The sequence below is a fragment of the Rutidosis leptorrhynchoides genome, chromosome 10, assembly GCF_046630445.1.
Source record: "Rutidosis leptorrhynchoides isolate AG116_Rl617_1_P2 chromosome 10, CSIRO_AGI_Rlap_v1, whole genome shotgun sequence".
Lineage (NCBI taxonomy): Eukaryota > Viridiplantae > Streptophyta > Magnoliopsida > Asterales > Asteraceae > Rutidosis > Rutidosis leptorrhynchoides.
Genome location: NC_092342.1, coordinates 7,521,369 through 7,593,457, shown reverse-complemented (window position 1 = coordinate 7,593,457; position 72,089 = coordinate 7,521,369). Strand labels below are relative to the sequence as shown.

Genomic DNA, 72,089 nt, shown 5'->3' with positions numbered 1-72,089 from the left:
AGTTTACCCCGTGTCAAGTTATCGTTTATACTTGTAGATTGGGGGCTTGCTGGTCATAGCCCAACATATCACAGTTTAATAGTTGATACGTGTAAGTACTGATATTTAGACTAGACTTTCAAGTTAGTTGATACGTGTAAGTACTGATATTTAGACTAGACTTTCAAGTTTACCCCGTAACATGTTATCGTTTATACTTATCGGTTGGGGGCTTGCTGGTCATAGCCCATCATATCACAGTTTAATAGTTAATACGTGTAAAACAGTTATCAAAGTTGTGCATGTATTCTCACCCCAAAAGTTATAAAACAGTTATGAAACAGTAAAAAGTGGGGCTATGAATTCACCTTAGTAAGTAGAGAGAGTTATTCCTCAGAATAGAGAGTTGAACGAGTGAGCAGGAAAGTCAACCTATTGACATTTAAGAGTAGTTAAGTGTTTTGCCCATGTTTAAGTTTAAGTATGTGTTTAAGTATAGTTTGTTTTACTAAGTTTCTATTCCTAGTAAGTTACTATTTTTATAAAGTTTCTATTTTTAGAAAGTTTCTTATTTTACTAAGTTTCTATGACTAGAGAGTTTCTACTTTTATGAGTGTTTCCATTTTAGGATACTTGCCGTATTAGATAAGCTTCCAATCACCCCTTTCCCTTCGAATGGCTAATTTAGATCTAGGGGCTTGAGCCATAGGACCCTTTAAATCGGAAATCCAAACCCTCTGCCTAGAATCTCGTAGAAACCATTCGTCAAGAAAGTTCGAAGATCTATACATCTCTAATACATATCCCAAAATGTTTTTGTGCTACAATATAATTAGTAGGTTATAGGTGCTAGTAATAGTAATAGTGTATACATGTTAAGTACTAGTATAAGTAGTATTAGGGTTTCATTAATTAGGGTTAGTTAATTAAAGTAGTAATTAATAACTAGGGTTTAGTAATTAATGTCCTAGGGTTTCATAAATGTTTGGAGTTTAATTAATTAGGGTTTAAGAATTATAGTTTAGGTGTAATTAGGGTTTAAGGTTTTAATATGTATATGTATATATAATTCGTATATATATGTATATATATATATATATATATAAAAATATTTTTTTTTACATGTATATATGTATATATAAATCTAGGTGTGTTTATGTATATACTTATGAATAACAAGTTTATAATATGAATATGAATTATCAAAGATCAAAGTTTATGTAAATAGTTTAGGGTTTATGTTATACCTTTGAAGATTCAAGATAATTAACAAAGAAAAGATGAACACGATGAAGATGGAAGATCAAAGCCTTGAAAATCTTGAAGAACTCCTTGAAGATTCTTGAAGAACACGAAGAACAAGCTTGAAGATCCGAATACCACAAGAGAGGGAGAGGGAGAGATTGTTTTTGAGAGAGGATTTTGGTGTGATTTGTGAATGAGAAACTAGGTGTTTATATAGTGCAAGTATTAGAGTGTTAGTCAACATAAGGATGTTCTAATTAATGATTTTATTTTGTTTTATAATTTTTAGTCAACAATAGGTGGTACTAGTTTATAATTAGTCAACATAAGGATGTACTAGTTTACACTTTATTTTTAGTCAACATAAGGATGTAAGATTTTTTAGTCTCATTATTATTACTATTATTATTATTATTATTTTTACATTTACTACATGATAAGTATTATTTTCTTTTTACTAATTCATGACTTGTATATATTTAGTTCCCAATTGTTTTATTATTTATATAAATGTCACTTTTTATTTATTACTTATAGGTTATTAGTTATAATATTACATAAATGCATAAATTTTAATTAGCAGTGAGTGTCGACTAACAGTTTATTATTTTCATCTTTTATTAACTTGTCAATTTTTGTACAAAGTTAATTAATATGTTTTCTAACTCTTAACACTTAACAATTGTTGATTAAAGTTTAATCATTAAGTTTTAATTATATTGTTTGGGCTTTTAATATTGGAAAAATATAGAATGGAAAAAAAATGAGGGTCGTTATACCTTTCCATGATTTCCTTATCATGATATTTACGCTTTGTTAATGTGATCATCTCCATCTAGAATTAGGCCAATAAAGTCCACTAACACATTATCAGTCATTCTGTATCACTTGTGTTCACAACTTACATGTCAGTTCAGTGTTGCAATCACTTCCCACAATAAAGAATACGCAACTCATTTTCAGGTTTTTCAATTTTTATGGGTTTTCTATTTTTCAATTTTTATTTAGTTTTCTGGTTTTTCTGATTTTTTTATGTCTTTTTGATTTTCTCTGTACAAAAACATAAAACTATCTAAAAACATAAGCAAACATGCAGAAACATCATCAAAAACTAATCTATCATGCAAATGGAAAGTAAACATGCAGATGATCTACAAACTACCATGCAAAGCTACACATATAATACAGGCAGTTGCAAATCCTTCACAACTCAGTCTCTTGGTTAGATTCCTCTGTATCAAGAACCTCAGTTTCAGGAACCACGTCAGTAAGCAATTTAATACCTATTTCCTTTAACAGAAAATTAAATCGCGTTTATCAAAAGCTTTTGTGAAGAGATCAGCCCTTTGGGCTGTTGTGTCTATCTGCACTACATCTATCAACTTTTTCTCATAGCAATCTCTAATGAAATGGTATTTAATCCCTATGTGTTTCGTTTTAGAATGATTTACGGGATTTTTAGTGACAGCTATGGCAGCAGTATTATCAACATAAATAGGAGTGTTAGAAATTTGCAAACCGTAGTCACGTAGTTGCTGTTGAATCCAGATGACTTGAGATGTACAGCTGGCCGCGGCAATGTATTCTGCTTCACACGTGGACTGAGCCACCGCTGTCTGCTTCTTACACTGCCATGTAACTAGTTTGCTTCCCAAAAACTGACAACCTCCTGATGTTGACTTAAAATCTTTCTTACTTCCTCCATAGTCCGAATCACTATACGCTGTGAGATCAAAACCATCCTCACACGGATACCATAACCCTAAGCTCGGTGTATCTTTCAAATACCTCAGAATCTTCTTAACCACTAACATATGATGAACATTAGGATTTGCCTGATAACGAGCACACAGACAAACTGCAAACATGATATCTGGTTGAGAAGCGGTAAGATACATTAGAGAACCGATGATTGCCCTGTATAACATTTGGTCCACTGAAGCACCCTCACAATCAGGAGATATCCCATGATTGACAGACAACAGAGTCTTAGCGGGTCTTTCTGCTTCCATTTGAAACCTCTTCAGAATATCAGCAACATACTTGGTTTGATGCAAAAAGATACCTTTATCCGTCTGAGCTACTTGTAGACCTAGGAAAAACTTTATCGTTCCCATCGAACTCATCTTGAACTTCTGTTGCATGACTTTCTCAAACTCATCAACCATTCCCTGATCTGTTGACCCGAATATAATATCATCAACATAAACCTGCACTAACATAAGATGTTGTCCCTTCTTTTTGATGAAAAGTGTCTGATCAATAACACCTCTCCTGAAACCGTTTTCAATCATGTAATTGGACAACGTTACATACCATGCTCTAGGAGCTTGGTGAAGACCATAAAGTGACTTTTCCAGTCGATAAACCTTTTCTGGGAAATGCGGGTCTTCGAAACCAGGTGGTTGTTCAACAAACACTCTTTCATTGATCTCGCCGTATAAAAATGCACTTTTAACATCCATCTGAAAAACTCTAAAACCCATGAAGGATGCAAAAGCCAAGAAAATCCTGATTGCTTCCAGTCTTGCAACCGGAGTAAAAACCTCATCATAGTCAATTTCAGGGATCTGTTGATATCCCTTTACCACCAGTCTAGCTTTGTTTCTGATAACAATACCCTGTTCATCTTTCTTATAATTCAAAACCCATCAAAGACTATAGGGTACACAACCATGCGGTGGATTGACCAGCTTCCAAACCTTTAAATGTTTAAATTGTAACAGCTCCTCTTGCATTGCACTAACCCATTCGTCAAACTTCAATGCCTCATAAGCATCTTTAGGTTCAATCTGACACACATAACATGAGTGAGCATGCACAAATATTCTTCCTGTCTTATTCAACGTTGAATAAAAAGTTGTTACCACATTCGCACTCTCTGTCTGAACATCTTCCGCTACTGTTGAACTTACACTAGTCACAGGAACCTCTAATGTAGTTGGAACTTCAGATGTAGAGGCTTCATTAGACTTCCCTAGAGGAATACTAATGTGAGGAATCCCTCTTGAATCCACATAATAATCATCAAGTCGTTTAGGTGGCAGAATCACACGATTGGATCTACGTACACCTCCTGCTTCAGTTGGCGGTTCAGTCACTGTTACAGTTGGTGGTTGATTATATAGAGGATTAAGATGTTCCTCAGTCAGTTGCGTTCGACTAACTTCCTCGTCATCTTCAAGCTCACTATCTTCATCTGTATATACTACCCCGTCCTCATTTGAATCAAAATCACCTCTAACACTCTGCGGACTTGGTTGCAAACTAGAAACCGGATTCTGAACCTGCACTGGAATAGTGATAACATTTTTAGAAGTGTTTTGAGAATCAAGCAATATCTGAGTCAGAACTTCTTCATCTGTAGCATCTGGCGGAAGATTGAAGGAATCAAATAACTTATCATATTCAAACTGCCATGCGAATCCTTTACTGACACGAGGTGGAGCATTGCGTTGAATATCAACCTCATAACGTTCTTCCACACACTTGGACACAGTATTATACACCCATTTGTTCGGATTCCCATATCCCAAGAAGATACCAGAGATCACCTTTGAATTAAATTTTCCTCCAGCTTCTCGTACCAGAATAGTACAAGGTGCACCAAAGGGTTCAAAATGTTTAATGTTTGGCTTTCTCTTGTGTAACAGTTCATAACATATTTTACCATGTCTCTTCACCACTAGAACTCTGTTCATCACGTAGCAAGCAGTACTCACGGCTTCAACCCAGAAAACAATTGGAAGACAAGAATCTGCTAGCATTGTTCTTGCGGTTTCAATTAGAGTCATGTTCTTTCTTTCAGCAACACCGTTTGATTGAGGTGTATAAGCAGGACTGAACTGTTGTTGTATCCCCTTCTCATTACTGAACAGCAGCATCTGATTGTTCTTAAATTCCATACCATTATCAGTACGAATCTTTCTAACCTTCAACTTATACAAATTTTCGAGCTTCAGAATCAAAACTTTAATATGATCGAAAGTATCTGATGAAATGTCCCGTTCTTATTGATTAAAAACGTTCCATATTAATTGATTTCGTTGCGAGGTTTTGACCTCTATATGAGACGTTTTTCAAAGACTGCATTCATTTTAAAACAAACCATAACCTTTATTTCATAAATAAAGGTTTAAAAAGCTTTACGTAGATTATCAAATAATGATAATCTAAAATATCCTGTTTACACACGACCATTACATAATGGTTTACAATACAAATATGTTACATCGAAATCAGTTTCTTGAATGCAGTTTTTACATAATATCATACAAACATGGACTCCAAATCTTGTCCTAATTTTAGTATGCAACAGCGGAAGCTCTTAGTATTCACCTGAGAATAAACATGCTTTAAACGTCAACAAAAATGTTGGTGAGTTATAGGTTTAACCTATATATATCAAATCGTAACAATAGACCACAAGATTTCATATTTCAATACACATCCCATACATAAAGATAAAAATCATTCATATGGTGAACACCTGATAACCGACATTAACAAGATGCATATATAAGAATATCCCCATCATTCCGGGACACCCTTCGGATATGATATAAATTTCGAAGTACTAAAGCATCTGGTACTTTGGATGGGGTTTGTTAGGCCCAATAGATCTATCTTTAGGATTCGCGTCAATTAGGGTGTCTGTTCCCTAATTCTTAGATTACCAGACTTAATAAAAATGGGCATATTTGATTTCGATAATTCAACCATAGAATGTAGTTTCACGTACTTGTGTCTATTTTGTAAATCATTTATAAAACCTGCATGTATTCTCATCCCAAAAATATTAGATTTTAAAAGTGGGACTATAACTCACATTCACAGATTTTTACTTCGTCGGAAAGTAAGACTTGGCCACTGGTTGATTCACGAACCTATAACAATATATACATATATATCAAAGTATGTTCAAAATATATTTACAATACTTTTAATACATTTTGATGTTTTAAGTTTATTAAGTCAGCTGTCCTCGTTAGTAACCTACAACTAGTTGTCCACAGTTAGATGTGTAGTGACCCGAACTTTTCCATGTTTATATATATTAATTGAGATTGATATTTACATGATTAAATGTTTCCAACATGTTAAGCAATCAAACTTGTTAAGACTTGATTAATTGAAATATGTTTCATATAGACAATTGATCACCCAAGTTGACCGGTGATTCACGAACGTTAAAACTTGTAAAAACTATATGATGACATATATATGGTTACATATATAGTTAACATGATACTATGATAAGTAAGTATCTCATTAGGTATTTTAACAATGAACTACATATGTAAAAACAAGACTACTAACTTAATGATTTTTAAACGAGACATATATGTAACGATTATCGTTGTAAAGACATTTAATGTATATATATCATATTAAGAGATATTCATACATGATAATATCATGATAATATAATAATTTAAAATCTCATTTGATATTATAAACATTGGGTTAACAACATTTAACAAGATCGTTAACCTAAAGGTTTCAAAACAACACTTACATGTAACGACTAACGATGACTTAACGACTCAGTTAAAATGTATATACATGTAGTGTTTTAATATGTATTTATACACTTTTGAAAGACTTCAATACACTTATCAAAATACTTTTACTTAACAAAAATGCTTACAATTACATCCTCGTTCAGTTTCATCAACAATTCTACTCGTATGCACCCGTATTCGTACTCGTACAATACACAGCTTTTAGATGTATGTACTATTGGTATATACACTCCAATGATCAGCTCTTAGCAGCCCATGTGAGTCACCTAACACATGTGGGAACCATCATTTGGCAACTAGCATGAAATATCTCATAAAATTACAAAAATATGAGTAATCATTCATGACTTATTTACATGAAAACAAAATTACATATCCTTTATATCTAATCCATACACCAACGACCAAAAACACCTACAAACACTTTTATTCTTCAATTTTCTTCATCTAATTGATCTCTCTCAAGTTCTATCTTCAAGTTCTAAGTGTTCTTCATAAATTCCAAAAGTTCTAGTTTCATAAAATCAAGAATACTTTCAAGTTTGCTAGCTCACTTCCAATCTTGTAAGGTGATCATCCAACCTCAAGAAATCTTTGTTTCTTACAGTAGGTTATCATTCTAATACAAGGTAATAATCATATTCAAACTTTGGTTCAATTTCTATAACTATAACAATCTTATTTCAAGTGATGATCTTACTTGAACTTGTTTTCGTGTCATGATTCTGCTTCAAGAACTTCGAGCCATCCAAGGATCCATTGAAGCTAGATCCATTTTTCTCTTTTCCAGTAGGTTTATCCAAGGAACTTAAGGTAGTAATGATGTTCATAACATCATTCGATTCATACATATAAAGCTATCTTATTCGAAGGTTTAAACTTGTAATCACTAGAACATAGTTTAGTTAATTCTAAACTTGTTCGCAAACAAAAGTTAATCCTTCTAACTTGACTTTTAAAATCAAATAAACACATGTTCTATATCTATATGATATGCTAACTTAATGATTTAAAACCTGGAAACACGAAAAACACCGTAAAACCGGATTTACGCCGTCGTAGTAACACCGCGGGCTGTTTTGGGTTAGTTAATTAAAAACTATGATAAACTTTGATTTAAAAGTTGTTATTCTGAGAAAATGATTTTTATTATGAACATGAAACTATATCCAAAAATTATGGTTAAACTCAAAGTGGAAGTATGTTTTCTAAAATGGTCATCTAGACGTCGTTCTTTCGACTGAAATGACTACCTTTACAAAAACGCCTTGTAACTTATTTTTCCGACTATAAACCTATACTTTTTCTATTTAGATTCATAAAATAGAGTTCAATATGAAACCATAGCAATTTGATTCACTCAAAACGGATTTAAAATGAAGAAGTTATGGGTAAAACAAGATTGGATAATTTTTCTCATTTTAGCTACGTGAAAATTGATAACAAATCTATTTCAACCATAACTTAATCAACTTGTATTGTATATTATGTAATCTTGAGATACCATAGACACGTATACAATGTTTCGACCTATCATGTCGACACATCTATATATATTTCGGAACAACCATAGACACTCTATATGTGAATGTTGGAGTTAGCTATACAGGGTTGAGGTTGATTCCAAAATATATATAGTTTGAGTTGTGATCAATACTGAGATACGTATACACTGGGTCGTGGATTGATTCAAGATAATATTTATCGATTTATTTCTGTACATCTAACTGTGGACAACTAGTTGTAGGTTACTAACGAGGACAGCTGACTTAATAAACTTAAAACATCAAAATATATTAAAAGTGTTGTAAATATATTTTGAACATACTTTGATATATATGTATATATTGTTATAGGTTCGTGAATCAACCAGTGGCCAAGTCTTACTTCCCGACGAAGTAAAAATCTGTGAAAGTGAGTTATAGTCCCACTTTTAAAATATAATATTTTTGGGATGAGAATACATGCAGGTTTTATAAATGATTTACAAAATAGACACAAGTACGTGAAACTACATTCTATGGTTGAATTATCGAAATCGAATATGCCCCTTTTTATTAAGTCTGGTAATCTAAGAATTAGGGAACAGACACCCTAATTGAAGCGAATCCTAAAGATAGATCTATTGGGCCTAACAAACCCCATCCAAAGTACCGGATGCTTTAGTACTTCGAAATTTATATCATATCCGAAGGGTGTCCCGGAATGATGGGGATATTCTTATATATGCATCTTGTTAATGTCGGTTACCAGGTGTTCACCATATGAATGATTTTTATCTCTATGTATGGGATGTGTATTGAAATATGAAATCTTGTGGTCTATTATTATGATTTGATATATATAGGTTAAACCTATAACTCACCAACATTTTTGTTGACGTTTTAAGCATGTTTATTCTCAGGTGATTATTAAGAGCTTCCGCTGTCGCATACTTAAATAAGGACGAGATTTGGAGTCCATGCTTGTATGATATTGTCTAAAAACTGCATTCAAGAAACTTATTTTGTTGTAACATATTTGTATTGTAAACCATTATGTAATGGTCGTGTGTAAACAGGATATTTTAGATTATCATTATTTGATAATCTACGTAAAGCTTTTTAATCCTTTATTGATGAAATAAAGGTTATGGTTTGTTTTAAAATGAATGCAGTCTTTGAAAAACGTCTCATATAGAGGTCAAAACCTCGCAACGAAATCAATTAATATGGAACGTTTTTAATCAATAAGAACGGGACATTTCAAGATGTACAGAAATAAATAGATAAATATTATCTTGAATCAATCCACGACCCAGTGTATATGTATCTCGGTATTGATCACAACTCAAACTATATATATATTTTGGAATCAACCTCAACCCTGTATAGCTAACTCCAACATTCACATATAGAGTGTCTATGGTTGTTCCGCAATATATATATATATATAGATGGGTCGACATGATAGGTCGAAACATTGTATATGTAGCGACCCGGCAAAATCGTCATTGACGGCGCCGTCTACTTAGGTCCCGTTACGTGGTCATAAGTCTTTAAAACAATGTTTGACAAAAAGATATGTCGCATTCATTTCAAATGTAAAGATTGTTCAAAGTTTACGAGAATAGTTCCACCACAAGTTACGTTACAAAGTTATAAGTACAAATGAAACTTATGCGACACAATTTAAAAGTAGCCAAAAGACGCTCCATGTATGCATATATACTCGACATCCAATGCAAGTATCAAAATAATGAGCTGAAGCATGTATCATGTATCGTTCAAGGACCTGAGAAAAACATAGAAATCTATCAACGAAAACGTTGCTGAAATTATAGGTTTAAGTAAGTAAGTACAAGTGAACCACAAGATTTGCAACAATGAGATAATAGTAATACATTCCAAAAGTTTGTTTCACGAGCACCCAATTATCAATGCTTAACATTCCTTCCATAGAACCCCATCACAATAGTGTTAGAACATACACTGTTTCTCGAAAATACATTTCATTCGTAAACGGTAGCGAACCGTTTGAATGAGGGTTTGTCAAACCCATATGGCCATATAACATAAGTTCTCGCTTACACCCGGCAAGTGTAACTAATGATAATCGAATTGAGGATTTTTGTTCAAACACGTATGTAGAATGTTTGTTTTCCTGTACTTGTGTTCACTTAGTTAAAAAGGAACGTTTATGTTTTCTCATCCTAAATATAATTTTCAAAAGAGTAAAAGTGGGACTATGATCTCACCTTGAGTGCACGAGTAGTAAAGTACTTCAACAAGTAAACGTGTGCAAAGAACAATGCTAGTCTTGACCTAAACAAATAGGTTGTATCAATAACGATAGTCACGATTGGTCAAAGATGTTCAATTAGTCCTATGGCTCGTTAAGACTCGATCATAATAGCATGTGAATCAAATTGTCATGTTTCATGCAAGGTACAAGTATAAAAGCATGTTAGAACGATTGCACAAACATTTGGTTAAGTTTGATTAAAAGTCAACTTGGTCGGGTCAAAGTCAACGAAAAAGTCAACACGTTCGGGTCGGGTCCCGAACTATTTTTCTGAGGTTTTTAATCATATATGAGCATGTTAGAACAAGTTACATGTGAATCGGAGGTCCATAGTATAGCAAACATTTTTCGTAAAATGACCAACGAAGACAGAGTCTGTCAGTGTATCTGGACGGCGTCCAGATTGTCTGGACGGCGTCCAGCTTTGAAGGCTGGGACGGCGTCCAAATATCTGGACGGCGTCCAGCTTTGAAATCTGAGATGGCGTCCAAGGGTCTGGACGGCGTCCAGATTGGTATTCCAGTCTGATGCAGTAAGCTTCTAAGTACACGAACCAAAAACCAAATAAACACAATTTATGATCCGCAAACAATCAAGTCAAGTATTTTATACCGTTGGGATGGTAATTTGACGAGGAAGACAACTAAACACATTTCACCAATCAATCTACCTATTATAACAACCAAAACCGCATCTAATGCTCAACATTAATCGCATACAAGTTCATAAATGCAATTCAATGATTCGGGCAACCAATTTACGTGAATGATATGCCGTTTCGAAGGTAATAAAGCATACAATCCAACTAAACACTTACCAACAATAATCCATGGCATTCAATGCATCAAAAGTCCATTTCAAGTTCATCAAACCCTAACCCAAATTCACCAAAATCATAAATCAAGTTCATGAACTTTTCTAAAGCAACCTACACATCAAATTGAAGCTAGTGATACTAGGAACACAATTAGAACATGAACTTTTAACATTTAACAACATATGATCATCCAAAATTCAAGAACAACACACCAAAATTCAAGTTCATGCTAGTTACACTAAAACAACGAGATCGAGCATATAAATCATATAATCATGTTAGACTTGAGCCATAGACACTAATTAACACTTTTATAAGTTAAAAACATAAAGAACACAAAATCTACTGATTTTAGGAAGTTACCCAAATGTAATGAAATCGGTATGGAATCGAAGAGGAAGATGCAAGGATCACGAATTTGTAATTTGTTTTGTTGCTAGCTTCCTAATCCGAATTTAGATGATGAATTCTTGTTGGTGTTCTTGAGAGAAAAAGGGAGTAGAAGAAAGATGGAGATGTTGAAATGAGAGGAGGAGGTTGAAGGTTTGACTAGTTGACCTAGTCAAATCTTTGGCCTCTTGGCAAGTTTAGTCCCTCTAATTTGAATCGGGTGCGTGAATTACCTAAATGAGATAATTTAAAACGCGTATCAACGGGAGATGTTATAAACATATAACGGAGTTTAAATTAGTATAACGGAAAAGTAAATGGAAAAAGGCGGGATGTTACAGTATACGTGTCTATGGTATCTCAAGATTACATAATATACAATATAAATTGATTAGGTTATGGTTGGAATAGATTTATTACTAACTTTCACGTAGGTAAAATGAGTAGTTTTTATCAATCTTGTTTTACTCGCCATTTCTTCGTTTCTAATCCGTTTTGAGTGATTCCAGTGGCCACAGATTGGTATTGAACTTAACTTTATGAATCTAAATAGAAAAAGTATAAGTTTATAGTCGGAAATACAAGTTACAAGTCGTTTTTGAAAGAGGTAGTCATTTCCGTCGAAAGAACGACATCTTGATGACCATTTTGAAAAACATACTTTCACTTTGAGTTTAACCATGATTTTTGGATATAGTTTTATGTTCATAAGAAAAACCATTTTTCCAAAAGTATAGCTTTTAAATCAAAGTTCTTCTTAGCTTTTAATTGTCCCAACCAAAACAGCCACCGGTTTCACTACGACGGCGTATATCCAGTTTTATGGTGTTTATCGTGTTTCCGGGTTTTAAATCATTAAGTTAGTATATCATATAGATATAGAACATGTTTTTAGTTGATTTTAAAAGTCTAGTTAGAAGGATTAACTTTATTTGCGAACAAGTTTAGAATTAACTAAACTATGTTCTAGTGATTACAAGTTTATAACGTTGAATAAGACAGCTTTTTATGTATGAATCGAATGATGTTATGAACATCATTACTATCTCAAGTTCCTTGGATAAACCTACTGGAAATGAGAAAAATGGATCTAGCTTCAAAGGATCCTTGGATGGTTTGAAAGTTCTTGAAGCAGAATCATGACACGAAAACAATTTCAAGTAAGATTTCCACTCGAAATAAGATTGTTATAGTTATAGAAATTGAATTAAAGTTTGAATATGATTATTACCTTGTATTAGAAATATAACCTACTGTAAGTAACAAAGGTTTCTTGATCTTGGATGATTACTTGGAATGGATTTAGAAAACTTGGAAGTAAACTTGCAATCTTGGAAGTATTCTTGATTTTATGAAACTAGAACTTTTGGAATTTATGAAGAACACTTAGAACTTGAAAATAGAACTTGAGAGAGATCTATTAGATGATGAAAATTGAAGAATGAAAGTGTTTGTAGGTGTTTTTGGTCGTTGGTGTATGGATTAGATATAAAGGATATGTAATTTTGTTTTCATGTAAATAAGTCATGAATGATTACTCATATTTTTGTAATTTTATGAGATATTTCATGCTAGTTGCCAAATGATGGTTCCCAAATGTGTTAGGTGACTCACATGGGCTGCTAAGAGCTGATCATTGGAGTGTATATACCAATAGTACATACATCTAAAAGCTGTGTATTGTACGAGTACGAATACGGGTGCATACGAGTAGAATTGTTGATGAAACTGAACGAGGATGTAATTGTAAGCATTTTTGTTAAGTAGAAGTATTTTGATAAGTGTCTTGAAGTCTCTCAAAAGTGTATGAATACATATTAAAACACTACATGTATATACATTTTAACTGAGTCGTTAAGTCATCGTTAGTCGTTACATGTAAGTGTTGTTTTGAAACCTTTAGGTTAACGATCTTGTTAAGTGTTGTTAACCCAATGTTTATAATATCAAATGAGATTTTAAATTATTATATTATCATGATATTATGATGTATAAATATCTCTTAATATGATATATATACATTAAATGTCGTTACAACGATAATCGTTACATATATGTCTTGTTTCAAAATCATTAAGTTAGTAGTCTTGTTTTTACATATGTAGTTCATTGTTGATATACTTAATGATATGTTTACTTATCATAATATCATGTTAACTATATATATCTATATATATATATGTCATCATATAGTTTTTACAAGTTTTAACGTTCGTGAATCACCGGTCAACTTGGGTGGTCAATTGTCTATATGAAACCTATTTCAATTAATCAAGTCTTAACAAGTTTGATTGCTTAACATGTTGGAAACACTTAATCATGTAAATTACAATTTCATTTAATATATATATATATATATATATATATATATATATATATATATATATATATATATATATATATATATATATATATATATATATATAAACATGGAAAAGTTCGGGTCACTACAATACCTACCCGTTAAATAAATTTCGTCCCGAAATTTTAAGCAGTTGGAGGTGTTGACGTATCTTCTGGAAATAAATGCGGGTATTTCTTCTTCATCTAATCTTCTCATTCCCAGGTGAACTCGGGTCCTCTACGAGCATTCCATCGAACCTTAACAATTGGTATCTTGTTTTGCTTAAGTTTTTTAACCTCACAATCCATTATTTCGACGGGTTCTTCGATGAATTGAAGTTTTTCGATGATTTGGATTTCATCTAATGGAATAGTGAGATCTTCTTTAGCAAAACATTTCTTCAAATTCAAGACGTGGAAAGTGTTATGTACAGCCGCGAGTTGTTGAGGTAATTCAAGTCGGTAAGCTACTGGTCCGACACGATCAATAATCTTGAATGGTCCAATATACCTTGGATTTAATCCCTCGTTTACCAAATCGAACAACGCCTTTCCAAGTTGCAACTTTAAGCATGACCATCTCTCTAATTTCAAATTCTATATCTTTTCTTTTAATGTCAGCGTAGCTCTTTTGTCTACTTTGGGCAGTTTTCAACCGTTGTTGAATTTGGATGATCTTCTCGGTAGTTTCTTGTATTATCTCCGGACCCGTAATCTGTCTATCCCCCACTTCACTCCAACAAATCGGAGACCTGCACTTTCTACCATAAAGTGCTTCAAACGGCGCCATCTCAATGCTTGAATGGTAGCTGTTGTTGTAGGAAAATTCTGCTAACGATAGATGTCGATCCCAACTGTTTCCAAAATCAATAACACATGCTTGTAGTATGTCTTCAAGCGTTTGTATCGTCCTTTCACTCTGCCCATCAGTTTGTGGATGATAGGAAGTACTCATGTCTAGACGAGTTCCTAATGCTTGTTGTAATGTCTGCCAGAATCTTGAAATAAATCTGCCATCCCTATCAGAGATAATAGATATTGGTATTCCATGTCTGGAGATGACTTCCTTCAAATACAGTCGTGCTAACTTCTCCATCTTGTCATCTTCTCTTATTGGCAGGAAGTGTGCTGATTTGGTGAGACGATCAACTATTACCCAAATAGTATCAAAACCACTTGCAGTCCTTGGCAATTTAGTGATGAAATCCATGGTAATGTTTTCCCATTTCCATTCCGGGATTTCAGGTTGTTGAAGTAGACCTGATGGTTTCTGATGCTCAGCTTTGACCTTAGAACACGTCAAACATTCTCCTACGTATTTAGCAACATCGGCTTTCATACCCGGCCACCAAAAATGTTTCTTGAGATCCTTTTACATCTTCCCCGTTCCAGGATGTATTGAGTATCTGGCTTTATGAGCTTCTCTAAGTACCATTTCTCTCATATCTCCAAATTTTGGTACCCAAATCCTTTCAGCCCTATACCGGGTTCTGTCTTCTCGAATATTAAGATGCTTCTCCGATCCTTTGGGTATTTCATCCTTTAAATTTCCCTCTTTTAAAACTCCTTGTTGCGCCTCCTTTATTTGAGTAGTAAGGTTATTGTGAATCATTATATTCATAGATTTTACTCGAATGGGTTCTCTGTCCTTCCTACTCAAGGCGTCGGCTACCACATTTGCCTTCCCCGGGTGGTAACGAATCTCAAAGTCGTAATCATTCAACAATTCAATCCACCTACGCTGCCTCATATTCAGTTATTTCTGATTAAATATGTGTTGAAGACTTTTTTGGTCGGTATATATAATACTTTTGACCCCATATAAGTAGTGCCTCCAAGTTTTTAATGCAAAAACAACCGCGCCTAATTCCAAATCATGCGTCGTATAATTTTGTTCGTGAATCTTCAATTGTCTAGAAGCATAAGCAATTACTTTTGTTCGTTGCATTAATACACAACCGAGACCTTGCTTTGAGGCGTCACAATATATCACAAAATCATCATTCCCTTCAGGTAATGACAATATAGGTGCCGTAGTTAACTTTTTCTTCAATAACTGAAACGCTTTCTCTTGTTCATCCTTCCATTCAAATTTCTTCCCTTTATGCGTTAATGCAGTCAAGGGTTTTGCTATTCTGGAAAAGTCTTGGATGAACCTTCTGTAGTAACCAGCTAGTCCTAAAAACTGGCGTATGCGTTTCGGAGTTTTCGGGGTTTCCCACTTTTCAACAGTTTCTATCTTTGCCGGATCCACCTTGATACCTTCTTTGTTCACTATGTGATCGAGGAATTGAACTTCTTCCAACCAAAATGCACACTTTGAAAATTTAGCGTACAATTCTTCCTTCCTCAATACTTCTAACACCTTTCTCAAATGTTCACCGTGTTCTTGGTCATTCTTTGAGTAAATAAATATGTCATCAATGAAAACAATGACAAACTTGTCAAGGTATGGTCCACACACTCGGTTCATAAGGTCCATGAACACAGCTGGTGCATTAGTTAAACCAAACGGCATGACCATAAACTCGTAATGACCGTAACGTGTTCTAAAAGCAGTCTTTGGAATATCATCTTCCTTTACTCGCATTTGATGATATCCAGAACGTAAATCGATCTTCGAATAAACCGTCGAGCCTTGTAATTGATCAAATAAGTCGTCAATTCTTAGCAGTGGATAACGGTTTTTGATGGTAAGTTTGTTCAACTCTCTGTAGTCAATACACAACCTAAATGTACCATCTTTCTTCTTGACAAACAAAACAGGAGCTCCCCATGGTGATGTGCTTGATCGAATGAAACCATGTTCTAATAGTTCTTGCAGTTGGCTTTGCAGTTCTTTCATCTCACTGGGTGCGAGTCTGTAAGGAGCACGAGCTATTGGTGCAGCTCCTGGTACAAGATCTATTTGAAATTCAACAGATCGATGTGGAGGTAGTCCTGGTAATTCTTTCGGAAATACATCGGGAAATTCGTTTGCGACAAAAACATCATTGATGCTCTTTTCTTCAGTTTGTACTTTCTCGACGTGTGCTAGAACAGCATAGCAACCTTTTCTTATTAGTTTTTGTGCCTTCATATTACTAATAAGATGTAGCTTCGTGTTGCCCTTTTCTCCGTACACCATTAAGGGTTTTCCTTTTTCTCGTATAATGCGAATTGCATTTTTGTAACAAACGATCTCTGCTTTCACTTCTTTCAACCAGTCCATACCGATTATCACATCAAAACTCCCTAACTCTACTGGTATCAAGTCAATCTTAAATATTTCGCTACACAGTTTAATTTCTCGATTCCGGCATATATTATCTGCTGAAATTAATTTACCGTTTGCTAATTCGAGTAAAAATTTACTATCCAACGGCGTCAATGGACAACTTATTTTAGCACAAAAATCTCTACTCATATAGCTTCTATCCGCACCCGAATGAAATAAAACGTAAGCAGATTTATTGTCAATAAGAAACGTACCCGTAACAAGCTCCGGGTCTTCCTGTGCCTCTGCCGCATTAATATTGAAAACTCTTTCGCTGCCTTGTCCATTCGTGTTCTCCTGGTTCGGGCAATTTCTAATAATGTGGCCCGATTTTCCACATTTATAACAAACTACATTGGCATAACTTGCTCCGACACTACTTGCTCCGCCATTACTCGTTCCGACACCATTTGTTCCTTTCGTTCTGTTAACCCCTGGTCCGTAGACCTCACACTTCGCCGCGCTATGACCATTTCTTTTACACTTGTTGCAAAATTTGGTGCAGAACCCGGAGTGATACTTTTCACACCTTTGGCATAGCTGCTTCTGATTGTTGTTGTTGTTGCGGTTATTATTGTTGTTAAGATGATTGTTGTAGTTGCTGCTGCTGTTGTTGTTGTTGTTGTTGTTGTTGTTGTTGTTGTTGTTGTTGTTGTTGTTGGGCCGTTTGTTGTAGTTGCGATTGATGTTGCGATTGTTAGGATAGTTGTTGCGATTATTGTTGTAATTGCTGCTGTTGTTGTATTGGTGATTCTTATCACCGTTTTCCTCCCATTTTCTTTTGACTTGCTTCACATTGGCCTCTTTAGCAGTCTGTTCTTTAATTCTTTCTTCAATCTGGTTCACTAGTTTGTGAGCCATTCTACATGCCTGTTGTATGGAGGCGGGCTCGTGTGAACTTATATCTTCTTGGATTCTTTCCGGTAATCCTTTCACAAACGTGTCGATCTTCTCTTCCTCATCTTCGAACGCTCCCGGACACAATAGGCATAATTATGTGAATCGTCTTTCGTACGTGGTAATATCAAATCCTTGTGTTCGTAACCCTCTAAGTTCTGTCTTGAGCTTATTGACCTCGGTTCTGGGACGGTACTTCTCGTTCATCAAGTGCTTGAATGCTGACCACGGTAGTGCGTAAGCATCATCTTGTCCCACTTGCTCTAGATAGGTATTCCACCATGTTAACGCAGAACCTATGAACGTATGCGTAGCGTACTTCACTTTGTCCTCTTCAGTACACTTACTTATGGCAAACACCGATTCGACCTTCTCGGTCCACCGTTTCAATCCGATCGGTCCTTCGGTTCCATCAAATTCCAAAGGTTTGCAGGCAGTGAATTCTTTGTAGGTGCATCCTACACGATTTCCTGTACTGCTAGATCCAAGGTTATTGTTGGTATGTAGCGCAGCATGTACTGCGGCTATGTTTGAAGCTAGAAAAGTACGAAATTCCTCTTCATTCATATTCACGGTGTGTCGAGTAGTCGGTGCCATTTCCTTCAAAATAGTCAAATGGAACAAGTTAATCATACAGAATATTAAGAGTAGTTAATAGTATTTCGTAGCATAATATGAACTCATTTATAAAAGCTTTTTCTTCATATTAGCGTTTTATAAGTTTAAATTCGGGTAGTACCTACCCGTTAAGTTCATACTTAGTAGCTAATATACAATTCAACTACTACAATTCTATATGAAAAACTGATTATAATAATATTTCGCGTTCAAACTTTTATACAATATTTTAAAAACTTACAATACCGCTTATTTTACATAAAGCATGAAATATAGCACACAATAACTTTGATACAAGATAGTTTTGAAGATAATTCTAGCTAGTACACAAGTCGTTCAGTAAAGGCAATAAAGACACGTAATTCATACGTCCAGAAACAAGTCATGCATTCTGGTTTTACTAGGACTACTTCCCATCCTTGGTCTTGTGGAACATAACCGTTATGGCCATTGATAAGACAGCGTGTTGTAACGTCGTCAAAGGGACGAGGGTTACATAATGTCCAACAGTCCCGTAACAATCTAAAAACCTTGTTTCTCACCCCAACTACTGAGTCCTTTACTTGTGGAAATGTTTTGTTTAATAGTTGTAGCCCGATGTTCTTTTTCTCACTTTGGTGAGAAGCGAACATTACTAACCCGTAAGCATAACATGCTTCTTTATGTTGCATGTTAGCCGCTTTTTCTAAATCATGAAGTCCTATATTCGGATACATTGAGTCAAAATAATTTCTTAACCCGTTGCGTAAAATAGCATTTGGGTTCCCCGCAATATATGCGTCAAAGTAAACACATCGTAACTTATGGGTTTCCCAATGTGATATCCCCCATCTTTCAAACGAAATCCTTTTATAAACCAAGGCATTCTTGGAACGTTCTTCGAATGTCTTACAAACTGATTTTGCCATAAATAGTTGTGCCGAGGAATTCTGACCGACTCTAGACAAGATTTCATCAATCATGTCTCCGGGTAAGTCTTCAAAAATATTGGGTTGTCTATCCATTTTGTGTTTTTATACTGTAAAATAGACAAGAGTTAGATTCATAAAAGATACTTATTAATACAAGCAATTTTTACATATATCGTAAAGCATAAGCACACTATATTACATATATTACACCGCACAAATACAACTATCTTATTCCGACTCACTCGTTTCTTCTTTTTCGAACTTGGTTCTTTTTGCTAAGTTTTTAGGGATATATGATGTTTCCCTAATACGAGCTGTCGTTTTCCACATTGGTCTAGAAAAACCTGGTGGTTTAGAGGTTCCCGGGTTATTGTTAAAACTTAAGAAATACGGGTGTTGACGATACATATAAAGTTCATCGGGGTTGGAATCAGATTTCTCTATTTTTATGCCCTTTCCCTTATTATTCTCTTTTCCCTTTTTAAATTCAGTTGGGGTAATTTCTATAACATCATCGGAAACCTCGTCGGGATCAGATTCATCGGAGAATTGGTAATCCTCTCAATATTTTGCTTCCTTGGCGGAAACACCGTTGACCATAATTAACCTTGGTCGGTTGGTTGAGGATTTTCTTTTACTTAACCGTTTTATTATTTCCCCCACCGGTTCTATTTCTTCTTCCGGTTCCTCCTCCTCCGGTTCCGATTCTTCTTCCGGTTCCGATTCTTCTTCCGGTTCCTCTTCGGGAACTTGTGAATCAGTCCACGAATCATTCCAAATTACATTTGACTCTTCATTATTATTAGGTGAGTCAATGGGACTTGTATTAGAGGTAGACATCTATCACATAATATCAAATACGTTAAGAGATTAATATATCACATAATATTTACATGTTAAAAATATATAGTTTCCAACAAAATTTGTTAAGCAATCATTTTTCAAGTAAACACGGTCGAAGTCCAGACTCACTAATGCATCCTAACAAACTCGATAAGACACACTAATGCAAAATTCTGGTTCTCTAAGACCAACGCTCGGATACCAACTGAAATGTCCCGTTCTTATTGATTAAAAACGTTGCATATTAATTGATTTCGTTGCGAGGTTTTGACCTCTATATGAGACGTTTTTCAAAGACTGCATTCATTTTAAAACAAACCATAACCTTTATTTCATAAATAAAGGTTTAAAAAGCTTTACGTAGATTATCAAATAATGATAATCTAAAATATCCTGTTTACACACGACCATTACATAATGGTTTACAATACAAATATGTTACATCGAAATCAGTTTCTTGAATGCAGTTTTTACACAATATCATACAAACATGGACTCCAAATCTTGTCCTTATTTTAGTATGCAACAGCGGAAGCTCTTAGTATTCACCTGAGAATAAACATGCTTTAAACGTCAACAAAAATGTTGGTGAGTTATAGGTTTAACCTATATATATCAAATTGTAACAATAGACCACAAGATTTCATATTTCAATACACATCCCATACATAGAGATAAAAATCATTCATATGGTGAACACCTGGTAACCGACATTAACAAGATGCATATATAAGAATATCCCCATCATTCCGGGACACCCTTCGGATATGATATAAATTTCGAAGTACTAAAGCATCCGGTACTTTGGATGGGGTTTGTTAGGCCCAATAGATCTATCTTTAGGATTCGCGTCAATTAGGGTGTCTGTTCCCTAATTCTTAGATTACCAGACTTAATAAAAAGGGGCATATTTGATTTCGATAATTCAACCATAGAATATAGTGTCACGTACTTGTGTCTATTTTGTAAATCATTTATAAAACCTGCATGTATTCTCATCCCAAAAATATTAGATTTTAAAAGTGGGACTATAACTCACATTCACATATTTTTACTTCGTCGGGAAGTAAGACTTGGCCACTGGTTGATTCATGAACCTATAACAATATATACATATATATCAAAGTATGTTCAAAATATATTTACAATACTTTTAATACATTTTGATGTTTTAAGTTTATTAAGTCAGCTGTCCTCGTTAGTAACCTACAACTAGTTGTCCACAGTTAGATGTACAGAAATAAATCGATAAATATTATCTTGAATCAATCCACGACCCAGTGTATACGTATCTCAGTATTGATCACAACTCAAACTATATATATATTTTGGAATCAACCTCAACCCTGTATAGCTAACTCCAACATTCACATATAGAGTGTCTATGGTTGTTCCGCAATATATATATAGATGGGTCGACATGATAGGTCGAAACATTGTATACGTGTCTATGGTATCTCAAGATTACATAATATACAATATAAGTTGATTAGGTTATGGTTGGAATAGATTTATTACTAACTTTCACGTAGGTAAAATGAGTAGTTTTTATCAATCTTGTTTTACTCGCCATTTCTTCGTTTCTAATCCGTTTTGAGTGATTCCAGTGGCCACAGTTTCCTATTGAACTTAAATTTATGAATATAAATATAAAAAGTATAAGTTTATAGTCGGAAATACAAGTTACAAGTCGTTTTTGAAAGAGGTAGTCATTTCCGTCGAAAGAACGACATCTTGATGACCATTTTGAAAAACATACTTTCACTTTGAGTTTAACCATGATTTTTGGATATAGTTTCATGTTCATAAGAAAAATCATTTTTCCAAAAGTATAGCTTTTAAATCAAAGTTCTTCTTAGCTTTTAATTATCCCAACCAAAACAGCCCCCGGTTTCACTACGACGGCGTATATCCAGTTTTATGGTGTTTATCGTGTTTCCGGATTTTAAATCATTAAGTTAGCATATAATATAGATATAGAACATGTTTTTAGTTGATTTTAAAAGTCTAGTTAGAAGGATTAACTTTATTTGCGAACAAGTTTAGAATTAACTAAACTATGTTCTAGTGATTACAAGTTTATAACGTTGAATAAGACAGCTTTTTATGTATGAATCGAATGATGTTATGAACATCATTTCTATCTCAAGTTCCTTGGATAAACCTACTGGAAATGATAAAAATGGATCTAGCTTCAAAGGATCCTTGGATGGCTTGAAAGTTCTTGAAGCAGAATCATGACACGAAAACAATTTCAAGTAAGATTTCCACTCGAAATAAGATTGTTATAGTTATAGAAATTGAATTAAAGTTTGAATATGATTATTACCTTATATTAGAAAGATAACCTACTGTAAGTAACAAAGGTTTCTTGATCTTGAATGATTACTTGGAATGGATTTAGAAAACTTGGAAGTAAACTTGCAATCTTGGAAGTATTCTTGATTTTATGAAACTAGAACTTTTGAAATTTATGAAGAACACTTAGAACTTGAAGATAGAACTTGAGAGAGATCAATTAAATGAAGAAAATTGAAGAATGAAAGTGTTTGTAGGTGTTTTTGGTCGTTGGTGTATGGATTAGATATAAAGGATATGTAATTTTGTTTTCATGTAAATAAGTCATGAATGATTACTCATATTTTTGTAATTTTATGAGATATTTCATGCTAGTTGCCAAATGATGATTCCCACATGTGTTAGGTGACTCACATGGGCTGCTAAGAGCTGATCATTGGAGTGTATATACCAATAGTACATACATCTAAAAGCTGTGTATTGTACGAGTAAGAATACGGGTGCATACGAGTAGAATTGTTGATGAAACTGAACGAGGATGTAATTGTAAGCATTTTTGTTAAGTAGAAGTTTTTTGATAAGTGTCTTGAAGTCTTTCAAAAGTGTATGAATACATATTAAAACACTACATGTATATACATTTTAACTGAGTCGTTAAGTCATCGTTAGTCGTTACATGTAAGTGTTGTTTTGAAACCTTTAGGTTAACGACCTTGTTAAGTATTGTTAACCCAATGTTTATAATATCAAATGAGATTTTAAATTATTATATTATCATGATATTATGATGTATAAATATCTCTTAATATGATATATATACATTAAATGTCGTTATAACGATATTCGTTACATATATGTCTCGTTTCAAAATCATTAAGTTAGTAGTCTTATTTTTACATATGTAGTTCATTGTTGATATACTTAATGATATGTTTACTTATCATAATATCATGTTAACTATATATATCCATATATATGTTATCATATAGTTTTTATAAGTTTTAACGTTCGTGAATCACCGGTCAACTTGGGTGGTCAATTGTCTATATGAAACCTATTTCAATTAATCAAGTCTTAACAAGTTTGATTGCTTAACATGTTGGAAACACTTAATCATGTAAATAACAATTTCATTTAATATATATATAAACATGGAAAAGTTCAGGTCACTACATCTGACTTGTGTTTCAACATCACAAACCACGAGAAACGGGAATATTCATCTGTAACCACCAAGCAGTAAGACTCTCCGGTGAGAGTTTTACAGTTAACTGGACCAAAGAGGTCCATGTGCAGCAATTCCAAAGGAATATTAACTGAATGATGCTTCTTGGCAGTATGTGACTTCTTAGTCTATTTCCCTTGCTTACACGGAAGACAACCTTCAGGAATATAAAAACTCTTAACATTCACACCTTCAACCAATTCATTATGGACTAGATTATTCATCTTCCTTAGACTCAGGTGACCCATACGCTTATGCCAGATAATCGACTCCTGTTCAGTAGCCTTAGAAACAAATGCCTGATGGCCTGTAGCTGCTTTAACATGAGCCTTACGCATATCAAGGATATAGAGATCCTTGCACCTTGGAGCCGTCATCAGAATCATGTCTTCCGGAATTACAAACTCTTTTCTCAAAATATAACAAAACTTATCATCAAAAGCAATGGAATACTTTTTGTCAGCAACTTGTGAAACTGAAAGCAGATTGTTCGACATCTGCTCTACATAATTAACTTTATCAAAGCTGACGTTCTCATTAGTAATAACACCCTGAGCAGTAATAAATCCTCCTTCACTACCTGCAAAAGAAACTGGTCCTCCATCCACTGTTTTCACATTAGACAGCAAAGACAAGTTCCCTGTCATGTGCCTGGACGCCCCACTATCAACAATCCAAGTACTGCAGCGTGGATTGTAGGCGACCTGCACATTAAAGTAAGAGGATTAGTTAGAAAGGGCCACCCATGCCCTAATGGCAGTGGGTTTCCCATCAACACCAACAACTGGCAACTCCACCCATTATCCTTTAGATCCAGAAGGACCTTCAGGATTTTGAACACTCTTAACTTCTGATTTAGGTTTCCAAACTGTGTTATTCGGTAATGGTTTTCTATAATAATCATTAGTTTGAAAAACCTTTTTATCATTTGTTTGCACAGAAAAAGAATTAAACACTGGTGAAGGTGATCTCCTATTAAAGGAACGATTTGGACTAAGATCAACCTTCCTTCTTGGTGTCTGTCGAATGGGTCTACAATTCATAGCCATGTGTCCCAACCTCCTACAATTGAAGCAATTAACATTATTAAAATCATGAGAATTAAACAATTTGCATCTAATTGGTGAAAACTGTCTCCTAGGTGGTTCAGTATGGTGTCTAGTCGTAGGGGATGACAAGACTTGTTGCTTAACAGTCTGTCGACGACCAGGCGGAACATACTTGGACACACTCCCAGATTTGGAACTTGCACCTGTTGGTGATTGTTCTACCTTAGGACCTGATTCATCTATCCTTCCCTTACTGACAAACTTAGGTGACACTCCCTAGGTGTTCTTCTTCTTATTCTGTTTGGGAGTCACAGTTTTCTTAGACTGAGCCTTTTGACTCTCAGTCATCTTACCAGCAGTAGCAGGATTTTTTAGAATGGTAACAGGTTTAGTGACAAGCTCAAAAGGTTTGCTGTCTTTCTCAGTGTCGATATCAGTATCTGACTCTGTTTCATAGACAACATCTAAAGGCTTCTTCGACTCAACTATCTTAACAGAACTCTCAACAGGTGTTTCTTTAGGCTTACCATATTCCAGTTCTACAACAGGACCCTTACTTTTCTCAACTGGTTTGTTAATATACTCACCTAAAAGTGGCGGGGCAACCTGGTTGTAACCTAAACCCTGCTGTTTAGGAGGATTCAAAGTCTGTTTCACATAAGACATCCTTTGCCAATTGTCGATCCTAGCTTTTTCAGACTCGTATTTCAACTTAAATGAATCCCTTTCTGCCTTAAGAGTCTCTATCTGTCCCAAATACATAGTAATCACTTTTCCATCATCTATAACCATTGATTTTAAGTGACCCACCTGATTTTCTAAAGACTTAATCACATCAACATAGTCTTTCTGTTTATTAAGGTAGAAAAGCGCATCATCATAGTTCTTTTTATTAGTCTGATTCTCCAAACTTAAATTCTTAAGGTCAATTCTAAGCTTAGGACAAGTCTCACATGTAACAGATATCTCATTAAGCTTTGTGATAACACATTCAAGCCTCTCAATTTCCTGTTCATAACCAATGCATTTAGAACAATTAGAAACTAAGTCAATACATACCTTATCATTTCCGGGCGTGTTAGCCATGAATGCATAATCATTTCTTCCAACCTGAGAATCTGCATCTGATTCTGACTCTGACTCTGAGCTCGTACTATCCGAGTAATCAGCCTCATAACCTCCTTTACTCTCACCTTGATCTCCACAAACTGGACTCTGAACAGTAACAATCTTCTCATCATCACTCTTAAGATCACAGTTGAGCAAATGTTCCAACTCCTTTCTGAACCAAGTACCAACATGACAACTCATCCCTTCTTCTTCATCAGACGAGTCAGTAGTAAACTAAAGATCTGATAAGTCCTGAGCTTTGCAAAACTTATCATACAACCTATCCTTAATCCTCTTCCTGAAGCAAAATTTCATCAGCTCTTCTGCTCTCTTCAACCTAGCATCACACTTGCACACATAGCATGTGCAATTTGGATTATCCTTACCCGTACAACCTGCATTTTTCCGAACAATTCTTTTCTCTTCAATTTCTGCTTCGCTTTTACCTACAAACACAACATTAGCCTTTTGCGTATCTATCGAGATGGACCAGTCACATACTTCATTCGCATACGTTGTAGTCAAAGCCTTGGATTGAACAGAACCCGAAGATTCTTTCTTAACAATTACATGTTGTGGTGTAACTGAGATGGTTGTCTGGTGAAAAGGATCATGAAAACCAGGCTTGGGTGGTCTCGTGCAAGTCTTCTTAAAATGACCATATTCATCACAATTGTAGCACCTAACCTTTGACATATCAAAACCAAATTTCGAATCTCGATTCAAACTCAACGATCTTTGTCCTGTTCTCTTCAAGTAATTTCTAGCACGTCTTACAATGCTACCCATACAGTAGAGAATATCCATTCTCTCAAGCTCGTCCTCATCAATCTGATCATAGTCTTCGTTTTCAAGATGACTATTAAGCACTTGTCCGCCAATCATATCGTTGTATGAGTTAACAACAATAGCTGCCAATGCCATATCTTCCTGAATGGATTCGCGAGATCTCTTCTTGATATTCTCAGTTTGAAACACAGGAGTTTGATTTTGAGTTTGAGTCTGAGTATGTTGAATCGGAGAATCCTCAATCATCTTAATAGTAGAATTTTGAGCTTGTAATTTAGCATTAAAGTAGCCCGACTGAGACGATGGTGCAGACATTTGTGAAGCATTCGCTGATATGTATGCTGTCTGTAGTGAAGCATGAGTACCAGAAGATGAAGCTAAAGATGATGCAGCAGTAGCTACAGAACCAAGTCTCTTTCTCTTTGCTTCATCTTGAATGTCCTTCTCCATCAACTTCGACGTAAAAGCTGTTAGTGTCAATGGACGACCTGATGAGCTGTACCTGTTCTGAATCTTTTCAATCTCATGATCCCACTTTTCTGGAAGACCATCTTTCAACACCCTTACTGCATTTTCATCAGGCACCTCAATCCCATAATCTGCCATCTCTGCAACCAATAATCGATATCTTTCCAAAGTCTGTCCTAGAGATTCTGATGGAAGAGCTGCAAACACCCTCCATTCATCCTTCAAAACCTTACCCTTAGTTGCACGATAAGTAACTGTACCCTCTGTTGCTGATTGAAGGGCCAACCAAAGAGTATACGCGGTCTTGTTTCGGTTTTTGAATTGCTGGAAAATGTCCTTTGACAATGCTTGTGTTAGCTGAGCATAACATCTACACTCAAGATTATACTGTTCACGCTCGGTAGGACTGAACTGTTGAGTTTCTTTGGGTTCACCATCACCTCCACAAGGCCAAACAAACGGATTTTCAATACATTCCCATAGTCTAGAATCAACACCATTTAAGTAAATAACAAACCTAACTTTCCAGTCCAAGAAGTCTTTCAGATTGTCAAGTCTGGGTACTTTATTTGTTGATCCAGATTCACTTTCATTAAGTAACAGTTTTTGTAGTCCAGGTGCAATTACTAACGCGCTGTATTCATTTGTCATTTGTTCATTAGTATCAGACATTTTGACTGATTAAGATTTATTAAGATGACTTAAGTGCAATTAAAAGATTTTGTCTCAAAAGAGGATCGGCCGAAGGACAAGACAATCGGTCGGAGGTCGGTGATGATCGGTCGAAGGTCTGTGACGATCGGTCAGAGTTGCTGACGTTGTAACAGAATCTATAAATTTAGTCCTTCGGTCGATGGAAGAGACGATCGGTCGATGGTAGAAGACGATCGGTCGAAGGTCAAGAGACGAACGGCCGATGGTTAAGACAGACGGATCTAAGTTATTAAAGACTGTCCTCCGGTTCACTGCTAGACGATCGATCGATTGTGTATGACTTATGGTCGAGGGTCGGGACGAACGGTCGATGGTCTAAGACAATCGGCCGAGGGTTGTTCTTACGAATTCTGGGCAGAAAAAGCTAGGGTTTTTTGACAAAAACTTCAATTTTGATTGATTTTGACATTCTAGACTTAAACTAAACCGATAGAAACTTCAGAAAAACACCCTTGAACAATAATAGACCCAAAAACACAAGATTTAAACGTAAAAATCTCAACTTTCGATTAAAAACCCGTTTAGACCAAAAACCCTAAAATAAAAACAATGAATTCGATTCAAAAACGTTTGGATCAGCAACGTATAGCTCTGATACCACTTTGTTGGTGCTAATTGGATCTTAGATCAAACGTAGAACCTAGATTAAAGGCAGAAAATAATAACTAGGGTGAATCGAATACGAGTTACACTTTCGGGATCGATCTAACCAACAATATGTTGATACAAACGACGCCTAGATGATTGTATTCGGTTGGTATTTGGTCTGGGACAAGGATCACAGTAATAAATAACGGCTAGAGAGTGTGGGGTGTGTAACCTAATAATGAAACCCAAAACCCGTATTTATATATAATCACAGTGACCATCGGCCGGTGGTCTGGGACCTTCGGCCGATGGTGATAGTCCCTCGACCGATGGTCTCTACCATCGGTCGATGGTCTGAGCAGCCAACCAAACTGCTCGAACCATTTCACGTCATCATATTAAACAATCCAAACACAATGTATTAATGACGTAATCCTTACACGACTGAAATAGAAAATACAAAACGAATAGAACTCATTACAAAATAGAACTTGGGATTATGCACCAACAGTTTGAACTGTTTAAATGCTACATTAACGCTACGTCAGTACTAAAAATTTATGACTAACTCAAAATTAAATGTGGCCTTGTGACACAGACACACGAATACGCAAACATATGCATATACGCAAACATATAATGTTAGAGAAAAATATTTGATACTAATAATAGTGGATTATTCTTGAATTGTGAAACATTTTCTTAATAACAAATATCAACTCTATAATTATTTTGAGTTGAAGAAATCAAGATTAAAAAAAAGGCAATGAATCACAAAATCGAATTCCCGGCTAGGGGAACATGCTAATTGAATATAGGTGAATAGATAAAACTAACCTACCGAGCCTCACATTTGATGTTCGAATCAATTTACCATGGGGATTTGCTCCCGATGAGCAGTAGGACTGTAATACTCGTCTCAGAAATAATCGGATGGGTGAGTTTCGACCTCGTATTTGAACCCCCGTAAATAACTGTTAGTCGTCGTTAAAAAAATTAATGTTATCCCTTTAATTTGCACATTAGGTGCATGCCCTAATGGACAATGAGATAAAAATTAGAACACCTTTTGCTTTATGCTTTTTATGAGTAGGATTCTATTTTGATTAGTTATTCTTATCGAAAGGATTATTATTGTTATTACTTAATTGTATATCTTATCTTATTATCTTATATCTTATACAATCATCTATCTTTATTACTTATAATTTTATTTCTATTATCTTATATCTTATACAATCATCTATCTTTATTTCTATTATTATAATTTTATTATGGCTCTATTAAACGAGTCAATATCAAATATTGATTTATTACGACTTTAATTGTCGCTTAGAGCTTAAATTTTTTACTTCAGACATGTTTAAAACTTATGGAAATTTGATTCTACCATTTTCATAGCATAACATACTTTTTTTTACCTACTTATTAGCCGGTGGTCCATTCGAAAGCAATCTCTCTATCTATAGAACATTTGAGAGGGATGACTTTCTATACTTTTGAGGTGTTTCACTCTTAGTAGAGAAATGACTTTTTTATTCTCGGATAGAGGAATGATTGTCTACATCTTACCTTTCTTATACATCACTTGTGTGAAATTGAGTTTTGTTGTTGTTGTATTATAAATCCATCATATACAACCTTTTAACAACTAATCAACGTTGATACACTAATACTAGTACAAATTTTACTAACGAGAACTAATTAGTGATAGTCCCACCAAAGAGCTATCAGCCTAAAGAATGATGATATATGTCATGTTTTTGATAATTTCACTATAGTATTATTTATTATGTATTTGAACAATACAAATTTTCAATGCATGATGAATGATGTATTTATAAAAAAACATGAGTAGATATCAGTAGCCACGCATAAAGGTATTCTTCTTTTTTTTTTTTTTTTAAAGCACGCATAAAGGTATTCTAAAATATACTCGTAATATAAGTAGTTATTTAGGATTTTTTTTTTTTTTAACGAGACCTTTTAAGATGCATAAACTCAAGTATATGACAATAGTAATTTTTAAATAACAGTTATTGAAGGTTATTGAAGCATACAATGATTTTTTATACGCAGACCAAAATCATCATGCAAATCACATAATTTGCTTTTGTCCTTTCTCCGCATACTCAGGAAGAGTTGCCGGAGCTTCAAAGTTTATACACACCGGCTCGATTGCTAGTATTTCGTTCGATGTTTTTGTAAGATCTTTGATAAGAGCGTACTTATCAACGTAATTACTTCTATTCTTATAACTACCTCCGCCTCTATTGTTACCATACTTTCGGTATTTATTACTGTTATAGTTATTGCCTCCCGATTAAATATTTAAGACTAATTCAATTAACTAAGTAGTGTTCACTTACATAATTCTCTTTATGCTTGGATTGTTCCGTTTTACCCAATTTGCTGTCGCATTAATTGTTGAACTATTAAATGTTTAGCATCACTATCAAACCTTAATCAAATTACACTTTGCAAACTCACGTAAGCATGTGATTCAAGGTTATATATTTATATGTCTTAATAACAACATTCGAAACACTCGTTAAGTCATTAGAATTTTTTTTTATTATTATCGCATGAAAGAACACTTTAATATTGTAGTGCATCAACAATGATTTATATTACAAAAATAATTTTTCATCAAATCTATTTTTCCCCCCTCCCAAATCGATTCGAACACTCGCCCACTCTTCAACCAGTAACAAAAAGGTTCATCATTTACAAACAACCACGTGTCACGTATTGTCAGCTCAATGACTAGCACATTGAAACGACGTCGTATTGGGAACCCCAAAATCCGGGCCGGGTCGATCCGTAGCTCCTCTTCGTCGTCGTTAGTCGTCACGTTTCAACTTTCAATCTTAAGATTCTAGAGAGAGAAACCAACTAAGAAAGAGATGAGAGCGTGTAATGACATACAATTCTACTACAAGAGTAAAATAATCTTAGGGTTTATACTATGCATTTACTTAATTGTACCAATTGAATGTTCGATTCATGAGTATCGAAACGATCAGTTCACACCTCAGTTAAACGCTTTCCTTTTTCATGGCGGTAGTGAAGGTCTCTTCACTTCTAAACCTAATATTAATCATGATTCACCTTCTGATACAGAAATTAATAGTAATAAACCACTCGAAGGCAAATCATTCATCAGGTTGTTTATTATTTTCACCTTTTAGTTTCAATTTGATCTCGATTTCATTTACATGTGTTTATTTTTTTGATTGCTGCTACCGCTACTGGTGAGCACCATTAAAATATTATGTATATGATCTGTATATGTATCTCAGAAGATGTATATACTTTTATGATGTTAGGGCTTTTTTGGAGAACTATTTATGGATAAACTTAGGAAACAAATTATTCATGATGTATAAATAAGGCTATATGGTAACATTATTATACTTCTAGGATTAAGAAATTTAAAGTAATGTAGGAACTTGAATAATCACTTGCTGATGTGATGATATAGAAACTGACTAAGATTAAAACTTTGGTTGACACAGGTTAATTGTAGTGTATTGGGCTTTCAGGCCCTTGTTATATGTATGTAGTTCATATTCTGGCACTTGTAAAGCGGTTTGTTAATTTTTGATAATATTAAAGTGTATTCTTTGATGACCATTTCAGGTTTGAAAGCGTCACCTTCAAGAGGACAGATGAATCAGCCGAGATTCAGAATGGAATGCAGAGTAAAACCGGATTGGTTGAAGCTATTATATTCGAGGTGAAAGATACCGAAAGAATTGGGGGAAATTTCCTAAAGAATAACTCAAACGTGCTCTGTTGTACCCCAAAGCTTGCTGCAGATGGGTCCTGCACAGTGGGAGAAGTTATTGTCCAAAAGGACGAAAACAACCCTGAGTGGCCAAAACGCATACAAACCTTTTTTGCAGGAAAGGAACACGAAGCCAAAATGCCTCCTCAATCAGTTGAAATAAACAAAACTGGAATGTATTATCTTTATTTTATGTATTGTGATCCACAACTCAAAGGTACAACTATATCCGGAAGAACCGTGTGGCGGAACCCAGATGGTTACCTGCCTGGGAAGATGGTCCCACTCATGACCTTCTACGGGTTCATGTCGTTGGCTTACCTTATTCTCGGGCTCGGTTGGTTTTTAAGATTTGTCCAGTTCTGGAAAGACATAATGCAGTTGCATTATCATATTTCAGCTGTAATTGCACTTGGAATGTGTGAAATGGCGTTTTGGTATTTTGAATATTCAAATCTTGATGTAACTGGAAGTCGGCCTGTAGGTATTACAATATGGGCGGTAACGATTAGTGCTATTAAGAAGACTGTTTCAAGATTACTGCTTTTGGTGGTTGCAATGGGATACGGTGTGGTGAGGCCCACACTTGGTGGTGTGACCTCAAAAGTGCTGATTCTTGGTGCTGTATACTTTGTTGCTTCGGAGGCACTCGAGCTTGTTGAAAACTTGGGAAACATTAGTGATTTTTCTGGAAGAAGTAAACTGTATTTGGTGTTGCCTGTTGCGTTCTTGGATGCTTGGTTTATTTTGTGGATATTTTCATCGTTATCTAAGACGCTTGAGAAGCTTCAGGTAACATTGTTTTCTCAAATTTTCATACATTGTCCATACGCAAATCAGGAAGTAAATAATTAAGATTATTATTATCTTATAGTTGCGGAGAAGCATTGTTAAACTGGAGGTTTATAGGAAGTTCACAAATGCCCTAGCACTTTTTGTGCTACTATCTATTGCTTGGATTGGCTATGAGGTACTGTGCTGCTGCTTATCTTTTCTGTTACAGATGCTTATTAGATCTTTTTGGTCCTCTGTTATCTTTATTTCATATCAATTTAAAAAACAAATGTTGCAGTTATACTTCAATGCAACTGACCCAATAAGTGAGCTATGGCGCATCTACTGGATCATTCCCGCTTTCTGGTCACTGCTGGCTTTTGCTCTTTTGGTAGTTATATGCATCTTGTGGGCTCCTTCTCGCAATCCCACCAGGTATATATTCTCGACATCTTTTGGCGTTGTTGCTTCTTATATAGGTTTTGAGTCTTCCATTTAGAGATGGACAAATGGAGTTCGGGTAATCCGGGTAACATGTCAAAATGGGTCTGAGTCCAAATGGGTGATTTTTATATGCAGGTCAAAAGTGGTCTCAGGACCACCAACAATTATATTCCGTTTTTTCATTTTGTAGATAGTTAATAAGTTAAGTATGATTAGAAAAGCTCCTTTACTATAATGGTAATACAGTTTTTTTTTTTTTTTAATTAAAGTGCTTTAGAAGGTTGCGTGCATTATAAGTTTCAATTCGGTCTAGACGACTTCCAACCCTTGAAATTGTTTCACGATTTAACCAATTATGCATATTTGCCTTTCAGTCAGTGAATGGAACTCGTCTCAATGGACCAGTTTCATTGTTATTTACTTGTTCATAGGTCATCCATTCTAAAATGTCCAATAAGTGAAACCTGTATTGGCCATTATATTGTGTGATTATGAAGTACTGAGGAATAACATGTTTGGTTGTGTGGTTTTAGATACGCGTATGCTGAAGACACGGGAGATGACTATGATGAGGAGGCGATATCACTTACTACTAGTGGAGTAAAAGTTGACGGTGGTGAAGTTGGAACAACGGTAATAGAAAGAAAAGAAAAGAAAGGTTCTGCTTCAACTGATCATCTTATTGGACTAACAGAAGATCTAGCCGAAGAAAAACGAGAATAAGCTTTGTTTTATTCGATCCAATTATGTAAAGTTTGTATCCTGTTATGTATAAGAACGTGCCTAACTGTTTTGAACCTACGGCTGAGTTGGGAGGGAGATGTGGAATGATCAATGATGATAGAAAGTGTACTATTAGTTTGCTTGACTGCCTTTTTTATGAAGGGCATGAATACACAGAAATGAGATATTAGTCACTTGTCGGTATTGTCCGTATCTCACCTCTCATATACCTCGCATGTACGGGATTGGGTATTGTTGTTGTTGTTGTGGTTGTGGTTGGTATTGTTGGCCAAATGTTTTATATTTTTATTTATATAAAGATTTGATCATCTTTAAGAAGACATGTACTCTTATTATTTAAGGGCATTATTTAGTATAGTTAATAACGTTCAATGTATTTAAGTTGATGCAAAGCATTACAAGCAAAATCGAACATTGGACTAGAGGGTACTAATTTTTATTTTTTTAAATAATTTACTATTCTAACCTGTAAAAATTATCGAATCTTTCTACAACTAGATATATCCACCAAATTCTAAAAGTTTTCATAATGTTTTTTTTAACGATGAAATTTTATTAAAAAGCTACCATCCCTCTAGCGAGAAACTAGGGAGAGGCGCAACGAAACATTACAATGGCTTGGCTAACCAATCATTCCAACTTACATTTTGCTTACCTCTATCAGAAATCCAAGTAAAAGAATACATACGAATTAAATCAAACAACTCCAATTTCTTCATCTTGTTCGGATCAAAAAGCGTCGCATTTCTAAATCTCCATAGAATCCACATCACAGCTGTCGTAATCGCATAGATTTGTATCTTTGAACTCGAAGAACTCGACCACCCTTGGAACCAAGAAAACCATTCGGCCCCTTCGTTAAAAATAGGAAGCTGAATATCTATCCAAATCCTAACTTTCATAATGTTTTTTTTTTTTTTTTAACGGCTGAAAATTTTATTAATAAACTAGCAAAAATTAGAAAAAATTAACGTACAAAAGATTATAAATAATACAACGTATTATAAATAATACAACGTATACATCAACCATTGATTTCAATTACATTTCATAACTAATTGACTTCATACGATGCTTTTAAACATATCCTTTAAACCTTAACATTTTAATCAGTTAATATTAGTTTGAGTGTTTAATTATTTAATTGTGCGATACTTTTAAGGTGTGCACATGTTGTGTACTTGACGGAGAGTTAACAAAAGTTAAAATAAGTGACGATATTGGAACGTTTTTATTCATTTAAGGATGAAAAATGCAGCCTTGTAAAAACATGGACTAAAACTAATAAAACTGACAAACATAGGGACGAATTTGGTAATTTTGTTTTAAATTTCAATCAGAATATTTGTAAAACCCTAAAACCCACCAGGTTTTCGCTTTTCAGTACCAAAAAGCCTCAATTGTTCGAATATTTGCTCAATTTGTTTGTAATCAGGTTCGTTTACTCTTAATTAATACATGTTACAGTATACGTCTCATCATCAATGATTATATTTGTGTAAAATTTCTCATATATAGGAGTAGATATATTGCTGTAAAAAAGAAGAGATGGTTGAAACCCTATTTGAAGACATATTTAGGGTTGATCAACTTGACCCTGATGGCAAGAAATTTGATAAAGGTTTTTTTTTCTTTCTTTTTCTTTATTTCTTTCATTATAATGTACAATTGCTATGCTATTGCTATTTGTAAATCAATAATTAGGGCTTCTTTATTTATAGATTTAATTCAATCTGTACCTTTCAAAAGATAACACGATATGCATAGAACCCCACGGATGTAAGATTTATTATGTGGCTATGTCTTCTCGTGTATTATACTAAATAAATTTAGTTGCTTTATTGTTCACCTAAGTATATGCAATGAGGGTATTATGGTAAATTGGCCACTTTGGATCGAATGCAGTTATAAGCTATATTATGTAAACTGTGTTAACAGAGATTTTTGAGTTACAAACTACAAGTTCGGGACTACTTAATGTGAGAACAATTGAAGATGCATTTTGTAAACTTTTTTGATAATAAATCTTGATTAAAGATGGTTAAACTTATGTGGGCTCTCACAAGCATTACAGATATGCGAAAAAAGCATTTATTTGCGGATACAACTTGATCGATGCTCGGTTCTGAATGCATAATGACTTTTTTTTTTTTTTTTTTTTTTTTTTTTTTTTTTTTTGTGTGAAATGCATTTTTGTAGTTAACCGTGTTGAAGCACATAGCGATCAGTTTGACATGTACATGCAGCTGGATGTGAATACGGATGTTTATCCTATGCATGTTGGAGACAAGTTTATGATGGTTTTAGCAACTACCTTGAATTTGGATGGAACCCCTGATACTGGATTTTTCACTCCTGTAATGTCTATACACTTCAATCATCTAATTACCCTTTTTCTATGACACTGCATTCATATGCTTCGAATTTGAAAGCCAATTATGTAAAAATTGCATAAAAAGGTGTTTAAGGCATGAATTATAATGCACTAATCTCATTAACAGGGTGGTAGAAAGTCGCTTGCTGACAAATTTGAATACGTGATGCATGGTAAATTGTATAGGATCTCTGAGGAAGGATCGGGAGCTAATGTTAAAGCGTATGTTGGTTAATCAAAGTATTTATTTTCTTTATGTTATTGATTTATTTTGGTGATGTTGATTTGTATCTTTAATGCATTTTACAGGGACATTTATGTGTCTTTTGGTGGTTTATTGATGTTGTTGAGGGGTGACCCCTCAATTGCAGCTAAGTTTGAGCTTGATCAAAGGTTATTCATCCTCATGAGGAAGGTAAATATATACATTTTCTTTGTTTTTAATTTTATTTTTTATATATTTATATTTATATTTATATATTATATATAAATATAAATATAATAATTGTGTTCATTATGATTATAAAGAATATATAATGGCAATACTATTTTCATTTCTGTAAGTCATTTAGGTAATTATTAACCCATTTGAATACTATTTTTAGCAATTTGTGTTTTGTATATAACCCATCCAACCCAAATTTGACATGTACATTTTTTAAACCAAAAGAATTCCCCCAGAGTTGGCAAAATAGGGTAATTTGTAAACCAAAAAAATTCTTGCTATATTATAGGAGTATTCGGGTTCCGTTTTGGCCCAACCGCCTGATGTAGTCCACCCTGCATGGTTTTTTGGATTCGTGTTTGATGTATCCAACTCAGCCAGTTTTTTTCTGAAAAATCTACTCCTTGTTGTATTGCAGGTGGACAAGGCTTAACAAAACCGATCTCTCTGTTCTGGAGCAGCCCAATGTCAAGTAATGAAATTTTATTTTGTAAGATGTAATTTTAAAACGTATTGGTATGTAAACTGCTCATATATTATATGTACCTTTGGGCTACTCTTTTACTCGTAGGAGTATAGATGGATGACAATTTCAAAATCGGAGTATGTTGCAACTTTTATTTGTTATGACACAAGCTTTAATTGTAGTTTGATGAACGAGTCCACGTAATCTCATGGAAACACGACTCATCTTTCCACAATTCTCATTTGGGAAAAGTCGCTGGTCAGGGATTAAGCGGCTTCGACCTGGTATAGATTAATCGTCAAGTCGAGATTAATCCGGGACTAATTGGATTGGATTATTTATACATTTAAACAATAAATTTCAAAAGGATATCTGTAAATATAAAAATGATATGTGTAAATATAGAAAATAGTTATAAAGGTAAACTGTCTAGAATATAAATACCATTTGGTGGTTCAAATATTTCAAAATTCTAATTATAAGTCATGTAAAAATGTTAGAACAACTTTAAGCGGATAAATCTAATTTTGACCGATTAATTTTTTAAAATTATATTTTGACCAATTTTGACCCGTTGACATTGAGTTGCATTGAACGGCCTATTTGACTTGACTGACTTGCCCTAATCGAGTCGGACTACTTTTCAAACCCGATTAGGCCGACTTTTACTACCTTGGTCTCTTTTATAAGTCCATTTTCAAGTCATGGAAGTCACAGTTTCACCAGTATGATTTTACTCTTAAGGAATTACAATAGTTATACCAGTTCTGATATTTTCATAGTATATTCAAAAATCTACTACTTTTTGCTCAAAGTACACATATCATAATCTGCACTTGTTTTTTGGCATTTGTAACTCTGAAATACAAAAACAAAACAACACCATGACAATATTGGCATTGAGGAATGTGAGTTCATCTAAAGTTAACAAATCTATTTTTAGAATAGTATAGGAGGTTTATTTTTAGAATGTTAGATCAAAAGATCCTATTTTTATCCAACTTTTGCATATAATAGAAACATATTTTTAGACATTATTTATATCAAACAGAGACTTGATCAAATGGTGATTTACACCACACGAGTCTCGATTATTTCTGTATGTAAACTTCTCTATGATTTACACTTGTAGACAATACAACATTTTAGTCTCACAGGGTACAAGTAATTCGTACACATTTGCATACTTTTAGCAATCTTTTTTCCTAAGCTTGTTCATCTTGGACCAGATTCTTGTTTCTTCTTGATCGTATCACAGATTTTACCGAAACCCATGTTGATTTCATTAAAAAAGAGTGTTTAATGTGTAGTATCATCTAAAAAGTTAGAAATTTTGGTTGATATTATCATCAAAATCGTATTTTGATAATTGGGTCCCATAATTAAACTTTCTTGGATTAAAGAAATTATGAGGGAATGGAAATTATGGTTCAAAATTTGTATTTTGAACTTCTTGATCATGTGTGAATCCACATTTGGAAGATTTGTGGTTGAGAAGAATAGTTTGAGGGTGACTTCACCACAAAGTTTGAAAGATACATATGAATGTGCAATTGGTAATTTCGGTGTTCCTCAATACGGAGGAACATTAGCTGGCGCCGTTGTTTATCCAGAATCTAATCAAAAGGCTTGCAAAAGGTTCTACGATGATGTCACTTTCAGTTTTAAATCTGGTGCTGGTCTTCCTGTTTTCCTTCTTGTTGATCGTGGCGGTAAATTCACCATTCGATCCATTTTCTCATTAGTTATGATTGTTGTTTCTCTAATGTTTTCTTTTATTTGGTTGCTTATATGTTTATATGCATTTGGTTGATTATGTTCTTGAGAGTTACACATTCAAAATAATGGCTACTTTTTTTAAATAGACAAAAATACACCATTGGTCCCCAGTGTTTGCCCAAAGTTTCATGGATGGACCTAAAGTTTTTTATGTGGATGACCCTAATGTTTGAAAAAGTTGCGTCGTTGGTCCTTGAAGGTAACAGACGTTAGTTCCCCAACTTAGTCTGCATCACGTGAGGTGCACACGGGGTTTGTTTTTCAGTGGATGACCCTAATGCCTTTAACCTAAGTAGCCAGCCCTTAGTAATATGTAAATTTAGATTGGATTTTAGCTAAGAAACTAATTATATATTTTTTCAGAACAGCCGAAAATGAATAGCTTTTTAATGTTGCAGACTGTTATTTTACGTTAAAGGCATGGAATGCACAAAAAGCTGGAGCTGCGGCTATTCTTGTAGCAGACGACAGACCAGAACCGTTGATCACGATGGACACACCAGAAGATGAACGCACAGGATCGAATTACTTACAAAACATATCAATCCCATCAGCCCTCATAACTCAATCGCTCGGGGAAGCTATAAAAAAAGCTTTAAAAAAGCCCGAAATGGTGAAAATGAATCTTGATTGGAGAGAAGCTCTACCTCACCCAGATGATCGAGTAGAGTACGAGTTTTGGACAAATAGTAACGACGAATGTGGGCCCAAATGTGACAGTCAACAGGATTTTTTAAGAGATTTTAAAGGAGTGGCACAAATATTAGAGAAAAAAGGGTACACACAATTTACGCCGCATTATATTACATGGTATTGTCCTGAAGCTTTTATTTTGAGTAGACAATGTAAGTCTCAGTGTATTAATCATGGAAGATATTGTGCTCCTGATCCTGAAGACGATTTTAGTCGAGGGTATAATGGGAAAGATGTAGTTGTTCAAAATTTACGGCAAGCGTGTTTTTTTAAAGTGGCGAATGAAAGTGGTAAACCGTGGCTTTGGTGGGATTATGTGATGGATTTTTCTATTCGTTGTCCGATGAATGAAGAAAAGTACACTAAAGAGTGTGCTGAAGATGTAGTTGCATCACTTGGTGAGTTTTCTTATTGATAAAGATTGATAAATTGTGAAAAAGTTTTGATCTTTTTTTCAGATTGATGCATAAGTTAATGTGTTACGACATGTTCATTATGAAAGGTGTTGATGTGGAGAAAATACGAGAATGTGTCGGTGATACTGAAGCAGATGAAGAGAACGTGGTACTCAAGAAAGAGCAGGAAGCACAGGTGTTGATCGTAAACCATTTTATGTTTTCATTCAAAAAAATAAAAAAATAAAAAAATCGGAAATAACTTTGTGATTCTGCAGATAGGGAAAGGTCCTCGAGGAGATGTTACAATACTGCCAACTCTCATAATAAACAACAGACAGTTCAGGGGTATGTGTTCTACACGAAGGGTATTTTAGTAATTTTACGAATAACATGTGTGACAAATTAAAGATAACATTAGTGATTAATTGTTTCTTGATTTAGGTAAGCTTGATAAAGGAACTGTTTTGAAGGCCATTTGCTCGGGATTCGAGGAGACAACCGAACCAGTTAATTGTCTAAGAGATGGTACTTAAAACCAAAAATCATACGTTATTTATGACATGTCCATTAGTATGCTATAAATCAGTTTTCAAATTTTCTGTATGTTGCTTGTAGGAATAGAAACAAATGAATGTATGGAAAACAATGGAGGATGCTGGATCGATAAATCTACAAATATAACAGCCTGCAGGGTACAGAGAACATTTTCTGATACTGTTTTGGCGGTTTATGTAGTTGTTATTAAGAACTTTGTATTAGTAGTTTGAATGGTTGTTTAGGATACTTTCAGGGGGAGAGTGTGTCAATGTCCAATTGTGCAGGGGGTAAAGTTTTTTGGTGATGGCTATAAACACTGTGAAGGTAATTTGTATTGTATGAACTGCTAGTTACTCCGCACCTCGTTCTTATGCAGTTCTATGGATACCCATTTTTTGCTGTTTTATTTTGAAGCTTCGGGAGCTTTACGTTGCAGACTTAACAATGGAGGCTGTTGGAAAGATAGTCAACAGGGCAGTACTTATTCTGCTTGTATTGTTAGTGCACACCCTTTCTTGATCTCTATACATTTGTAATATATATTTCTATATCTATCTATCTATCTATTTGTTCATTAAAATATATTTTCATGTTCTGTTATATTTTTTAGGATGATCATACTAAGGGTTGCAAGTGTCCACCCGGATTTAAAGGAGATGGAGTCAAAAATTGTGAAGGTATGTTTGGAAAATGAGACAATAGTCCCAAAATATTGTGAAAGGTTAATGCTTTTACATATTTTTTTTCTTTCTTTCATATACTTTGACATTTCTGTCAAGTAAAACGGGTAAACGGATAAGGTTTTCTCTGTTCAGTCTACCCAGAGAAGAGGTGTTTTTTACACATATGTGCGCGGCCTAACTGGGTTATCCCGTGACTGATTCCGACCTTATTCCTTGTCCGTCCCAACATATGCTGCTAGTGAGGCTTGAACATGAAGTAATAATAATAGACCCACAACCACTAATCTATCTTGGGATGGTTTTTGACATTTCTGTTAGATATCCTAAAATATGCATCCAACACTTGGGGTAGTTATGAGTGTCAGTTAAACTTATTATATGGTTATCCCGTAACTTATTATTGTGTTTTTTTTTAATCTTTTATGTGTACTATGTCTATGTTTCAGACATAGATGAATGTGAAGAGAAGATGGCTTGTCAGTGTCCTGACTGCAAATGCAAAAACACTTGGGGTAGTTATGAGTGTCAGTGTGGTGGCGATTTGCTCTACATTAGAGAGCACGATGCATGTTTAAGTGAGTGCTACTGTTTTTTGTTCTGTTATCTTGAATCTAGTACACTCCGAAAGTATATTTTCATGAATTATCGGTACTCATTCTTCAAAAAGTTAAAAACAAACTGTGAGATTTCATTATGTTAAACTCAAGATTAACTTATATTGGTACTGTTGTTGTAAAACAGGTAAAGATGCTCATTTGGGAATCGGATGGGGATCTGTGTGGATCGTCATTCTTGGTTTGGCAACTGTTGGAGGCATCGGATATGCATTTTACAAATACAGAATCCGGGTATGCATCATCTCTGTTAAACTCCTTTATATTTTTATTTGTAAATGTCTTTGCTCATTATTGAAAAAGTCAACGCAGATCAACGTATACTTCAGGGGTTTGTTACTTTAGGTTTGGATTCCTAGTTTATGTCTGTCTAGTTATGTTTTATTAGACCACTTGTAACGAGCGTGTTCAGGCCAAATGTTCACCTAACACTCCATTAACACGCCGGTAGCGTGGAATGCAGCGTGCCTGACTTAATATTTGGTTGACACGTCACTCTACACGCCACTCAACACGCCAATCATATTTTGACACATCATTCAACACGCCACCCCACTACTCTCCATTTTTCTAACACATTTGCCACGTTACCACCAACTACCCCACCTAACCCACCAACACGCCAAAAATCCCGCCACCACTACAAGTGGTCTTAGTGCATAGGTTACTTGTTTCTTTTGTTGGCCTTGTTAGGCATGTTTTCTACTTTCCTAGTTATTTGTGTTCTACCGTTACAAATATAGTCAAGATCGTAAAATGATGTTTTTTTGTTATTGCCTCTATGTCGTGCAGACGTACATGGATTCTGAGATCAGGGCCATAATGGCACAGTACATGCCGTTGGACAATCAATCTGAAGTTGCAGTTCAGGGGTCACAAGGGAACGTCTAGCTAACAGAAAAGATCATAATTTTTTTAGAGAAAAAACAAATTTACAAAGGGCGGACACGTTGATTCAACCAATATGTATCCGGGTAACGATTAAGAGCCTTGTGACTACTACAAAAACTCTTGTTTCAGTCACCGGCCCGGCTTGTTATAACCTGGTTTTGTTGTCATTTACGATGATAACTTTTACAGTGTCATACTTTTTTGTGTTTGCATTACATTGAAATTTGAAGAAATGCAAATAACTAGAATTCCTTTAGAACTAACCAGTTGTGCGTTTATTGTTAACTGCCAACTTAAACGTCGGCTCTCACACACGAGCTTACCCATCCATGGTTAACTTTCAAGTCCCAAGATGATGTCACAACGTAACGGTTATTATTTTATTTTTTACACCTGTCAAAAGGTAAAAAAATTGACCTTTAAAAACGGTAATATAACAGAGTTTGACCTTTGACAATTTGACCTTCAAATGAATTTGGCATTACTAAATCGGAGCTAAGCATACATATAATGCAGTTTTATTCATAATACATATAATATAGTTTGATTCATCTAATGAGGATTACGTTATACTTGGGGGTTGTTTACCTTTTTCTGAATTTGCCTCTGTTTTCATTTGGCTCTTAATGGAAATGGGTGTTTGATTCTACATCTTCTAGAAATAGATCAATTTTCAGATTGACAGATTAAATGACAAATAAACAAAAAATTTACTTATTGAATTAAGAGCTGTATAGATGATTAAGTGGAAAGTAAACAGACCGTTTTTGAATATTTTACGGAGTAAGTCATAAGCATCGAATAATTGAAGTTAACCTAATCAGTGCAAGTTGATCAATTGTTGAATATTAATGGCTTATTTGATGTAGTAACCTGAATACAAACAAGGTATATGACAATCTACCCCATTAATTTAAATAAATGTTATAATCTTTTGTCCCATTTTGTACGATTACCATATTATACATAGATTCAATTAGAAAACAAAAGAAGACAAAAATATAGTACTATTCATTTGAAACTTTTTTACAATTTTGACACCATTCCCCGCCCCGCCCCCCCCGGGGTCCCCCGTCCCGCCCCCCTCCCCCCGGGTCCCCCGTCCCGGGCCCCCCGTTTTTATCTTATGTTAAATTTCACCTCCTTTTGACTAATTTTTTTACTTTTACCAACCCTCTAATTTATAAGATGTATATTAAACAAACTATAAATTTATCAAAGTGAATTCCTAGATCAGTTGCTAAGGAGGTTTGTTGAAATCTAAAGGGGCGCAGCTTCAAACCTTGGAGTTGCGTTTTTTTTTTTTTTTTTTTTTAGGCTACCGAATTTGGGCCCAGCGAAGCGGGCCGACCCGAATATTTGTTAACTATTAGACAAAAACGATGAATAGTACTAGGGGTATTTTCGTCATTTCGCCTTTTTTAAAAATTCCACTTTGCCAAAAAAAACCCCCACACTTTGTTCTAACATTAAAACCGCCCCCACAATCAGGGGTAAAGTGCCAAATCACCATTTTCATAAAAAATCTTAAATAAACTCCACCCAAATATTCAACAGGTCATATCTTCTCGCTCGCAACGAGTTAAATTTTTCCGGCACCATCGTTAAACTCAAAATAATTTTACGGACACAATGTCGCTAACTATACGCAAAACGGATTCTTTTTAAAAAACGCTAAATATTTTGGGTACTTTTCATACACGTTGATTTTGCGTTAAATTTTTAAAAGTCGACAATTACATATCGAAACGCGGAGATGCACATATATTGTTAATTTAAAATAACATTGAAATATTTCATGGGTTATACCTTTTAGTTCGACTTGAGTTGCGCTTCAACGACATCATCGTTAGCCACGAAATAATTTTACAAACTAAACGCAATAAAATACATTGAAAACCGAACCCCCGGCGCGAAGCGAGGGTTCGAAAACTAGTTGAAGCTATTATAAGGAATATGCTATTAAGATAAATAAATGACGATAATAAAACACAAGCTTGTCTACTAATATTGTAGGAATATTTGCTAAAAATAGAATGGAATCAAATCTACGTGCCTATAAGTAGTCATAGATATGCTCCATATATCTCACTAACAAATTAAGATAAAAAAAAAAACAAGAGATCGTGACATAATGTTGGTGGGGATATGGTTGACGATGGTGATAGGAATGGTGCCACTAGTGGGGTGGCTTTTGTGGTGGTGGAACGACATTTGGTACGATCTAGTTACTGCAACTCTTAGGTCGTCTAACGGAGGCGTTAAGCTGCCACCTGGGCACATGGGTTTTCCAATCATCGGCGAATTGCTGACATTTCTTTGGTATTTCAATTTTGTTCGACGGCCTGACGATTATATCAATTCCAAGCGTAGCAAGTAGGTCTAATATTTGACTCCTATATAAACCGGATCTTGAGTTTTTCAAAGAAATCTCATGTTCACGTATAAAATAATACTTCATCTGTCCCATTTTAAATATCCTCAAACAAAATTTTTAGAATTTAAGACATGTTGGATTCATATTATTTTTGCTCTAAAATTCAAGGTAAGTTTGACTGAATTTATCAAGATATAGATGATTAAGATTAATAAATGTGGATAAAATGAGGAGTTTAATGATATTTAGTAGTTATTTTTTGCAAGTGGAAATTATTTTGAGAGAAATATAGATAGTAAGGTGAACACTTGTTTTGAAACAAAGGAAATAGCATATTTTTGGGTGACCATGGAGATATGTTTACAATAGTCACAGGGTGACGCCTACCGCATACATAAGTGAATAACACTTCTATATATTTCATGAATAACCTGAACAGATAAAACTTTATCCGAATAAATATATGGATCAAGAATTTGATAATGTTATGATCTTCCCTGGATTTATAAGAATTCGAAGAAAATCATATCGGGATTTCACACAATTAGGAAGGAAAGAATAGGATCCGGAATAGAGCACGGACAAGCCATAAAGCGTAAGTGTAGAACTCACTCTTAAAATTCAGGGAGTTCTATACTTAGGTTATGGCTTGATCCGGCTCTCTTTTGAATTTGCTATTCTTTCCTTTGTGATTGCGTGAATTCCTGGCGTTAGCTTCAAATCTTCTTCAAATTTCTTTGAATTCCATGAAGATCGTAAAAAAAACCAATTGAATGTGTAGTTGTGAATTCGCTTGAACTAATTGTGTCGAGCGTTTTCGTCCAATCACAAGTACCTAAATAGTTGGGAGAATCAATGAAGTTTTAAAACTACGATAATAATACAAGTATATGTATAAATATAAGTATTCTTTTTAAAGCACATTCATAAGTGATTATTAAATTTAGCATATGTTCATTGATAACTAGAGAATCCCTAAGTTACATTGAATAGTTATTGATACAGAATATGATGATTTAAAAAGTATATTAATTTGATTAATATCATATAACCCTTTATAAAAAGCTAATTAACTTTTTTCTTTTACCTATGTTGTGATCGTTAATTGATCATATCATGAAACTAGATATGGAGATGGAATAGGGATGTACAAGACACACCTATTTGGAAGGCCATCAGTGATTGTATTTCTACCCAATACATTTACATTTGTATTTCGAGACCCTGAAACCTTCCAACTCGAATGGCCTAGCGTAGAGCTCGTAGGGGAGACTTCAATGTTCGCGGTTCATGGAAGTGAGCATTTGAGGCTCCGAAGTTTCTTTTCTAAATACGTTAACCAGCCGGATGCTATTTAAGCGGGCAGCACTTTTACTGCAACCCCACATCATCTCCTCCCTCGAATCCTGCGCTGAGCGTCGTGAAGTTAGTGCTTACAAGGAGACGGAAAAGGTCACCTTTGAGTTCATTGGTATGTATTTTGCTAGTATTGAGCCAGGCACTACCCTTGACAAGCATAAAAAATATGTTGTTGGTGCAAACAGTAGATTTAGAGCCTATAGGTTGAATATACCGGGAAGTGTGTTCTATCATTCTATCCAGGTAACTCCTTTAATTTTTCTAATATCTATATATTTTTATGAGGTTTATCTTTTTTATTCGGAGAGGGTGAGGATTTTTTAATCAGATGTATATAGGCCTAACAGGTTTATTTCGTGACCGCGTCTGACCATTTTCTTGGCCACTCCAAGTGATTTAGGCTATGCTAGTAGTCATCGTCACGTATGATACGTATCATCAAATCAACTTTTAAGGGAATTGATTGCACGATTCACGAGCCAACAGATCTTACCAAATGGATCACATAGTCCATAAAAAGCTCCCATTTTTCTCTTCAAAGTATAACATGTTATATTTTTACTATTATGTAAGATCATCAATGATGTAGATCATGTTTCCTTTTATGAAATTTTCCCTAGTACCTTGTTGATGTTAATGATGTAGATCTTACTCTAGGTACTACGCGATCAATGTTTAATACATGTTGTAACTTCGTGGGCTAATTTCTTTTGTAGTGTCGAAAGAAAGCTACCGCGATTTTTAAGGATGTATTAGAGAAAAAGAAGAATCATTGGGGAAGTGTTCGACCAACAAAGGACCTAATGGACAATTTAATGAATTTGGGAGATGAGGACGGGAAGTCGGGAACAGATTAAGTGACACTGAGGTTCTTGATAACATTGTGAGCTTTGTTATGGGTTGACATGAATCAACTACTCTTGTCATCACATGGGCTATATATTACCTTGCAAAGTACCCAAATGTTCTACAAAAGCTTCGGGTACATACGCCTACATCTACTTTTAGTTTTCTTCTTTCCCCGCATTCTTTTTTGCGCACATCATTTAATCAGTCTTAGTATGTGCTTATTCATATTAACGTACGTACGTAGGATGAGAACATGTCGCTCAAAAAGAGCAAGGGTGAACAACTTGTCACAAGTGATGAAATTTTAAAGTTGAAATACACTGCTAAGGTTGTGGATGAAGCAATCCGCGTTACAAATGTTGCTGCATTTCTATTTCGCACGGCAAAAAAAGATGTCATGTATAAAGGTATACATGTAAATATGTAATACCATAGATAATGGGGCGTTTGTCCCCCCTCCCATGTGATGTGTCACCACAAACGCTTGTAAGGAGGTGTTTGTGGGGGAAAATGTTGGGGCGTTTGTCAATGTAAAACGCGACGAATTGGATGTGTTTTTCAATATTTTATTATTATTTAACCTTTTTGTTACCTTTTTAACAACTTTTTACCCCGAACTTCCAATTAAATCTTATCACATCACCTAAAACGTTTAACAAACCTCCCAACCAACGCTCCCCATTACAACTCCCTTCTTCTTCCATCACTGTCATGTCAGCGTCATAACGCAAAAAGTACCTCTAATCCACTCCACGTCACAATTACCATTATCCATTGTCGGGGAGTGATATTTCCACTTCAATTTTTTTATAAATCCACTTGATAGATGCATTGATAACTTGTACTGTACAAGCCGACATTGCACAGTTGAAGTGGATTTATCAAAAATCCAAGTGGAATTATCATCTCGCAATGATGTACGAACGTGTTCTAGCTAGTCTATTTTTATGTCTAAGTTACTAATTAAAGTAAGAAACTATCTTGTGTAGGATACATTATACCAAGTGGACGGAATGTAATTCTGTGGAATCGGTATCTACACACAGATCCAAATAATTTTGAAAATCCAATGTGTTTCAACCCGGATCGGTTTGATGTAAGTTCATGTTTGATTGTTTTACATGTTGTATAGCTTCATTTAATTAAATTATATATTCAGTTTTCAACACTAACTTTGTTTACAAGTTAAAGGTACCAATGGCACCAGGAACCTACCTACCATTTGGTGGTGGAATATGACTTTGTGCAGGAAATATGTTTGCTATTTTACAGATCTCACTGTATCTCCATCATTTGTCCACTGGATACAAGTATGTGATTATTTTATTGATGTATCATTTCATATATCTAAAATCGTTTTATGTAGTTTTCGATCTTAAGATTATTTTTCGTACGTTTAAGTATTTGAATTGAATGGATTTGCAGGTGGAAGTTGATGAATCCGGATGTTGGAGTGAAGTATCTTCCATATCCCTTGCCTGTGGACAAGGTCAAAATTACCATTGAAAAACTATGAATCTTATGACATATCTATTGCAGTTTTTATATCATTAATACTGTAATTATGTATGTTAATTTATGGTTTCTTGAACATAAAACCTTGTAACACTGTGTTGTTATAATGGTCTACAAATGTTGTAACATATATCTGTGTTGTGATTCAATAAATGAACTCATTTTCTTTCATCCATGTCTCAAACAACTAATGTCAAATTTCAAAACTGAATAACCAAGTAAACTAACTGGGTAACTGTCAAACAAACCAAACATCCAATTAAAAAAAACTGCACATTATTCTTTCATATCATAATTTGTATCAAGAATTCGTATAAGAAATTAAAATTATAACTTACAACCAACAAAAATTTCACAATTCAAAACAAGTAACAAATAATCAAATATGATAACAAAACTTCTATCATACACCACCATCATCATCATCCTCATCCTATATCCGTCTCTTGTATCTATAATTCTTAATCTTTTTTATGAACCTAATCATCCCAATTAGCATCCCAATCATCCTTTTTCGTGGCTCGTGAAGTAAGACCGTTAGATGAGATACTTTTACTATGAATACCTCCTCCGGGTGATGTTATAGCTTTATCTTCGTCCCAATCATCATCGTCCCAATCCTGATCCCACCCTTCTGCAGTTTCAACATTGACTGCATTAGACGATTCTGGTAGTCCCATCTCGAGCTCCTGGTACGGAACACCATTGTCGGTTCTCCTTTTTCTAAAGCTACATAAAACCCATGAAGCTCCAATAATTAGGGCTACAAGAAACGCAAAGTAAGCCCCGTATATAGGTGTTACTTGCTTTGAATAAAACGTTAACTGGTCGAGAATGTTGTTTCGGGTTGTCGGAGTATCAACAATAGTCGGTGTAGGCTTTGGAAACGGGTCATTTTCAATCTTTGACTTCGACGGGTCATCACCATCTTTTGACTTTGAGGGGTCAATGACATCTTTTGACTTTGAAGGGTCGTCGACATCTTTTGACTTTGAGGGGTCAATGACATCTTTTGACTTTGAGGGGTCAATGACATCTTTTGACTTTGAAGGGTCGTCAACATCTTTTGATTTTGAAGTATCGTTGACTTCATTTGGTGGTTTTGGAGGGGTGTCAACATTTATGGGCAGCTTAGAATCTTCTTTAGGGTTAGGAGAGTTGTCGGGTTTGTTATCTTTTACAGGGATGTTGTCTTCTTTAGGCTTTTCGGGGTTGTTGGTGTCTTTAGGTTTTGTCTGATTGTCAACATTTTTGGGCTTTTCAGGACTGTCTACGGGGTTATCGACATCTTTGGGGTTTGGAGTGTTTTTAGAATCCTTAGAATTTGAAGGGTTGTCAACGGGTGGTAATTTGGGTAAATCAAACTGAAGCTCACAACCCCCATTGCCAGCATCGAGAATAACTTTAGTGCTTTTATCTCCAGATAATGTTATATTAACCTGCGATATATAATGATAATGATAGTTATGATAATCTAAACAGGAAACTATATACACCAGTCCCAAATTAAATGTAAATGTTTAACTAAACATACGCTTAAATTGAGGTTTTTGAGAACCAGTAACATCTGAAAAAACAAAGGAAACTACGATCCAAAATTGAAAGCACAGATTACAATAATTAGCAATGTCCTTTCATTTGAATTTTTGATCATTTTCACTGGTCAAACGGAATTATATCCTATTTGAATGTTAAATGATTCTAGCAATGATTCTTACCAAATTAGAGAAGAAGCCAAAGTGATATTGTTATTTATTGCAAGTTTTGATACTCTACCATAATTTGCAGATGTATATTGTATTCTACCAGACTTTTTGCTAATTTATACTATCAGAATTTTTGCCAACTAAATATTTTGGGCACTGAGATACTCAGTGAAGTTGATAGATTTGTGCAGGATCCACAAACGTGTTGCCCAAATCTAAGAAAGATTCTATCGCGAAATCATTATTAAAGATGATTACGAATCTAGACACTAAAGACAGCTCACTGTAAACTTCTCCAGGAAGATTCTAATCCGATAACAATGAACTGAAGTTCTAGTGGTTAAAAAAAACAAAGTTGAATCAAAAGTGAAATAATGAAGGTAGTAGCAAAGAAAAACGAACCATTTCCGTCCCATGACCACGTATCCCAAAAGGTGGCAAATTATTGTATGTAGATGGAGATGTTCCAAAGGTGATATTTACATTCAAGTCTGTATCTTGTTCGTTTTTCACAAGAAGCGTCAGCTTGTTGGAACCTGGTAGGAAGAAAATGGTTAAGTGTATAGCATAGAAATAACCACGTATCTATTATGAAGAAGAAGAAGAAGAAAAAGACAATCCTCTGACTCTCATCTCTGTTCATGCTTGACATAATGGCTAATATAGTATAAACAGAATTTGGTTAAAACTTGAGACAAAAGGTAAAAAATTGGTGGGTCGAGATGCTTAGGGTCAAAACAAAAATTAACATGGGTCCAAACAGATTGAGTCTGGGTGGCCCCATGACCCCATCAACACTTTCCTGTCTATATTCTCTAAGTTCAAATTCAAATACTATTAATGCATCGAGTAAAATTGTAAAACTTATTGCGGAATAATGATCGATGTTTAAAATCTAGAAAGGCATTTAAAAGGTTTCAACTGCTGGAGAACACTTATGGTGGAATAAGACCCATCCATGATTATAATGCAACCTATATTGACCTAAAACAAGTAAAAGGATTGAAATTGCTACATGTGGTGTAAAGCTAGTACCTATTTAAAGTCCTGAATAAATAGTAAATAGCTCACACGATAGGAATAAGGATAGACGGTTTTACCACTTTCAAAATCTTCAATACATGCAATTATGGATTTTTTCTGGTCACTGCATATCGAATTTCCCTTGCAACTTTTGCTGGCAAATGTTTCTGACTGCTTTTCGTTTTCTACTTTCACCTTACCACCTTGACTCTTCCCATTATCAGGTATCTTACCATTAGAAATTTCAGAACCTGTCTTATTATTAGCATCATTCAAGCCCTTAGAATCCACATTTGAGGGAGTTGTATTTGGTGTATCCTTTGGCTTTGTTTTTGCATCCGGGGAGATATTTAACTTCTTATCATCGGGTGGTGGTGAAGATGAAGGTGAACCCTGAAATCCATGAACATATTCAGTAGAAAGCTTCTCTAATATGCACCACATATTTGCATCAAGTAAACAAGTTAAATAAATAATCACAAGGCGAGGTGACCTCTCAAAAACTTATGTTGATATATGCTTTTACATCTGTAACAAGCTACCGCTCATAAAAGAAAGGAGGAGAGTCATATATCCCATCCCCCCCCCCCCCCCCCCCCCAAAAAAAGTCCCTATACATCTTATATACCCAAATCAAAAATTTCAATGCCCAATTAAAATTAATGATGATTTTAATGTATGTTTGGATATATTGGGGTATTATATTTGGGGAGTTTCGGAAAGGAATGTGAAGATGTCCTTAAATGAAATCACTATTCCTACTCTTTAAGTGTCAAACTATAGAAACAACAACAACAACAACAACAAAACCCAATACCACATGAGTGGTGTATGGGAGAGGTGAGATGTAGACAATCCTTCCCCTATCCGAGAATAGAAAACAAGTCATTTCTCCACACAGAATGAAAACACTCTCAAAAGTAGAGAAAGTCATCCCTCTCTCTATTCGGCGGATAGAGAGATTGCTTCCGAGTGGACCTCCGTCCGTCCAATAAGTAGGAAAAAAATTAAAAAAATAAAATTGAGATGCCATGAAAATGGTAAAATCAAATTTCCATGGGTTTTAAATCCTACCTGAAATTTAATTTAGGCTCTAAAGTCAGTCAAGTCGCCAATAAATCGACGCTTGTTGTCGACTCAATTAACTAGAGACGTGAAACTATGGAAATACAAGTTGATAAAATATGTAGCTTAAATAATACCCTGATATTTACTAACAATCTTATGCACTTTAAAATCATATGAGCTACAAGTTCCTAACTAGCTTTATAAAATGTAGTGGTGAACAAGGTTGACTTTGAGTTAAAGCCTAGTGGATTTGAAATTTTCAGGCTTAAAATTTGGTTTTGTCCCTAAAAGCCTCCATATTTTGCCCCCAACCCAAAAGTCCATGACCCAAAAGGTTGTATTTTCATGGAAGAATGGAAGAAAAATATTTACAGTAAATGTGAACGCTTTTAAAAAAAAAAATTCGCCCAATGTGAAAAAAATTTCTGGTTCCACCACTGGACAACATAGAGAAAATGCTGGCAATCACAAAACTATTACTAATAATCATCGCTTACTTACTAAACAATGTATGGGGTCTCGTAGAGGTACAATATTGACAATCACCCCTATAACTAAAGCAATCATGATCCATCAATTCAGTTTATTGGCATGACATGTTCAGCATTCAAGATTAATATGAGTTTTATCATCATATACTGATGTTGTATCTATATGCAGCATTTTGCCTAACAATCTATATATCATGTATGGATCTTAATAATTACGTAAACAAAGAGCAACATCAAGTGAATTCAGCAAACCTACCAACTGAAAACCGTACATTTTGATCACTAGTGCCAACCATATTTTATAACTAATTAACTATCATATTGTTAATTCATCTCCCATTACCTATAATCACTGTAATCAATACATAGCACATTATCACATCGAAGATCAAACAGTAAAAAGGTAAAATTTAACTATCTTAATATTCAATTGATGATCAATTAATTCAACATAATGAGCAATAAAATAGCAACAATCAGAACAGACTAACAGATCACCAACCTGAGTACCAGTAGAACCACCACTTTGATCCAAAACTTCAACTAATTTCCGAGAGATTAACGCATCAGAAGGAGACAAAATAAATAACAACAATATCACTAATACCATTCCATTTCTTTCCATTCCACCTCAAATTATAATAAATAAAAAAAAAGGTAGATCTTCAGTCTACAAAACTAAAATCGTAGAATTAAACATGTTGACATAAAGTTACTGAATTGAGGAAATCGTTTCATTATCTTCTTCATGAGAAATAAAAAACCCTAAGCCCTCGTTTACATCATCCCTTAGCTCAATTAACAGAAAACTCTCGATCGGAATTGAAAACTGAATGAAAGATTTGTGTTTAGGTTACTTGAATTAGAAGGTTCTCCTGGAGAATTTGGAGATGATTTATTTTTTTCTGGGTTGAGATTTGTAATGGAAGAAAGAGACGTTCTTCAAGTTCGGTAATAATAATAAACGAAACAGTTTAAAGTGTAATGATATGTTTATAGGTATTTAATTATATGTTTGAGGTAAATGTTAAAGTTATTTAATTTAATGATCCGTAGAATTACAGAGTTCGACTAAGAAACTCGTCAGCTGAACATTTCATCAAACACCTAAAATGCATATTAAACAAATCACATCCAATCATAAGAGATAATATTGGTTGTCATTTTATTTTTAATAAAGTATAAATTAAAATATAAATTTAGAATTGGTTTCCTTCTGCATAGCTTATATCTCTTCTCGTACTCAATTCAAAATAATTAATTAAAATAATTTAAATTTATTTAATTTTAATAATTAAAATAATTATTAATAAGATTTAATAATAATAATTAATTAATAAGATTCAATTTTAATTCAAAATTATTTAGATTAATGACATCACCCACTATGCTTATATTTTTTTTCTCTTTTTAATTTTTCTAACAAATAAATTAGCCTAATAATAACATCATCATTATAGAATTTTAATATTAACTATAGATTACATAGTAATAACGAAATCGATTAATTTAAACGGAATATCCAGGTTAACTGAAATGCCCCGTTCATATCGATTATAAACGATTCACAATAGTTGGTTACATCGCGAGGTACTTGACCTCTATATGATACATTTTACAAACATTGCATTCGTTTTTAAAAGACAAACTTTCATTACATCGAAAGTTGACGGCATGCATACCATTTCATAATATATCCAACTATAATTGACCTAATAATAATCTTGATGAAATCAACGACTCGAATGCAACGGCTTTTGAAATATGTCATGAATGACTCCAAGTAATATCTCTAAAATGAGTAAATGCACAGCGGAAGATTTCTTTCATACCTGAGAATAAACATGCTTTAAAGTGTCAACCAAAAGGTTGGTGAGTTCATTAGTTTATCATAATCATTCATCATTATAATAGACCACAAGATTTCCGTTTATAAATATATGCACACTCGCAAGTGTATAAAAACCGTTCTGCTTATGTTGAGGCCTCAGTAACCAACCTTAACAATAATATAATAAGTCATCTTCGCAAAGATGGATACGTACACTCGCAAGTGTATAAATAATCCTCGAAGTACTAAACATCCGCCCACTAGCTCTTATGTCTAGTGCAGCCTACAGGATGGGGGTGTTAAGCCCGATAGATCTATCTTCAGGATTCGCGCTTACATGCTCTTATAACATGTAACTAAATTACCTAGCACATCAATCCGCAGAATATCATTTTTAATCACTTGTCTCTATTTCGTAAAGCATTTATATAATATTCCATGTATTCTAAGCCCAAAAATATATATATTGCAAAAGCAATTAAAAAGGGAGCAAATGAAACTCACAATACTGTATTTTGTAGTAAAAATACATATGACGACATTGAACAATGCAGGGTTGGCCTCAGATTCACGAACCTATATCATTTGTATATTTATTAATATACATAGTTGTAATCGAACAAATATATATCTAATTTTATTAGTTACACAATTTTTATATTAATAATATATACTTTTACTTTGTGATTCCATTTAAAATGATTAATATTTAGTATTAATATAACTATATATATATATATATATATATATATATATATATATATATATATATTAACTATATGTATATATATATATTAATATAACTATATAAATATTAATCATTTTAAATGGAATCACAAAGTAAAAGTATATATATATATATATATATATATATATATGTATATATATATATATATATGTATATATATATGTATATGTATATATGTATATATATATATGTATATATATATATATATATGTATATATATATATATATATGTATATATATATATATATATATATATATATATATATATATATATATATATATATATATATATCTATTTAGTATTATATTAACAAAATACCTAAATTGTTATATATGAATATTTATATACAATTTGTTAATATGTTTAATATATACATATCATCTTAATAATAATATTTTAAAAAACTTTATTTTTATACTCATAATGCTTTTAATAGTAATGATATTGATATTACTAGTAATCATAATACTTTTGTTTTAGTGATGTGACGACCCGGAAATTTTCGATCAAATTTAAACTTAACCTTTATATGTTTCCGACACGATAAGCAGAATTTGTAATGTTGAATCTTAAAAAGTTTGGAACTACATTCATTTAATCAATTACCCTTTGACCGTGTTCGACGATTCACGAATAATTATGAGTATATAGATATGTATATATAATATATAATATTAACTGAAAACATTAACAAAGTATTAGATATATGATACTTTACATGAACGTATTTGTTTCGATATATTTATCGACAGAATTAAGAGATAATATCAAATGATTGAATTATCAGATACATTATGATATGATTACGGGCCTATGTTATGAGGTCCACTGTGATTTAAGAAATCTATTCTTTTTGACAACATTCGGAAAATGGTAAAGTGATTTATAAATAAGAACAAATGTGTCAATTAACGGGAACTAGACAAGGGTTAGTGGAAATTCCTGTTTAATTTCCAAGGCATGTTTTATAATATTTTCCTCGTGACCTTGATAAGATAACTATGTTAACTTTCATTTTATTTAATATGAAAATAAGAACGTGGAGTGTAAATAACTTAAATGTTGGATATCGACAAGTTAAGTAACTCGACATTTTTCATTAAGATGATTTCATACGTTTATTTAACCTTTGGACTTTATCACATGCTTCACCAACTGACTGTAATTTAAAAACTTGAAACCTATTATGAATATATATAATTCTACTTTTCTAAAATGTTTTATGATATAACGATTTCCATTATTTTAACCTTTTAACAAAATGATTCTTAAATATATTTAGTTTTGGAAAACAAAATTATCATATTTATTTGATTTAGTTTCAAAAGTACAAAAAACGTTTTCAGTTTAAAAAGAACTTTATTATTAAAACGTATATATCTTTTATAAATATCTAGAACCACTTTTGACAACTCATTACTTAACCAGTATGATAAAGATAACGATATTTATATTTTATTTTATTAAATATATATAACGATTTAAATTAATATTATATATATATATTTATACTCGTATTATACGTATATAGTTTTATACTTTTACTATACTTTAACTTTATCTTTACTTTACTTTTACTTTACTTTAACTTTAGTAATTCACTTTAATAATTCATACTTTAATAATTCACTTTAATAATCCACTTAATAATTCATACTTTAATAATTCACTTTAATAATTCATACTTTAATAATTCACTTTAATAATTTAAAAATCTATTATAAATAGAATTCAATAGGTTTCATTATTTCATAGAAACTTGAAAATATATTTCTCTAAACTCTCTCAATCGAATTACATATATATATTTTCTTTGTATTATTTCAAGATATTATTAGTATACATAATATATTACGACGGAGTTATATTCAGACGATTTCAAAATAAGTTTTCAAACGGGATAGAGCTAAGGAAATTATGGGTTATAGCTATGGAGGTTATGGGTATTGATCGAGGGTATTGCTCGTGAGGTCAACCTAACGTTTATCATTTTCGTTGCGTCTACGTACTTTCCTGCAATATTGTATCACAATATTGATACGTTCGTGAATCCGAGACAAACCCTGCACTTGTTCAGTGCCGTCATATACATAATTGCTACGAAATACAGTATTGTGAGTTTCATTTGCTCCCTTTTTAATTACTTTTGCAATATATATTTTTGGGCTGAGAATACATGCGCTGTTTTATAAATGTTTTACGAAGTAGGCACAAGTACTAAAACTAATTCTATGTGGGTTTAAACCAGAAATATACTCTTAACTTGGTAACATTAAACTACTTGTCTATGTACGGTAGGCGTGAATCCTAAAGATAGATCTATTGGGCCTGACAAACCCCATCCTGACTATGGGATGCTTTAGTACTTCGAGGTTATTTTAAACACACCTGATCTGGTGTACTTCAGAGGGTAAAACATGAACGTTAAGGCTTGTTACCGGGTGCCTACAACTTATAGAATACTTTTAAACACTTGCGAGTGTACGGATATTTATGGAAACTGAAATCTTGTGGTCTATTACTATTACAGAAATGATTGATTATGATAAACTAATGAACTCACCAACCTTTTGGTTGACACTTTAAAGCATATTTATTCTCAGGTATTAAAGAAATCTTCCGCTGCGCATTAGCTCATTTTAAGGATATTACCTGGAGTCATTCATGACATACTTTGAAAGACGTTGCATTCGAGTCGTTGAGTTCATCAAGATTAATATTAAGTCAATTATAGTTGGATGCAATATGAAATGGTATGCATGCCGTCAATTTTTGATGTAAAGAAAGTTTGTCTTTTAAAAACGAATGCAATATTTGTAAAACGTATCATATAGAGGTCAAATACCTCGCGATGTAATCAACTATTGTGAATCGTTTATAATGTATACGAACGGGTCCTTTCAGTTGGTATCAGAGCGGTGGTCTTAGCGAACCAGGTCTTGCATTACTGTGTCTAACTGATAGTTGTTAAGATGCATTAGTGAATCTGGACTTCGACCGTGTCTGCATGTCAAAAGTTTTGTTTATCATTTTTAGTCGGAAATCATCTACTTACCATCCTTAGGAAATTACCTACTTATCATTCTTAGTCTAGACATGTCTTGCTGCATTGATTGCATGAATAGTGTATAGACAAAATTCATATCTTAGCGTATCTGCTAAATCATATCTTATCGTATCTATTACCGTAAACTTTACCTGACATATTCCGTAAATTCCTCCGTAATCTATGAAATCTTTTGATCTATATATATAGATATTCTATGTAGTTAGAATACCACCCGATAGCCAGAAAATCATTTCGTATCGAAAAATCCTTTATCAAATCGTACGAAATGGAATTCGTCATCAGTTTAAGTTCCTCGAATTCCGAAATGAAATCCCACTCAAGCTCCGAAAGCAGTGTGACTGGAATGGATCAACCAATCAGCCATCATCTATTCTGGATGAATTGGGGATGGGTTCGTAGCCTCCTTAATCATTGGAGACAAGAAGAAGGCGATTCTTTCCATCCACCACATTGCCCTCTTGGCAATGAACCTGAAGCACTTACCGGCGAACCTGTCCGAAACACCATTTTCTCTCTCATTTCCAGAGTATCTCGTCATGATTATATACTACACCAAATTCTAGATCTTATTTATCCGCTCGTCCGAACCGAAAATCACCCCGGTGTAATAGAAGAATTCAACGAGCTTCGCGCTCGGATAGTGGCTTTGGAGAATATGGTGCAAAGGTTACAAACACCAGCAGCAGCACCAGTAACATAACCAGTACCACCATCAACAACATCAACAGTACCATTACCACCACCAACAACAACCGCATCGCAAATCTCAACTTCACAATCTGTCCCATGAGCATCGACGTCATACGCCCTGTAGATACTAAGGAATACCACAACGATGAAGTATTGATTCATAACTTCATTGGGAAAACATTCTACTACGATTATGCAATTTCTAAAGTTTAGAAATTATCTATCCTAGCCTTAACCATAAATCAAGTGAGTTTAATTTAATATTAACTCATTAAATCTATATTATATCTGAAGAAATATACACATATATTTCCATAAAGACTGTAATAAAATTCTTTTTTACAAAATATTAATTGTGACATTTTTTTTAACGGGTAGGTAATACCCGAGAGATATTTAAATTCATAATTAATATGTTACATTCTTCGAATCTAATTCAGCAAATCATCCATTATACTCCATACTTTCACAACAATATACATTCTTTTATAGAAATCAAAACAACCATACTCATTCAAAAATCTAATTACATATTCTGATTTTGAAATCGCCGAATTCAATTCAAGTTATAACCGGTATCATCACTCTTAGATTCTTACATCTTTTAAAGCTATACTTTAACTTCAAAACTGTGTTAGAACATCGTATGTATATTAACGATTATAATTTGTGTTCAAGCCCTTCGAAATACCTGAAGACAATTCAAATAATGAACAATCGAGATGATGATCCAACCACATGTTATCCACAGTTACGTACCTGAAAAACTCTTGAAACCAAAGTCATAATTTAACATGTATCCATGTCAGACCTTTTGGCATTTACTAGCTAAAATAACTTTTCAATCTCTTCTAAAAATAGACGGTTTTGTCACAGCTCCAGCAAACCAACTTCAATTGTTCATTCGAATAAGCCTTATTATAATGATTACCCCTTCATCATTATTACCGGGGAACCTTTCATATCTCGCCACATTAGCAGTAAACTTATTAACAACTTCATTGATCTTTGACTTTCCGAAAAATCTTTATATTTATCAAAACCCCATCATTTACTCATCTGCATCTTGTAACGAGAATTGCCATACGAATCATCTGAAATTAGCAATCAGTATTTTAAAATCTCGCAGCATGTCTACGCCAACAATTATATGTGTCTATCTTCTGGACTTATATACTTTGAATGTGAAGTTTCTGAAAAACACCCTAAACTGCGAACTAGTTCTCGAAATACTGATGAAGCAGCAAAAACTGTAAACGACCTTAACAGTAAAAGGTTTGATGATAAAGAGTAGTGTATTGGCAAAGCTCAGAAAAAGAGAAGATTTGGTACTGAAAAATACGGATTGAGCAAGCCATGAAGAAGGCTGTGGATAAATTACAAGGATGAAATCTACCTTCAAAGAATCCAAATGATTCCGTGTCTGCTGAAGTCATTATCGAATACCTTGCTCCTGACTCTAAACCCTTACGGACAATATTCTTCATCATCCTCTGATATTAGAAATTTTAAGATATCATCGTATCTTTCATTATAAATATCCTCCATATTTCTGAAGATATTTCCATAATTATTCTTATCTGAAATCATTTATCTCTTCGTGCTGTCTGTATTACATCATAAAAGAAACTATTTTAGTTTCTAAATTTTAAAACTTTCGAATTTAAAATAGGAATATTTTTGAAGTAGTGTTGGGAACTGAAGCATGAACTAGTATAATATAATGACACTTGATCAACGTGATTATATTACAGTAAGTCATGCTGAGTTTCTAAATGAAACGTGATGATTCACAGATCATAACGTCATCATGTGCTATGTTACACGACTCTTGTATTCTCTTTAACCTCTAAAATATCAAGAAAATATTTCTTGATGATTCGGCCTTTTTCGAGGTATTCTAGTAATTTGACAAGTCAAGATCGTGCCATTACAATTTCCTTTTTAGAACATTAACAATGTTCATTCCGAAATTCATATATGCGAATTCTGGACCATTACAAGCGGTGCTTAATCGCAAGAAGAAGAAACGAAAGGACAAAACTCCGAAATAGAAATTGGGGTATAAATCGCAGCAAATAAAAGAGAGCATTAATTGGGGATGATAATGATTATAGAAGACAGAAGCAGGGACATCGAAATATAAGGGAAAATATAAAACCCAACAACAACCCAGAAACTATAAACCGTATATATCGATGCTTATAGCAATATAAAGACACGGGAGAACTAAAAACACTATAAAACCAAGAGTATAGTAGAAGTAAATAGATTCTTCCGGAGGTAGATGAAAAAGAAGAACGACATATATGAAAGTGAGGAGTATATCGAGAATCAGCACTGGATGAAGCATATTGACGAATAATTTTAAAGTAAGAATTGAGGGAGAAAGAATAGAAGGTGTGAATTAAAAGGAAACGAAGGAGGTGGATTTATAGTGAAATATCTGACAGAAAAATCGAGATGAATCATCGCATTAAATCGAAGAGGATCATAATCACCGAAGAATCAAATCCTATATAGATTACAAAGATTTTATTTAATCCGGAGATCAACCGTGATGACGTCAAAAGATAAGACGAATCCCTATTTTCTCATTTCACTCTTTTACGATAGCTTCACTCATATGTTTCGAGTAATCTAATTATTTTATCCATATTTCTCAATCATGATAAAACCTTATGAATCAACTTATATTCATCATAATAACATTCTTATTGTTAGCCATGACGACCTCGATCAAATTTCGGGACGAAATTTCTTTAACGGTTAGGTACTGTGACGACCCGGAAATTTCCGACCAAATTTAAACTTAACCTTTATATGTTTCCGACACGATAAGCAGAATTTGTAATGTTGAATCTCAAAAAGTTTGGAACTACATTCATGTAATTAATTACCCTTTGACCGTGTTCGACGATTCACGAACAATTATGAGTATATAGATATGTATATATAATATATAATATTAACTGAAAACATTAACAAAGTATTAGATATATGATACTTTACATGAACGTATTTATTTCGATATATTTATCGATAGAATTAAGAGATAATATCAAATGATTGAATTATCAGATACATTATGATATGATTACGGGCCTATGTTATGAGGTCCACTGTGATTTAAGAAATCTATTCTTTTTGACAACATTCGAAAAATGGTAAAGTGATTTATAAATAAGAACAAATGTGTCAATTAACGGGAACTAGACAAGGGTTAGTGGAAATTCCTGTTTAATTTCCAAGGCATGTTTTATAATATTTTCCTCGTGACCTTGATAAGATAACTATGTTAACTTTCATTTTATTTAATATGAAAATAAGAACGTGGAGTGTAAATAACTTAGATGTTGGATATCGACAAGTTAAGTAACTCGACATTTTTCATTAAGATGATTTCATACGTTTATTTAACCTTTGGACTTTATCCCATGCTTCACCAACTGACTGTAATTTAAAAACTTGAAACCTATTATGAATATATATAATTCTACTTTTCTAAAATGTTTTATGATATAAAGATTTCCATTATTTTAACCTTTTAACAAAATGATTCTTAAATATATTTAGTTTTGGAAAACAAAATTATCATATTTATTTGATTTAGTTTCAAAAGTACAAAAAACGTTTTCAGTTTAAAAAGAAATTTATTATTAAAACGTATATATCTTTTATAAATATCTAGAACCACTTTTGACAACTCATTACTTAACCAGTATGATAAAGATAACGATATTTATATTTTATTTTATTAAATATATATAACAATTTAAATTAATATTATATATATATTTATACGCGTATTATACGTATATAGTTTTATACTTTTACTATACTTTAACTTTACCTTTACTTTACTTTTACTTTACTTTAACTTTAATAATTCACTTTAATAATTCACTTTAATAATTCATACTTTAATAATTCACTTTAATAATTCAAAAATCTATTATAAATAGAATTCAATAGGTTTCATTATTTCATAGAAACTTGAAAATATATTTCTCTAAACTCTCTCAATCGAATTACATATATATATTTTCTTTGTATTATTTCAAGATATTATTAGTATACATAATATACTACGACGGAGTTATATTCAGACGATTTCAAAATAAGTTTTCAAACGGGATAGAGCTAAGGAAATTATGGGTTATAGCTATGGAGGTTATGGGTATTGATCGAGGGTATTGCTCGTGAGGTCAACCTAACGTTTATCATTTTCGTTGCGTCTACGTACTTTCCTGCAATATTGTATCACAATATTGATACGTTCGTGAATCCGAGACAAACCCTGCACTTGTTCAGTGCCGTCATATACATAATTGCTACGAAATACAGTATTGTGAGTTTCATTTGCTCCCTTTTTAATTACTTTTGCAATATATATTTTTGGGCTGAGAATACATGCGCTGTTTTATAAATGTTTTACGAAGTAGGCACAAGTACTAAAACTAATTCTATGTGGGTTTAAACCAGAAATATACTCTTAACTTGGTAACATTAAACTACTTGTCTATGTACGGTAGGCGCGAATCCTAAAGATAGATCTATTGGGCCTGACAAACCCCATCCTGACTATGGGATGCTTTAGTACTTCGAGGTTATTTTAAACACACCTGATCTGGTGTACTTCAGAGGGTAAAACATGAACGTTAAGGCTTGTTACCGGGTGCCTACAACTTATAGAATACTTTTAAACACTTGCGAGTGTACGGATATTTATGGAAACTGAAATATTGTGGTCTATTACTATTACGAAAATGATTGATGAGACGACCCGACCCAATCCATAGGGACGAATACAATAACATATGATAACATTGCGAGGTACTTGACCTCTATATGATACATTTTACAAACGTTGCATTTATTCTTAAAAGGCAAACTATCATTACATCAATATTTGACATTTTCGTCTAACATTTCATAATATCCAAATGACCTAATCTGTCATTTACTTATTTATATTCTCTATTGAACTCCAATGACTCGAATGCAACGTCTTTGTATCATGGCTTAAAAAGGTCCCAAGTAGTATCCTTAACATGAGCTAATGCACAGCGGAAGACTTAATTCATACCTGAGAATAACATGCTTTAAAATGTCAACATAAAGTTGGTGAGATATATAGGTTTGATGCTAGCAGCGTTATAACAATGGAACACAAGATTTCGTATATAAACATTTTAATAAAAATATTCTAAGTGGTTGAGCACTTGGTAACCATACTTAACATTTAATCACGTCGCATATTCCCTTTATTATGAAATCTTACTACACCGTACCAAGGTGTAGTCACGAAACGAAGTACTGTGCAACCGTTGAATACTGGTCGTCCAGTCCGGTTGGGGTTGTCAGGCCCGATAGATCTATCAACAGGATTCGCGTTTACAATACCGCTGTAAATATTAGTTACCAAGCTACAGGGAAGTATGCCAGTGGTACAACTCAACGTAGAATATATTTTTCAGTTACTTGTGTCCATAACGTAAAACATAAAATACATGTATTCTCATCCCGAAATATTTAGAGTTTAAAAGTGGGACTATATACTCACTTTTGTCTTGAAGATATGTAATTTCGACTTGGTCTCCGATTGATATCACGAACCTATCCATATATAATATATCAATACCTTTTCTTTTTAAACAATCGTCACATATATATACTTATAATACTTTTAATACTTTTAATAATTCCTTAGTCCGTAGTTAGCAGTCCGATGTTAGTAATTGAATTTTAATGGTTCATATTTAGTTGTTTAATAAACCCCCAATGAAATAAATAAAACCCCCATCGTATATGTATTGGTCGAGATTAATCTTGACCCATGGTACCGTGCTGTCAAATGACGTATTGCGTACATAAAGTACCGGTGTTGTCAAATGACGTGTTGCGTACGTTCATGAGGTCTTATGATTAATCTTCTCGTGTTGTTTACGAGTGGTCCTGAAATATATAAAATTAAATCATGAGTAAATATATATGAAATATCATATTAATTAGGAAAGATATGATTTATTTAATTTTTCTCCAATTATTTTCGTTGTTAAACAAGCTTTGGACACCCGATCTTATTTTAGTCGTAGTTTCTTCGTTACAACTCCGTTTTTGTTGATTCAACTTGCCATCTCCTTGGATCGAGTCAAAATTTAAGAATATGAACTGTAAATACCATGGTTTATATTCGTGATCACAGGTTATAGTCCATACTCTAGGTGAATCTTATGAAAGTAATCATTTTTGTCATAAAAACAACATTTAATGGTCATTTTTCTAAAAATACTTATACTTTGAATTAAACCATGAAATTTTTATGTGTTAACATATTCATAAGAAATATCATTTTTCCAGAACATGAACTTCTAAATCAAAGTTCAAGATGGTTTTTAATTATCCAACCCAAAACAGCCCCCGGTTACACTCCGACGCCGTAGATTCAGTTTTAAGGTGTTCTTTGTAAAAACAAGTTGTATCTTGTTAAGTTAGCATATCATTATGATATATTACAGGTCTTGAAGTGTTTTAAAAGTTAAGTTAGAAGGATCTATTTAGTTTGCGAATAAGTTTGAAATCATTCAAACTATGTTCTAGTTTATAAATTCTTATATAGATAACTATAAACATATGAATTGAACAAGAGTTGAAGTAGAGTTTTTACCTTAAGTTTAAAATGTAAAGTTGCTGGAAAGAAGTAGTAAAATAAATTTGAGAGAGTTCTTGCAAGTGTGTGTGAAAATTGAAAGTAAAATTTGTAAAATGAATGTGTAAAAATGAGTTAAAAATGGTGCTTATTTATAGGCTTGAAAATTTGGTTTTTAGTGAAAATATCTAAGATAAGTTAAAATATATTATGTCATGAATGACATATTACACCAATAATTGAAGATTTCTATTGGTATATACCAATAGTAAATACTTCTAGAAGCTGTGTATAGTACGAGTATAATACGGGTATAAAATATATAAAGATGTTTCATGAATCATATATAATGACAAAGATGTCATTTTCCATGATAAAAGGTTGAAAATGATGTTTTCCTACTAGTATATTCCAATAGTAAATACATCTTAATACAATACATATATATTTATTTTAACTTAGAAGTTATAACGTCGTTAAGCTTTATATATATATATATATATATATATCGTTTCGAAGTCCTTAAGTTAGTAGTCCAATTTTATGTATATAATCCATTGTTAATATATTTAATGAGATACTTAATTATCATATATTCAAGATAGATATAATCCATATATATCCGTATATATACATAAGTATATAATTAATACAGGTTATGATGTTCGTGAATCGTCGGACAAATAGATGGTCAAAGGGTAACTAATCATCCGAATAACAATTTCAAACTTTCTAGACTCAACTTTAGGGTTTTTGCTTATCGTGTCGGAACCATATAGAGTTTAGGGTTTAAATTTGGTCGGAAATTTCCGGGTCGTTACAGTACCCACCCGTTAAAGAAATTTCGTCCTCGAAATTTGGTAGAGGTTGTCATAAATAACAATAGGAATGTTTTCATGACAATTATGAGGTGATAATGAAGTTTTATCTTTATTGATAGATATAGATAAAATATTTCGATCATGTGAAGCGTACGAGCGAAGCTATCATAAAAGAGAGTGGAATGAGTAATATGATATCGTTTTAACTGATGACGTGGTTTAGAATTGATTTCCGGGATTTAAGGGATTTAAAGAAAATCTTATGTAATAAGATTTGGTTCTTCGATGATTTAGAAAACAGGATCTCCTTTGATTTAATGCGATAATCTGTTTCGATTTCTTTGTCGGATATTTCACTATAAATCCACCTCCTTCCCTTTCTTACTTCCATACCTCACATCTCTTACTCTTCCTCCTCTAATTCATACCTTAAGGTATCCTTTAAAATGCTTCATCCCGTTCTGATTTTTGTTATACTTCTAACTTTCATATCTTTCATTCTTCTCTTTCATCTACCGCTAGAAGAATCTATTCACTTTTATGATTTTCTTGGAATTATAATGTTTCTAATTCTCCCGTGTCTTTACGTCGCCATACGTATTGATACACACGGTTTGTAGTTTCTGGGTGGTTATTGGGTTTGATATCTTTCCTTATATTTCGATGCTCCTGCTTCTGTTTTCCATAATCATTGTCATCCATAGTTAATACTCTCTCCTATTTGCTGTAATCTATACCCCAATTTCTATTTTGGGACTTTGTCCCTTCGTTTCTTCTTCCCGTCCTTGAGTCAAGCGATCAATAGTTCGAAATTCGTAGGTATAAAATTCGGAATGAACATAGCTAATGCTCTAAGAAAGGAATGGTAATGGCACGATTTTGATTTGTCAAATTACCAGAATATCCAGGAAAATAGAACTATCAAGATGATTTGTTCTTAATATGTTTCGGAATTGGATAGAATGTTAAAGTCGTGTAACATGGCACATGATGACGGTACTGTGAATCATCATATTCCATTAGAAACTTAACATGACTTACTGTAATATAATGAAGTTGATCAAGTTTCATTATATTATACTAGTTCATGCATCAGTTCCCAACACTGCTTCAGAACATTCCTATTTTAAACTTGAAGGATTTAGAAACTAACACAGTTTCCTTTATATTGTAACGCAGATATTACAGAGAGATAAATGATTTCAGATAAGGATAGTGGTGAAAATATCTTCAGAAATATTGAGGATATTTATAATGAAAGATATGATAATATCTTGGAATTTCTAATGTCGAAGGATGATGATGAAGATTGACCCGTAAGGGTTTAGATTCAGAAGCGAGGTGTTTGCTACAGAATCGTCATAATTCTTTATGTACAAGTTTAGTCCTTGTAACTTGTTCAGAGTCTCCTTCATGGTTTGTTCAATCCGGTTTTCAGTACCAATTTTCTATCGAGCGTTCCTAACACTTCCTTCTTTTATCATCAACATTTGGTCATTAAGACCTTCTACAACATGCTGCTTCGTCAGTATTTTCAAAGTTATCGGATCTGGGTCATTGGTTATCAAACCAAGATGGTTTAAGGAGAATTGTATTTTTAGATGATTAAACGCTGATGGTAATATGATGGAATATAAAAGGTTCTCCGGTAACGATGGCGAAAGAACAACGTACATATATATATCGAGATTGTAATAAGAGTAGTCTTACTGAGATATCGAAGTGGAGCTGTGACAAAATTAGTTAATTGAAAAGGAATCGCGTGATTGTTTTTGCTAATGGATGATAAGGAATTCGATGCGGATACGTTTTAACTATAACTTCGAGTTCAAAAATTTTTAGGTGCATAACTGTATGCATAAATCTTTATTCCGTAGACGAGGTGCGGCTGGTTGAACTTCTCGATCGAGATGTTTTCAAGAATCATGAAAAGTTGTGAATGCGAATTGTAATCGTCAAGATACAAATGAGGTTTAAAATAGAATCAAGTGGCAAACTTGAAGGATTGTTTAGTTTCATATGTAATAATCATCATTTTAACTCATTTTTAATTGTCTAAAGTTAGCAGTCCAATAGTCCGATTGTCCAATGGTTCAATAAATTCATATATGAACTAAATATATAATATTCGAATTACTTAATACGTATCGTGACCCGTGTACTGGTCTCGGTGTCGATCACAACTCAAAGTATATATATATTTTGGAATCAACTCGGACCCTGTATAGCCAACTCCCACCTTCACATATAGAGTGTCTATGGTTGTTCCGAAATATATATATAGATGGATCAATATGATAAGTCGAAACCTTGTATACGTGTCCCGTTATTTAAAATGCGTAAAATAAATAAATATATATCATGACCCATTATACAACGTGTTGTCTCAGAATTAATCCGACGTGTTGTTGTACATGTGTCCCGACGGTATGTAAAGTACAGAAATTAAAATTGCAAGAATGTAAATTGCGATAAATTAAATATTAATCAGTTAGCTGGGAACAGTTAGCCGGAACAGTTAGCGTGTAATCCTATCACAATTTCAATTAATTAATTCATCTGTTTCTAACAATTTTTATTTTGCCAATGTTTCTTCATTATGCCACTTGTTGGATTCGGATAGGTAAAAATCCAAATATGAAATTTAAATGGAAATGGTTAATCTGGGGTGAACGGATACGTATATCGGTAATTGTAAGTAGGATAATAAATGATCGTTGAATCAGATTCGAAGAATGTGCAGTGTAACTTGTTAATGTGAATTCTAAATATTTCTTGGGTACTACCCACCCGTTAAAATATTTTCATCATTAACAGTTTGTACGAATGAAATTTTTAATTACAATCTTTATGAAAATATATTTGCATATATATTTTCTTCGGAGGTAACTATGAATTTAATGAGTCAATAAAATATTCAACTCATTTGATTTATCGTTATTACTAGATTACATAATCTCCAAAACATTAGAGATTACATAATCGTCATGTCGAACGAAGAACGATACGTAAAGAAGAGGTAATCGGTGTAGAATGATATGTAGAACAAAGATCATATTCGAAGTTCAGATGATGATGTTGAGGTACGTGGTGCGGATGTGATTGTTGGTGGTGGTAATGATACGGTTGGTGTTGATGCTGATGATGTCGTTGACGTCGATGATGCTACTGGTACTGAAGATTGCGAGGTTGATGTTGTTAACGGTACTGGTTATGCTGCTGGTGCTGCTGCTGGTGTTTGTAACCTTCGCACCGTGTTCTCCAAAGCCGTCACACGAGCGCGAAGTTCGTTAATTTCTGCTAGTACACCAGGATGATTGGCGGTTGGAGTGAGCGAATGAACAAGATCCGAAATATGGGATAGGATATAATCGTGACGAGATACTCGAGAAATGAGAGAGAAAATGGTTTCTCGAACAGGTTCGCCGGTAAGTGCTTCAGGTTCGTCGCCAATGGGGCAATTCGGTGGGTGAAAGGGATCACCTTCTTCTTGTCTCCAATAATTTAGTATACTACGAACCCATCCCCAATTCATCCAGAATAGATGATGAGAAATTGGTTGATCCATTCCAGTGACGCTGCCTTCGGAGCCCGAATGGAAATCCATATCAGCGTAGCTGTCGGAGTCGGAGGAATTCGAACTGGACGCGGAGTTCATCTTGTACAGTCGGGGAAATGAATTTTTGGTTTGGAATAGATTATAGGAGTTGGGTTTGGTATTCTTCAATACATAATTTACATATGTATTTATAATACTCAAAATCCCGTGAATTACGGAGAATCTTTGAAATTCTTCAGGCAATGTCTATAGCAACAGATACGCTAGGATACGAATTTTGTCTATACACTATCGATGCACCAAATGCAGTAAGACGTGTCTAGACTTAAGAATACTAAGCAGGCAATTCTTAAGGATGATAAGCAGATGATTTTCGACTAGATATGATAAGCAAAACTTTTGACATGTAGACACGGTCAAAGTCCAGACTCACTAATGCATCCTAACAACTACCAGTTAGACACACTAATGCAAGGCCTGGTTCGCTAAGACCAACGCTCTGATACCACATGAGACGACCCGACCCAATCCATAGGGACGAATACAATAACATATGATAACATTGCGAGGTACTTGACCTCTATATGATACATTTTACAAACGTTGCATTTATTCTTAAAAGGCAAACTATCATTACATCAATATTTGACATTTTCGTCTAACATTTCATAATATCCAAATGACCTAATCTGTCATTTACTTATTTATATTCTCTATTGAACTCCAATGACTCGAATGCAACGTCTTTGTATCATGGCTTAAAAAGGTCCCAAGTAGTATCCTTAACATGAGCTAATGCACAGCGGAAGACTTAATTCATACCTGAGAATAACATGCTTTAAAATGTCA

The 72,089-nt window shown here is 33.8% G+C and overlaps 4 protein-coding genes and 1 pseudogene across 4 annotated transcripts; 4 read left to right on the top strand and 1 right to left on the bottom strand.

Annotated features, from left to right (window-relative positions):
- The first annotated feature begins 31,693 nt into the window (after window positions 1-31,693).
- Window positions 31,694-34,783, top strand: LOC139872461 (uncharacterized). Its single transcript, XM_071860336.1, has 5 exons — window positions 31,694-32,014; window positions 32,491-33,430; window positions 33,513-33,608; window positions 33,711-33,847; window positions 34,390-34,783. Exons 1-5 carry the CDS (start codon window positions 31,755-31,757, stop codon window positions 34,577-34,579), a joined length of 1,623 nt encoding a protein of 540 aa, XP_071716437.1. The 5' UTR covers window positions 31,694-31,754; the 3' UTR covers window positions 34,580-34,783.
- A 1,183-nt stretch (window positions 34,784-35,966) lies between these two features.
- Window positions 35,967-38,074, top strand: LOC139872628 (DNA-directed RNA polymerases II and V subunit 8A-like). The gene is made up of 6 exons (XM_071860540.1): window positions 35,967-36,035; window positions 36,119-36,221; window positions 36,800-36,957; window positions 37,102-37,196; window positions 37,284-37,389; window positions 37,838-38,074. The coding sequence occupies exons 2-6, from the start codon at window positions 36,149-36,151 to the stop codon at window positions 37,850-37,852; spliced, it is 447 nt and encodes a 148-aa protein (XP_071716641.1). The 5' UTR covers window positions 35,967-36,035; window positions 36,119-36,148; the 3' UTR covers window positions 37,853-38,074.
- LOC139872626 (vacuolar-sorting receptor 2-like) lies at window positions 37,346-43,480 on the top strand. Its single transcript, XM_071860538.1, has 13 exons — window positions 37,346-37,389; window positions 37,838-37,891; window positions 40,063-40,755; window positions 40,860-40,948; window positions 41,031-41,100; window positions 41,197-41,280; window positions 41,371-41,447; window positions 41,535-41,616; window positions 41,707-41,789; window positions 41,903-41,969; window positions 42,422-42,550; window positions 42,717-42,823; window positions 43,382-43,480. The coding sequence occupies exons 2-13, from the start codon at window positions 37,885-37,887 to the stop codon at window positions 43,478-43,480; spliced, it is 1,587 nt and encodes a 528-aa protein (XP_071716639.1). The 5' UTR covers window positions 37,346-37,389; window positions 37,838-37,884.
- Window positions 43,481-45,614: 2,134 nt separating this feature from the next.
- LOC139873262 (ent-kaurenoic acid oxidase 1-like) lies at window positions 45,615-49,712 on the top strand (annotated as a pseudogene).
- Window positions 49,713-49,834: 122 nt separating this feature from the next.
- LOC139872627 (uncharacterized) lies at window positions 49,835-54,818 on the bottom strand. Its single transcript, XM_071860539.1, has 4 exons — window positions 54,371-54,818; window positions 52,387-52,702; window positions 51,689-51,822; window positions 49,835-51,019 (listed from the first exon to the last, which is right to left on the bottom strand). Exons 1-4 carry the CDS (start codon window positions 54,491-54,493, stop codon window positions 50,060-50,062), a joined length of 1,533 nt encoding a protein of 510 aa, XP_071716640.1. The 5' UTR covers window positions 54,494-54,818; the 3' UTR covers window positions 49,835-50,059.
- Window positions 54,819-72,089: the final 17,271 nt, after the last annotated feature.

Bases quoted from the DNA above. Each gene is read 5' to 3' on its own strand.
- LOC139872461 (XM_071860336.1), top strand. From the start codon at position 31,755: ATGAGAGCGTGTAATGACATACAATTCTACTACAAGAGTAAAATAATC. The intron at 32,015-32,490 runs GTTGTTTATTAT...TGACCATTTCAG, and splicing joins GAAGGCAAATCATTCATCAG to GTTTGAAAGCGTCACCTTCA. The intron at 33,609-33,710 runs GTACTGTGCTGC...CAAATGTTGCAG, and splicing joins TTGCTTGGATTGGCTATGAG to TTATACTTCAATGCAACTGA.
- LOC139872628 (XM_071860540.1), top strand. From the start codon at position 36,149: ATGGTTGAAACCCTATTTGAAGACATATTTAGGGTTGATCAACTTGAC. The intron at 36,222-36,799 runs GTTTTTTTTTCT...GCATTTTTGTAG, and splicing joins TGGCAAGAAATTTGATAAAG to TTAACCGTGTTGAAGCACAT. The intron at 36,958-37,101 runs GTAATGTCTATA...TCTCATTAACAG, and splicing joins ATACTGGATTTTTCACTCCT to GGTGGTAGAAAGTCGCTTGC.
- LOC139872626 (XM_071860538.1), top strand. The intron at 41,790-41,902 runs GTTAGTGCACAC...TATATTTTTTAG, and splicing joins GTACTTATTCTGCTTGTATT to GATGATCATACTAAGGGTTG. The intron at 42,551-42,716 runs GTGAGTGCTACT...GTTGTAAAACAG, and splicing joins AGAGCACGATGCATGTTTAA to GTAAAGATGCTCATTTGGGA.
- LOC139872627 (XM_071860539.1), bottom strand. From the start codon at position 54,493: ATGGAAAGAAATGGAATGGTATTAGTGATATTGTTGTTATTTATTTTG. The intron at 52,703-54,370 runs GTTGGTGATCTG...CATGGATTTCAG, and splicing joins GTGGTTCTACTGGTACTCAG to GGTTCACCTTCATCTTCACC. The intron at 51,020-51,688 runs GTTCGTTTTTCT...TATATATCGCAG, and splicing joins GTGGTCATGGGACGGAAATG to GTTAATATAACATTATCTGG.